This window comes from Pongo abelii, chromosome X, assembly GCF_028885655.2.
Source record: "Pongo abelii isolate AG06213 chromosome X, NHGRI_mPonAbe1-v2.0_pri, whole genome shotgun sequence".
Lineage (NCBI taxonomy): Eukaryota > Metazoa > Chordata > Mammalia > Primates > Hominidae > Pongo > Pongo abelii.
The window spans coordinates 87,389,724-87,461,812 of record NC_072008.2 but is presented as its reverse complement, the minus strand read 5'-3'; positions in this window follow the sequence as shown (position 1 = coordinate 87,461,812).

The following is a 72,089-nucleotide window of genomic DNA, read 5'->3' as shown; positions in this document are numbered from 1 at the left end:
AATGTAAATAAAACGGAAGGCTGTTATCTGAACCGAAATAACTCAGAAAGTCAAATATAAGAGGGAGCTAAAAATGTGTATACACAGACATAGAGAGTGGAGTAATAGACAATGAAGACTTAGACACACTGGGTTATGAGAGGGAGGAGAGGAATAAAAAAATTATGTAATAGGTAAAATGTACACTATTAAGACGATGGTTACAAAAATGACCAGAGTTCACAACTATACAATATATCCATGTAACAAAGCTGCATGTGTACCTCAAAAATCTATCATCTATCTATCTATCTATCTATCTATCTATCTATCTATCTATCGATCATCTATCTATATATATATATATGGCTTTTGCATGAACAATAAAACAATGAAGAGAGTACAGAGACAATGATGGAGTGGGAGAAAATATTTGCATATCATATATCTGATAAGGGGTTAATATTCAAAATATATAAGAAAGTCAAACAACTCAATAATTTTAAAAATACCTTGATTAAAAAATAGTCAAATTGCTTGAAGAGACAGTTCTCAAAGGAAGATATACAAATAGAAAGGAGATATGTTTAAAATTATACAGTATCATCAATCACCATAGAAATGTTCATTGAAACCACAATGAGAGGCCACCCGTAAACCAAAAATAAAATTCTAAGCCACCCTTAACCATCTGAAAGTACACCTTCCTCAGCCAGTGCACTCCAAAATGTAACCTGAAAGACTGGTTCAGGTCATTACAGGAAGTGAAAGCCAGACATGCCTCATTATACTCTCCAGTATTAACATCAACATAGAACTTAAATTTGATAAGAAACATTTACAATCTATTATTTCTGAAGCCTGCTACGTGGAGGCTTCATCTGCATGATGAAACTTTGATTTCCATAACCTCTTATTGTAACCCAGGCATTCCTTTTTATTGATAATAACTCTTTCAACCAATTGTCAATCAGAATAATTTTAAATTTATCTATAAACCCCCACTTTGAGTTGTCCCACCTTTCTGTACTGAACCTATGTGTATCTTAAATGTATTTGATTGATGTTTCATGTCTCCCTAAAAGGTGTAAAACCAAGCTGCGCCCTCACAACCTTGGGCAAACATTCTCAGGATCTCCTGAGGGCTGTGTCACAGGCCATGATCACTCATATTTGGCTCAGAATAAATCTCTTTCACTACTTTACAGAATTTGACTTTTTTGTTAAAAATAATTTGGCACCTAACAAGGGGCCTAAGAGAAGACTCAAGATCCTGAGGGAGTTGCCCAAACATTGAACTAAGGTACCAGCAGGGGTCTATTGAAAACCTCCCTAACTTTGAGCTTTTCCACTGGTGAAACTTGTAAGTCTTCCTGAGCCCAGAACCTCCCTTTGATTGATGCGCCTTGATTTATTCTAAGCTGTTTTTATTTTTTATTCCTAGGAGGTTGTTCTTTAGGATCCTAATTCAAGTTTGGAGATGGATTCTACAGGGTCTTCTCCATTGATTTTTTTTTCTAAAGACAAGGAGAGCGACCTCCTTTCTGCACCCTATTGCTAGTTAAGAAGTGCATTCTAAAGGGTCTTTTTCATTACTTTTTCTCTCTAAATTAATCTTGATTTGGTTTCTCTGTGCATTTGCATAAGGAACAGAACTGTTGTTTTTATAGATAAATGAGAGACTGAGTCTTCTCAGCTCCAAAGACAATGAAATTTTGCTCCTTTCAGCTGAAAGGCACCCCTGGTTGACCAGAGTCTGAGTGGGAGTGTCTGGGAGGCTGACCCCTTATTACACGAAGCAACCCCACAGGGAACCCCCAATAAAATTAATTTAGAAAGGCTTGTTAAGGAAAACCATATAGGAGCTGGTCACTACATGCTTTGAGCCCTCTTGGAGGTGCTAGACCTTCTGAGAGAGAAACTGAGACACATAAGGGGGTAGGAACAAATCAGTGATGATACACTGTGGAGGACTGCCCACAACCAGCACACTTTAAGCCCCCACACTAAAACCCTAGGCTATATATATATCCTTTTAGTTGTTTTTTTTTAAATTTCTCTCCTTTTGTCACTGGTGGAAGGTATCTGAGTTACAGGCAGTGAATTTGTATGGATCTGAAGCAACCTCAATTCTTGCCTCCTCAGAAGTAAGAATTCAACTAAGGGGCATAAGGCAGAAACAGGGACTGAAGCAAGTATCAGAGCAGGAGTGGAAGTTTATTTAAAAAGGCTTTAGAATGGGACAAAAAGCAAAAGAAAAAGAAGCTTGGAAGAGACTCAAGTGGGCATGTGAAGGTCAAGTGCAATTTTTAACCTTGATCCCAGGACTTCATAGGCTGGCCTCTTTCCATGATTCTTTCCTTAGGGTGCACTGCCCACATGTGCAGTGCTTTCTTTATGTTTGGAAAGTGAGCAAACTCAGTGTGTTTAGGAAGTTATACATATGTCCATCTGAGGCTTTCTTTCCTTTTCCAGTGGAATGACCCCATGAGGTCATACTTCACCTCTTTCTCTGTTAATGCACATGCCTGGGAAGTTCCTTCTCTCTGAAGTCTGCATTTAGTTAACACTTCAGTGCAATAGGTGTGGACCATCAGGAAATGGCCTCTTCCCAGTGCTCTTGGAGGGATAGAGCTGAGAAAGCATGCAGTTTCCTGGGCCTGATAAGCAGACACAGCTGGAAGGCAAAAACAGATCAACAAAAATCAAGTGTCCCATTTTACAACTATTTTACCACGCATTTCACTGCAAAGTAATCCAAAGTCAATCGACCAATTCTGTGATTAGCCTATCCCCCATGGGAGTCTTATCTCTCAGTGCATGGTGGGGATGTTTTTATACCTTCCAGTTGGCCAAGAACATGCTTCTCTGATCCAAATGTGCAAAGAGCTGTGTATTCCTCCATAACTGCCATTAGCCATCCATATAAATATATTTACTACCTAGTTATTACCAAAGTTCTCTCATAATGCAAAGTAATTTCTGATACTCTCAAAAGTCAAAAACATCAGGTAATTCAAAGCAAACAGAACACAGCCTTAGATTTTGAAAGGTATCTATTTACTTTTAATTCCTGGCGTCCCATAAGGAAAAGACGTTTTTTTCCAAAATGGGGTCTGTGGTTCCCCTATGTTTTTGCCAGGGAGTCACAAGCTGGTAGTAATTATCTTGGGTCCTCTGATGTGTGCCTCAAGAGTGGCAAGAAAATAAAACAGAATAAAACAATTCAGTCAACAGAGAAAAAAAATATTCAAGAAATAAGATTCAAGAAGAGAACAAAACAAAAGGCTTTTAAATTTTGTATAGCTTGGATATCCACTTTTAATTAAGCGGGCTTTTAACCATAGAGCTCTTAAGAAAATCCTTTCAAATCTCTTATTACCTGACTTTAGCCTGGCCCAAAAGCCAATATTTCTGGCTTTACCAAAGTAAACTCACAGATTAAACCAATAAGCCTTAACTAAGGTTATGACTTATCCATGAGTGTATGAGGTATTTTCAAAGAGGTGTTAAGTAGATTTTACAGGATTTAGAGTCCAAAAAGGTAGCTCTGATAAAGGAAAATTCAAGAAGGGAAGTCAGAAGTCATTCATGGAGGAGCAGAGAATATAGTGATTTTTTTTATCATTCCTACAACTGGTTTGCACAGAGGGACAGAAGCCAAGAGTGTGACTGGTAAGAATTTTTACCCTTTTGTTGGCATGCCAGGCATCTTGGTTTCCTTTCCCTGAGCAGCCCTAGTAACCTTGCTTGCCACAGCCTGGGGAATAAATCACAACACAAAGCAAAATTGTCTTTTTCTGTTTCATATATCCTTTTAATAAGACAAAAGCCATTTTAATTCTGTTAGAAAGTTAAGGTTTGTAGTGCATGTTGCCATGCATGTCCTATGAAGGGGGAGTAGATAAAGAGGTTATCTACATACTGCAGAAGTTATTCCCCCTCAAGAGACTGCTTAGTTAGATTTTTGCTGGAGCTTATCTGAACACGTGTGGGATATTTTAGAAATTACCAGGGACTGCTGGAAGAATGTTAACTGGTCCCTTAAGTAATACAAAGGGGTGTGAATCTTTTATTTTAGAGGAAGGAGATGCCATTTGCCATACTCAACAGGCTTAACCCTGTCCTCCTATTCTACTTTTAGTTATAAAAGACTTAAGAGGCTAATCTGTGGACCTCTTGCCCAGGGGTACTAGGATCCAAGGCTAAATTTTGTAATTTTTTCTCAGTACATTTTTAAGCCAAGCACTTTAAGGTTTGGGAAAGATAATCTTGTCCCACTTTTGAGGAATGCATTCAAAAGAGGCATCTCCTGCGGTATGTAGATATGATTACACATATGCCATTTGCAAAGAGAACGGAGGAGAAAAAAGAGAAAAAAATGAAAAAGAATGCATTCCCCCTTTCTTTCTATTATTCTGGATGAGGTATCCCCTATCATCCTGGGTTCTGGACTTAACTAGTCTTTATCTTGTACCCTTGGTCCCATCTCATCACAATTACTCACTTGAGAACAGAAGAGTTACTGTAGTGAACAGTGGGTCTTTGCTCTTTCCTGGGGTTCCAGAATTAACATGTCCTTACTGGGTACTCCCCTCGCCTTTCATTTCTGTTCCAATGGTAATCTGTTAGCCTGGGGCCATCCTTCATCTCTGTCTTGTATGCCTATTACATCTGTGTCCTTGGACCAACCTATATTCTTGTATCCATGACCTTATAGTAACCCTCATTCAGAGTATTTTAGTAATGAAATGATTATCTCTTTTTTGTAGAAGTCTATTTCTCTGTTAACTGCCAGAAGTCCTGGACTTCCTTTGCCCCTCTGTTAGAAAATGACCTAGAAAGTCTTGATGAGCATTGAGAAGGGTGTGGAAGTAATTAGAGAAATTGAAGGTATAGGAGGAAGTGGAAGGAAGCCCAAGGAATAATTATTGAAAGACTTCATATGCGTACAAAAACTGCAGCTCTTGGATTCAAGAGGGTAATGTTTATTTGTCCTCTGGACATAAAACAGTAATCTCTGAGGACTTATGGCTTGGAGTAAGAATTTCTCCTTTTCCCAAAGTTGTGCTAGCTTAAAAAGCAAGAGGTTTGGATTCTTAAAGGGCCATAGCAAAGCCCTATGCAGACAGAGAAGCTGTTTTTAGAAGCCATCAGAAAACTTAGCCCTGGGGTGTAACAAGAATAGAAAGCACGTGGTGATTTGTAAGAAGCTGGCAGAGCCAGAGTTTCAATTAGTGTCTGTCCAGGCCATGTGCCAGCAGGCAGAGTAAAAACTGAAGGTCACCCAAGCTGGCAAAAACAAATACAAACCTCAGGGGATATCCACAAGGGAATCTGTGCCTTTGTTGCTGCACAAACACAGAGAGACACGGGCATGTGAATAACAGGTAGTGTGTGTTTAAAAAGTCACATGGTATGCAAAGTGAAAGCAAAGAGGCAGGCTTGCTCCCAAGGTGGGAGGTCCTGCAGGTGCACAAAATCATTTTAGAACACACACACACAGAAAACAGGAGAATAGACAGTGCATGTTTTTGGAAAAGAGCCAATTTTAAGTGGAAAGGAAAAGCAGAGAAAACCCCAGACATCGTAAGCTTTTTAGGCCTTAGCTTCACCACTCTTATGAGCCTCTTGTCTAGGAGGCAATTAAGCGCCTCCAATCTGCTCAATGTGGACCCTAAAGTCATTCCCACCCTAAGAAGCCACCCATCAGGGTGAGCTGTGAAATCAGCGATGGGGAGCAGAATCAGTTATGGCCAAGAGGAATTATTCTGGGGGTTGGTTAGTAAGCAGAAGAGAGATGGAGATGAAAAATCATGCATGGGAGTCAAATGCCTCCAGACAAAGGAGGCTACACATAGAGATCTCTTATCGCTAGGGAATGCATCTGAGTCATGTTGCGGCAACTATGTTGCTGGTGGAAAGTATCCGAGGAAGAAGGTAACCTAAATTCTGCCTCTTCAGATTAAAAGAATTTGACTGAGGGGAATATGGCAGAAAAAGAGACCAAGACAAGTTTCAGTGAAGGAGTGAAAGTGAAAGTGACAGGAGGCAGCCAAATGCCTAGGCAGAAAGGGACAGGTACCGAGTGAAACCCCACCTCCAAGCCAAAGAAAGTTTAAATCCTGAAAGCCAAGCAACAAGTTAGATCCTTGGACTGGATTCAGAATTTTTTCTTTTGTTTGGCATGCTTTCTTCTGATTGATCCCCACGCTTCACCTATTTTACATATACCTACCCTTTCCTAATTGGTTTTCTACACTGTAGTGTTCACCTTTGAGTGGTGTTTTCACTTTAACTGTTTTGCATACTCTCAAATCAATCAGCACGCCTTCCCCATCCTGTCCATATAAAGACCCCAAACTCAGTCACTACAGGGAGAGACAACCTGACTTCAGGGAAGAGACAATCTAACTTTGGGGAAGATGACCTGCCCTTCCCACCCTCTCTTCAGCTCCCCTCTTCACCGAAAGCAATTTTCATCACTCAATAAAATTCTCCACCTTCACCATTCTTCAACTGTCCAGGTGACCTCATTCTTCTTGGACACAAAACAAGAGATCAGGACCCACCAAGTGCGGGTACCCAGAAAGGCTGCCACACTGGTCCTTTGCCCTCAATGGCAGAGGGCAGCTGTCCCACACAATGAGGTAAGGGGCCAACTGAGTTGCTAACACAATGCCTTTCACCAACGGTGGAACTAAAGGAGCACTGTCACACCACCTCTGGGGATTCAGGGTTGTGGGCACCCTCACATGGGCACCACCATATTCCCCTAAAGGCAACATGCCTGGTCTGGCCATGGGCCCTGCACAGAGCTTGTTTTTGTGTTGGTGCCCAGAGAAGCCAGTCAGATCCCACACTCTCATTCATGTGCTTTCTCCCACAAGGGGCTGAGCATGGTGGGCTGAGTAGAGGCAACGCCCCTCCCATGAGCTCAGCAAAGGGGCTGAGAAAATTCCTGAATTATCTGGGAGCTCATTCAGGATTTGTCAGAAGGGTAATTGAATGTGGACCAGACACTTCACTTGTTTTTCGAAAACTTCTTGTCTTCAGACTTTCCTCTGAATGCAGATGAAGTACTGAACCTCTGACTAGCCAGTTGAAAGTGAATGGAACAGTTACAGAGGACAGGATGTGACCCTACCAACTCTCTCTTGGGTTAAAGGAATGTTGGCTTTGTTTCCCTTCATGGAGGTCTAGCCATCACATGGGACAGGAATGAGGTCCTAGGGCAACTGAATGCATCTGGTTGAGGACACTTCTCAATGTTGCTGGATGGCTCCTAGACTTCACTCCATCCCAATCACCCATAGGTCATCAGCCAAGAACCCCAGATTTGTATGGTATTTTTTATTCCTTATTTCATGGTTTGAAATGGTTCCTATGTCTTCTTTCATAATGTTAAAAATATTGCTGCAAACTGAAGAAATATTACTGGGTAGAATAAGCATTTGGCCCAGCCATCAGATTTGCGATTCAGAACAATGCAATTTTCATCTATTCTTAGAGGCAAGGAGGGTACAGTGATCAAGAGTCTTTCCCCTGTTGAAGAAACCCATTTGCAAAGAGCAAGAGGCTTTTTACCCCAGGCTCCTTCCCGCCCCTGCACTTAAACTGTTTTTTCTTTTCTTTCCTTTTCTCTACCGTGTCAGGAGTTCACATAGTCCTGCAAATACAGGGAACTTTTCTATACAAGAGCTTTTTTTTTTTTTTGAAAAGCATCTTACTAGGCCATACACAAATTCATAGGACTTCCTAAACTAAAGAGTCCGTGCACCCTCCTGAGACACCTTTTTGTCCCAAACTCAATTACAAGCTTCTGCTTGAAGCCCTAGGAAGGAAAAAACTAGATCTGAGGGATCCAAAGCCAGGCAACAACAAAAGTCAAGGTGCCCAGCACAGGTGAGCATGATTAATTACTGCCGATTAGCCACCCCCATTTCATAGATGGAGGTTATGCTAGTATCCATGGCATAAATGAGGTTTGGGGAATTAAAAGGTTACTGACAGCATGGGGGAAGAAAAGCACATAAGTGAGTGCAGATAATCCCTACCCACTAGGTCTCCTGTTAACATGGGTGAAAGCCACATTGCAACCCATGGGCACCACACAGCTGAGGTCATCAGGACTCGGATGAAAGAAGGGGGATGCCTTTTCTTTCTCTCCCTCATGTGCCCCAGGTATTTTCTGGGAAGAGAAATAGGGATACATTTTTTTCCCTCTTTCAAGATGGGTAACCAGTCATCTTCAGTCTGTATTTCTCATGGATGCCTCCTAAAATACTGGGAATCCTTTGAATAAAACAAGACATTCTTTTTTCCTTTTTTTTCTCCTCTGTCGTTTCTCTGTAGATGTTTAATTGTGTCCCCTGTACCCTAAGACAATCCCTCGGATGCATTCCCCAAAGTAGGAAAAGTTATTTTCCCCAAACCTTAAACTTCTTGGCTTAAGATTGAGCTTTAGGAAGGGGAACCCAGAAGCCTGGCATGCTGGCAAAAGGGTAAAGGTTTTTTGTTTGTTTATTTGTTTTGTTTTGTTTTCTCCAGTCAGATTTCTGGCCTCTCTATCTCCGTGCAAACCAGTAAAAGTAATGGTAAGGATTACTGTAAAGTTTTGAAAAAACTTGATGATATCTCCATGTTGTTTTAGGTTTTTTGGAACTTGACCTTGTAACCACGTGGCAGTACTTTCTTTTGGTCTTTGCCATTTTACAATGGTGTCCCAAGTTCAAAACTGGCTTAGGGAATGAGCACTTTCTGGTTAATATTTGTGTGAATTTTATTATTTGCTGATTCTCTTCCTCTTCATGAACAACTTCTAGCTTCCTTTCTTGAATATTTCTTTCTCTGAGCTACCTTTAAAGATTCTAGGTTTTGTAAAATCTGCTTATCACCTCTTTGAAAATACCTCATATACTCACAATTAAGTTATAACCTTAGTTGAGGCTTATTGGTTTTATCTGAGGTTACTTTTGGTGAAGTTCAAAAGCCAGAAATATTGGCCACTTTGCATGGCTAAGGTTGGGTAACAAGCTATTTAAATGGATTCTCTTTTTTTTTTTTTTTTTTTTTTTTTGGAGACAGAGTCTTGCTTGTTCTCTCAGGTTGGAGTACAATGGTACCATCCCAACTCACTGCAACCTCTGCCTCCCAGGTTCAAGCGATTCTCCTGCCTCAGTCTCCCAAGTGGCTGGGATTACAGGCACACAGCATCATTCCTGCTTTTTTTTTTTTTGTATTTTTTTGTAGAGATGAGGTTTCACCATGTTGGCCAGGCTATTCTCAAATTCCTGAACTCAGGTGATCTGTGTGTTTCCACCTCCCAAAGTGCTGGGATTACAGGTGTGAGCCACCACACCTGGCCTAAAAGGATTTTCTTAGAGAGTGCTATGGTTAAAAGTCAGCTCAATTAAATTTGGATATCCAAGCTATAGGTATATTTAAAAAGCCTTTGTTCTTTCTTCATGAATCTTGTTTTTCTGAAAAAAGGTTTTTTCTCAGTTGACTAAATTATTGATCTTCATTTTGACTTGCCACTCTTAATGCATGCATCAGAGGCCCTAAGATAACTTCTCAGAGCATGGGACTCTATGGGAAAATGGAGAATATGCCACAGGCCCCATTTTGAGGAAAAAAAAATCCTGTTTTTCTAATGAAACCCCAGGAACTAAAAGCAAATAGATCCCTCTCAAATTATATTTTTGTCATCCACATACATGTGATGATTAGACCCTAAAAACTGCATGTTTTCCTAGCCCTGCCTCTTGAAGCACTCCACCCTGAGACCAGCAATCCAATTAGGAGATCAGCAAATGAAAAATCTTACAACTACTGGATCTTCTTCTGTCCTTCCAAGTAGTTATATGTGTGTTATATTTGTTCTAATTAATTGGCCAAGAATAAAATAAGTCCTTAGCACAAATTTGTTTTGAAGAAAAGATAAAAGGTGTGGTACCTTTTAGTTCACATGACCTTAATCTTTGAAAAATAGAAACAGTTTTAAATATTATTGGTAAAATACAAATGTCTTCAAAATGTAAATATGTGGTCTAAATTATACAGTTTAGATATTAGGTTTCCTAAATGTTTTAAGGTCATAGACTGCTTTTATAGTTTTTGAGCCCTGAGTGACTTGCTTGCTTTACAATTTGGTAAGGTCTGGGGAAATATGAAATTAACCATACTCCTAATTTTGTTTGATACACAGGGCCCCTGGAACATCCAAAAGAGAGGTAAACAGTATTATTTGACACATTTGATATGTTTACATGGAATTGCCAAAATAAAAAATATGTGTATATATATGTATATATGTATATGCACACACGTATATATACACATATATATACATATATTTAATTTTCTTCACATTATATTTTAGTGAATAATATTAATATATGTTTCAAAATTGTATGAGATTGCTAAAATTCTATTGTCTGAGTATATGCTATCAATCATAATTAAGGATATTATGTTAAGGTATTGTAAGCCACAGAAATAACCAAGTTTCCTTGTCAATTGTGTTTTTGACTGTAACTACCCTGGATATTTTGATATTCCTGAATTGATGTCTTGCTTTGATCCTTTTGAAAAGATGGCTTGCAATCAGCTATAGAACTTTGACAGGTGACCTTAAATGCAGGTTTATGATAACTTTGGAGATTGTGATACTGGAATATCAAGCAGAACAAAAACTGAACAGAACACTGAAGTGATTTTTTTGAACTTTTTTCTTAAAACATTTCTGATCTTTATTTTGTTTTTTCAGAGTCAAGGGAGCTTTTATTATGAGCTATTTACAGCCTTTAATAGTTGAGTAAAGTATACTCCTGTGAACAAAATTTGGAGCATATTCGTTTCTCTCTGCTTGACTTCTCCAGAATTTGGACACTATTTATGAGTATTCTTAACTTATGGCAATATAGTTTGCATTGGTGCAATAAGAATCCATTTTCTTCTGCAAAAGGACACAAGTGGAGAAACCGTTTGTTTTACCAAAGCTTTGAGTGGAAGGGGGTGCTTAACTTTAAAGAATCAAGCTTGACTTGCAGAGCCAATAAGCGCCCCTTGGGAAAACTGGACTGATACCTTGTCTATGCAGTCTCTGTACAGCATTCCTAACCTATTTTGAGTAAAGAATGTCACTTTGTAACAGGCCCAGGAGCCTCATATTCTTGGGACCTCAAGAAGAGGGTAATTTACCCAAATCAAAGGTATTTGAGGGCACAAATCCATTGCTGGGCTTGGCTTTAGAAAATCTTGTGTGGGTTTTTTTTGGTGGAACAGAGTTTCATCAAGGCCAATTTTAAAAGGCTATGTGAAAATAATTATTCTTGCTGCACTTTATGCAAATAACCAGGCCAAGGATAAAACTAAAATGTGTTTTGCAAACAACTCAGTCCTATCATGATTTGTTTTTAAGAAAAATGAGAACTGCAGAGAGAAAAATTATGTTTCAAAAATTATTATGCACTTATTAAATTCTAGTCTCATTAGTTGTTTCTAAGTTTTCACCTACATTTTAGACTAATCTTGATTATTTTTGTGAACCAACTAATGATCTCTGGCTGCAGCTCAGTAGAAACCAAAGAAATGGGTAATGTAAAAATCTGGACAAATATTCTTGTGCTGGGCATTATCCTGAAAATACTGCCAGGTGATAGGAGTAAATAGGGTGGTCATGACCCAGAGGTTTCTTTGGGAAAATAAGACCAAGGGAGCTAGCAAAAGCCAAGCCCAATGCATCCAAATATCAGCAGATATAACTATAGCCACCAGTTATCTGGGTGCGTTGGCAGCCCTGGGATTTATTAGTAGTCCTTACCCCCTTGTTTTGTTATGATATATGTCTTCTTATAACCTGAATTGCTTCTTCTCACTGAGAGGCCATCAAACTCCAAATGATCGTGTAACTGGAGCCTCAGGCAATAGCTTTCTTTTACCAGAGATCCTTAGATAGGCTCCTGAGGGAAATCTAACTGCTCTTTTCCCAAAACAGCGCCCCCTGCTAGCAGGAACTGGTAAAGATCAGTCTTAATGCCTATTCTATGGCATTTTGACATACCTGTTCTGATGGGGGGAAAATAGCACCAAGAGGTAGCTAAATGCCTAGGCACATAGGGGTGGTTACCTGGTGAAACCCCACCTCCAAGCTGAAGACAGTTTAAAGCCTGAAAGCCAAACTACAAGTTAAATCATCTGACTAGATTGAGCACTTGTCTTATTTGTCATGATTTTCTCTGATTGATCCCCACACTTTACCTATTTTACATACACCTACCCTTTTCTACTTGGTTTTCTACACTGTCATGCCCATCTTTGAGTGGTGTTTTCACTTTAACCTTTTTTGTATACTCACAAATGAATCAGCATGCACTCTCCATTCTGTGCCTATAAAGACCCCAGACTCAGTAAGTGGAGAGAGAGATGACCTGACTTTGGGGAAGAGACAACCTGACTTTGGGAAATATGACCTGTCTTTCCTGTCCCCTCTCCACCTCCCTTTTTCACTGAGAGCTGTTTTTATCGCTCAAAATTTCTCCACCTTAACAGTCCATGTGATCTCATTCTTCTTGGATTCCAGATAAGAGCTCAGGACCCACTGAGTGTGGGTACCCAGAAATGCTGTCACACCAGCCCTTTGCCCTTGTGGGTGAAGGTAAGTTGCCCAATGCAATGAGGCAAGGTGCCAACTGAGCTGCTAACACAATCTTGTCTGTGGCTAATGGAACTAAAGAAGCAATGTCACACACCCTCTGGGGATTCAGGGTCATGGGCATCCTCACATTGGCATCACTCCACTCCCCTTGAGGTGACACACATGGTCTGGCTGTGATCTCCACACAGAGCTTGCTCCAGTGTCAGTGCCTGGAGTGGCCAGCCAGATCCTGCACTCACTCACACATGCCAGATCTGACCGCAGGCCTTGCATGGAGCTTGTTCCTGTGTCAGTGCCTGAAGTGACCAGCCTGATCCCACACTTGTTCACCCATGTGCTACCTTCAGTAAGAGGTTGAACATGGTGGGCCAAGTAGAGAGGATGTCCGTGCCATGAGTCCAGTGAAGGGGCTGAGAAAAATCTTGCATCATCCGTTTACTTAAAATGTCTTTAGAACAGAAAAGAAAAGAAAAAAAAAAACGCACACTTGGAAGAGACCCCAGTGGGCATGTGAAAGTCAAGTGCAATGTTTAATCTTGATTCTAGGACTTTATAGGTTGGCCCCTTTCTCATGATTCTTGCCTTAGTGTGGGCTGTCTGCATGTGCAGTGCCTTTTTTATGCTTGAGAGGTGAGCACACGCAGTGTATTTAGGAAGCTGTACACATGTCCATCTGAGGCTTTTTTCCCTTTTCCAGTGTAGTGGTCTTGGAAAATCATACTCTGCCATTATCTCTCTTAATGTGCATGACTGGGAAGTTGCTTCCCTCTGGTGACTGCATTCAATTAACACTTTAGTGCAACAGGTATTGAGAATCAGGAAATGGCCTCTCCCTGGTGCCAGCTGCCAATTTATCACTTTTAAAGAGGTAATGCAATAAATGCCAAACCATCACCCAATATTCCTAGTGGGTGGAGGAAAGCCCTCTCTACCCCACTCATGCCTGTCTAACTATCTGCAACAGTATGACCTTGTTCTTTTTGAGAAAGTTTTTCTTTAATAGTCTTTAATGGCCTGAGATTTTTTTAAAGAAAATAGAGAAGGCACCACCTTCTCTCTTTGGAGGAGAAACTTCATTTTCAGTATCTAACCCAAGATTAACTGTATCTGGGACTACAGGTACCTGCAACCATTCCAAGCTAATTTTTGCATTTTCAGTAGATTCGGGGTTTCACCATGTTGCCCAGGCTGGTCTCAAATTCCTGACCTCAAATGAACTTGAGAGAGATGATTTAGGGTGTCTGGCTGAATAAATTTCTAAGCAGCAAATCATTCAAAAGGTAACTTTGGTGCTGTTGAAGGCATTCAGTTTTAAATGGGAAATGCAGCATAAAACTTCAGAAAATTTGCAGCCTGACAATTTGATAAAAAAGAAAACCCCATTTTCTGAGGGAAATTCAAGCCAGCTGCAGAAATTTGCTTAAGTAACGAGGAGCTGAATGTTACTTCTAAAGACAATGCAAAAAAAAGATCTCCAGGCCATGTCAGAAACTTTCATGGCAGCCCTTCCCATCCAGGCCTAGAGGCCTAGGAGGAAAAACTGGTTTCTTGTGCTGGGACTAGAGTCCCCACTCTGTGTGCAGCCTAGGGACTTGGTGTCCTGTGTCCCAGCCACTGCAGCCATGGTGGAAAAGGGCCAACACAGAGCTCAGGTCATTGCTTCAAAGGGTGCAAACCTCAAGTCTTGGTAGCTTCCACATGGTGTCAGCCTGTAAGTGCACAGAAGTCATGAACTGTGTTTGGAATCCTTTGCCTAGATTTCAGAGGATGTATAGAAATCCCTGGGAACCCGGGCAGAAGTTTGCTGCAAGGTGGGGCCCTCATGGAGAATCTCTGCAAGGGCAGTGCAGAAGGGAAATGTGGGGCCAGAGCCCCCACACAGAGTCTCCACTGGGCCACTGCCTAGTCAAGCTATGAGAGGAAAGCCATCATCCTTCAGAACCCAGAATGCTAAATCCACTGACAGCTTGTGCTGTTTGCCTGAAAAAGCTGCAGACACTCAGGGACATCCCATATAAGAAGCTGAGAGAGAGGCTGTACCCTAGAAAGCCACAGGGGTGGAGCTGCCCAAGACCATGGGAATCTACCTCTTGCATCAGCATGACCTGGATATGAGACATGGAGTCAAAGGAAATCATTTTGGAGCTTTAAATTTGACTGCCCTGCTGGATTTTGGACTTGCATGGGACTTGTGACCCATTTGGAACAGCTGTATTTTACCAATGTCTGTACCCCCATTGTATCTAGGAAGTAACTAACGTGCTTTAAATTTTACAGGGTCATAGGTGGAAGGTACTTGCCTCATCTCAGATGAGACTTTGGACTGTGGACTTTTGAGTTAATTCTGAAATGAGTTAAGACTTTGGAGGACTCTTGGGAAGACATGATTTGTTTTGAAATGTGAGGCCATGAGATTTGGAAAGGGGCAGGGGCAGAATGATATGATTTGGCTGTGTCCCCACCCAAATCTTATCTTAAATTGTAACTCTTACAATTCCCACATGTTGTGAAAGGAACCCAGTGGGAGGTCATTGAATCATGAGTGTGGGTCGTTCCCATGCTTTTCTCATGATAGTGAATAAGTCTCATGAGATCTGATGGTTTTAAAAATGGGAGGTTCCCTGCACAAGCTCTTTATTTTTGCCTGCTGCCAACCATGTAAGATGTGAATTGCTCCTCCTTGCCTTCCACCTTGATTGTGAGGCCTCCCCAGCCACATGGAACTGTAAGTCCAATTAAACCTATTTTTTTGTGAATTGCCCAGTCTCAGGTATGTCTTTACACAACAGTCAGCACAAAAACAGACTAATACACCAACCATCAAGAATTTTCTGCTTCCATAGAATTAAAAGAAAATATTTACTGACAGAATAAAGATACCTTGTGACCAAAGCCTCCTAAGTATAATACTCCCAGTTATTAATTTTAAATATAAGTATTATTTTTTAAAAAATCAAAATTTTTTCTTAGAACAATGCTTATGTTTTGTATAAATAATTGCTATAAATCTATAACTAAAACCAAGCTTACAGTAACTCAATGCATAGAAGTTAAAAATAAGTCAGTTTTGTAGCTTTGCCTTTGGCTTTTTGTTTATTGGTTTTCTACTTAAATGATATTAATAATAATAATAATTGTAAGGGGTAATGAATGCTTGTCCATGTTCAGTCCTATCTCATCTAGAACAATTACTTAGCTGTAAGTCTTCTTGACTAAGTCCCTTGGCCAAAAGAAGTCTCACCAATGGACCAGATGTCCCTGAGGCAGGCAGCCATGTTACTCTGGCAATGCTATGGGAAAAAAATAAATTTGGGTGGCCATTTGTATTGCTTCTGGCAAATCTTGGCCAGAAGTGGGAGAATGTAAACCAAAAATAAAATTTTAAGGACACCAACCATCTGAATGGACTTCCTACTTGGCAAGGGTCCTCCAAAATTTAACCTGAAAGACTGATTCAGGCCATGATAGAAAATGGGGGTTGGATATACCTCATTATACCCTCAAGTAATAACATCAACACAGACCTTAAGTTTATTAAGAAACATTTATAATCTCTTCACCCTGAAGCCTACTTGGATGCTTCATCTGCATAATAAAATTTGGTCTCCAAAACCTCTTTTTGTAACCCAGGCATTTCTTTCTATTGATAATAACCTTTTCAACAAATTGCCAATCAGAAAAATTTTAAATCTACCTATAACCTTGAAGGTCCCTCTTTGAATTGTCCTGCATTTCTGAATTGAACCAATGTATATTTTAAATGTCTTTGATGTCTCACGTATTCCTAAAATGAATAAAACCAAGCTGCACTCTGACCACCTTGGGTACATGTCCTCAGGCTCTCCTGAGGGCTGTGTCACAGGCCATGGTCACTCATATTTAGCTCAGAATAAATCTCTTCAAATATTTTACAGAGTTTGACTATTTTTATCAACATGCCTCAATTGTTGCAATGGTTATTATAAAAAAGACCAATGATAACAAGTGTTAGTAAAGGTATAAAGAAAAGAAACTCTTGCACACTGTTGGTGGGAATTTACATTTCAACAGCCATAATGGAAAATTTATGAATGTTTCTTTAAAAATAAATACAGCGTCCATGCACTGTGACTAATGCCTGTGATCCCAGCACTTTGGGAGGTCAAGGTGGAATGATCACTTGAGCCCAGGAGTTTAAGATCAGCCTGGGAAACTTAGAAAGATCCCACCTGTACAAAAAAATTAAAAGATTAGCCAAACATGGTGGCTCATGTCTGTGGTCCCAACTGTTCCTGTACAAAACTGATGGTCAGGCTGCTTATACTTATGTCTCAATAACAAGATGCAGATGAACTGGAAAAGAAGAGAGTTTATGTCTTCAACCAAGTACAGGGAGAAGGCTGGGAAAATATTACCAGACCAACTCAAAATTACAAAGTTTTCCAGTGCTTATATACCTTCTAATCTGTATGTCTACATGTAAGTGTGCATTCATCTAAAGACATAAGTGATTAATATCACTTATTAAAGGTAAGTATTTCTAGTGTTGAATATGTTAATTAGTATTAGAATATGTTAATTGATTGATTTAATACTCCACATTGTATACATTCATCATAACGTTGCATTGTTCCTTGTAAAAATATGTAATTACCAATTGCCATTACAATAAAATAAGCAAAAGTAAATAAAAATAAACATTTCTTATTTTTATGTAAATAAAAATGAATCAGATGAGTGGGTAAATAGTGCTATACCCATGCTATTGAATACTCATTAGAAAGAAGAAAAACGAATGAACTACAGCTACATGCAACAATATGTATAAGTCTCAAGCTGAGTGAAAAAAGCAAGACCATAAAAGCAAATAATGTATGATTGCAGTAATAATTTTATACAAAATGCAAGTAGATTTTTGGTTGCCTAAGGATGGGAGGGGGTAAGAAGTGGATGTGGGAGTAAAAGTCAGGGGGTGAGATTAAAAAGTGGCCCCCAAAATTTGCGATGCCATGGCAATACACATTTTCTTAAATGTGGCAATGGCCTCACAGATGTATATATAACGTCAAACATACTTAATTTTATATTTTAAATATGCACAATTTATTCTGTGCTATTTATACCACAATAAATCACTTAAACATTTAGAAAAGTGGAAATGTTATTAAGTGCCTATGTCCCATGAACTGAACTAGATGTTAGTATATATATTTTCTTATTTGAAATCCGGCTATTGCTAGGGTTACAAGAGACTTCCTCACAAGAGGTAACCTGAACTTTCAAATGCACATTATTTTCTTTGATAATCACCACTTCTGTTGCCAAAAGAGTAACATTATGCTATGCTAAAAAACTTCTGAGGTTGTTAAAAAAAGTGAGAAAACATACCCGTTTTTCAAAATTGACTTTTCCAGCCTAGTATATATTTTTTGGAGAAGGAGGGCTTTCACATTTCGGATTTTATTTAGAGTGACTTAAAATGTGTGTTTTGCTTGATAAATGAAAACCAGAAGCATAATTTTTCTGAATGTTGCACATAAAATTTTAGTGGAAAAGCTATGCCAATATTAAATACAAAACTTTCAGAAAGTAAATCTACTCAACTCATCTCTTTTTGAATAATTTTGAAGTTTTATTCTAAAATCTTATTTTATACCAAGTAGATCTTGCAGTTTAGGGCATTACTATTAATAAACAAGCAGTGTCATACACACATTCAAAGTGAATACAATCTTAGAATAAAATAGTGCAGAATAAGTGTAAAATCCATAATACATTGGAGCATTTCAATTCTCTGTTTTGATATTGTTGAGGCCTCCCTCTCTTCATAAGTCTTTGTTCTGTCTGCATTACAAGTAATCCAAGCATTACTAAAGAAGTGAAATTGACAAATCAATCAATTGTTAAGAGCCTATATGTGTGGCTCAATTTTAAGAATATATTTTTGAACTTCAGTTATTTTACTTCAAATATATTGTATCTCATGACTTGGAAGTATAACATTTGCCTTTTAAATCTTGCCCTGTTTCTAATAATGAGACCTATGAAACTAAACCTAATTTTTTTGTAAAATGTTGTAATGTATTTGATTATCTCAGCTAAACAGTTTAAAAACATATATTTTATTATAATTTTATTTACTAAAACTATGTACAGTCTTTCTATAGTCACAATATTCCTGAAATTAATAAAATTGAAATATTATGCATACCGAATTATGCATAAAATTTGGCCACCCTAAAAGTATGCAATATGATTTTCTTCGTCCTTTAGCTTGTTGAAATTTTCACTTTTTTAAAATTCAATTTTACTAAGATAATAGAATCAGGTATGCCATTGCAAAACTCAACTTGTGATCCTGGTTTATTTAATATGAAAAAGTTAATGTTGAAAAGGAAAGTGTATATCTTGACCACTGTACAACTGGTGTGAAGGTTTTGTTGTTGTTGTTGTTGTTGTTGTTTTGAGTCCAAGTCTTGCTCTATCGCCCAGGCTGGAGGTGCAGTGACATGATCTCGGTTCACCGCAACCTACGCCGCTCGGGTTCAAGCGATTCTCCTGCCTCAGCTTCTTGAGTAGCTGGAACTACAGGAGCGCGCCACTGCGCCTGGCTAATTTTTTTGTATTTTTAGTAGAGATGGGGTTTCACCATGTTGGCCAGGCTAGTCTTGAACTCCTGACCTCAGGTGATCCGCCCTCCTCGGCCTCTCAAAGTGCTGAGATTACAGGCGTGAGCCACCGTGCCCAGCCTCACTTTGGAGTTTAAAAGAAAAAAAAGACATCCTGGGTATCCACTACATAGAAAGCATTCTTTTTCTAGGCAGTGTGAACAGCACTATGAGCTATACATAGTTGTCAGGGTCTCACAGTCTATTGGGTATGCCAAAACCATATATAATCAATTTTAAACAAGCTGTACTATAATAAGTGATGGAACAGAGGATCAAATAATATACTTTGAACTGCGAGGAAAGGGAGAAATTAATTTCTAACTGATGAGAAAAATTTCTGAGAACTTTCATGGGACATAAAATTTGAGTTATTTATAAATAGGTAGGATTTCAATTAGTAAGTATAAACTGTGAGTGGTGGAGATCTTTTCACTATTATTCTGCATTTGCTATATAATTTTCCAGACTCACTCTTGTCATATATATATATGTGTATATATATGTGTATATATGTATATATATGTGTATATATATGTGTATATATATGTGTATATATATATATGTGTATATATATATGTGTATATATATGTGTGTATATATATATATATATATATATATCAGAACTTTCAAAATAATTAGAGAAAGGGAGGTGAAGGTGAAGCATTGGAGGGTGGAGGGCAAGCAGCCCAGCATGTGCAGTCAAATTCTCTCATTCTCACACAAATAGAATGTATCCACTGCCAAGATAACTAATCCTGAAATTTCTTTTTTTACAGTATTTTTTAAAGTTGCTGTGATTATCAATCGCTTATGTTAAACACAGTTCCTACATCCCCACCTTCCTTTGAATCTCGTTTCTGGTTACAGGTTCTCCTGAAATATCTCTATTTTGTATTAGAGACCTGTGTGGTCAGTGTTTAGAGGAAAAAGTTTCCAAAGTGAGACACACTCATAATTTTAGTGAAAGGTCAGAAAATGTAGTTCTCATAAAAATAACATAAAAAATTATTTTCCCTTCCTCCTCCACAAAGGATGTCTGGAAAGAATGCTATATACTAATCAATTATAACCTGACTGCGTGAGATAATGGCTTGTAAACAGAAAGATAATCTACCTAGAGATTAGAAAAAAAAGAGAACCAGTATCATGCTGTCTTAGTTACTATAAACTTGTAGTATAGTTTGAAGTGAGGTAGCTTGATGTCTCCAGCTTTGTTCTTTTTGCTTAGGAGTCCCTTGACTATTCAGGCTTTTTTTTTGGTTCCATATAAAATTTTAAATAGTTTTTTCTCTAGATCTCTGAAGAATTTTAATGGTAGTTTAATAGGAATGGTGTTGAATCTATAAATTGCTTTGGGCAGTATGGCCATTTTAATGATACGTCTTCTTTCTATTTATGAGTATAGAATGTTTGTTTATCTGTGTTATCTCTGATTTCTTTGAGCAGTGGTTTGTAGTTCTCCTTGTAGAAATCTTTTGACTTCATGTCAAATTTTAATCCCCAGCGTTGAAGAAGGGGCCTGGAGTGGGGTGATTGGATCACGGGGGTGTACTTTCCCCCTTGCTGTTCTCATGATAGCGAGTGAGTTCTCATGAGATCTGCTTGTTTAAAAGCATGTAGCACTTCTCCCTAGGCTCTCTTCCTCCTGCTTCAGCCATGTAAGACATGCCTCCTTTCTCTTCTCCTTCTGCCATAGTTGCAGGTTTTCTGAGGCCTCCCCTGCCCAGCTTCCTATAAAGCCTGTGGAACCATCAGCCAAATAAACCTCTTTTCTTTATAAATTACCCAGTCTCTGGTCCTATCTGCTTACATGGTATACACGAAAGTAAACATGGCTGCCTACAATTCCCCAATTATGTACCCTACAATTAGAGGTGACATTTAAAGTATTTCACCACCAATCAGAATAGATGGGTTTTTTTCATAACACTGATAGACATTTGACCTGGGCAACCACACTGATTCTAGTCCAGGATTTCAGAGAAAGAGTGACCTGAATCTCAGTCTCAAACCCAAGAATCTTAGGACACAAATTTATTGGCCAAGTGCCAATATGAATCAAGTGCCCATGTCTGGACAGATTAACTGTGGTACAAAGAATAGTCATACAATAGCACAACCTCAACATGCAGATGGAAAGGGAGGGTCATTCCTAGAAAATGAGTCCTCATCAGAAAATCTCTCAGATACTTACTACAAACATCTAAGTGTGAGCTCAGGAGAGACACCAGCTTTTGGGAAACATCAGCATGTGGGTGGCAATGATGTAATGGGAGAAGATGAAGATCATTTAGGGAAGATGTGTATGGATGAAAGAGAAGGCTAAAGAAAAAGAGCTTTCATGTCTAAAATTATGAAATTTGGCAGAAAAAAAAGTCACCTTGAGAGGGACTCAGAAAGAATGACGAAAGGAGTTGGAGGCACACCAAAATAATATGTAGAGAATATATTGTCAGGAAGCCAGAGAAACAAAAGGATTCAAGATGACACTCCATGTAAAATGTTGCAGAAAAATCAAATGCCCTTCTGAATCCACAAGAAGAGGACTTTGGAAGCTAAAATTAGAGCAATTTCGACAAAATTGCAGGGACACGAGCAAGAGTGTCGAGGGTGGGTTTGTGAGTAGGAAGTGTGAGAATGGGTACAGTACGTAACTATCATACTCAGAAGAAGCTGGAATCCCTAAAATGCACAAAAATATTTTTGCATATGTAGATATATGACTAGTGAGATTTGACACAGCTCTGTGGTTGTTTTTATTTACAGTTTTTGATACCCTGAATATAAATTTCTTTTTCTGGACAATGTTTTATGCAAATATGGGCTTCCCAGGCTTATGTTCATTATGAATATGGATTTTTTCATACCAAAGCAATATAAACTATGGAAAAGTATGTAAGTAAAATCATAAAATGTCCATTAAAAATCATAATTTTATTACCATAAAAATATCACCCAGTCTAAGGTAGTTATTTGTATAAATGCAAGAACAGTTAGCTAGTTAGCTGTATTCCTGTGTATTTAATGCTTTTTGTGGCAATTCTGAATGGAAGTTCATTTCTGGTTTGGCTCCTGGCTTGACTACAGACCAGTGGAACAGAATAGAGCCCAGAAATAAGACCACACACCTACAACTATCTGATCTTCAACAAACCTTGCAAAAAGCAAGCAACGGGAAAAGGAATCACTATTCAATAAACGGTCATTACAGAAATACAAACCAAAACCACAATGAGAAACCATCTCGCACCATTCATAATGGCTATTACTAAAAAGTCAAAAAATAACAGACGCTGGCAAGGTTGTGGGAAAAAAGGAACACTTACACACTGTTGGTGAGAATGTAAATTAGATCAACCATTGTGGAAGACAGTGTGGTGATTCCTCAAAGACCTAAAGACAGAAACACCATTTGACCCCATAATCCCATTACTGAGCATAAACCAAAGGAATATAAATCATTTCATTATGAAGACACATGAACATGTTTGTTCATTGCAGCACAATTCACCATAGCAAAGACATGGAATTAACCTAAATGCCTATCAGTGATAGACTCAACAAGGAAGAATATGGTACATATACACCATGGAATACTATGCAGCTGTAAAAAGAAAGAGATCATGTCCTTTGCATGGACATGGATGGAGCCATAGGCCATTATTCTAAGCAAACGCAGAAACAGAAAACCAAATACTACATGTTCTCATTTAAAAGTAGGAGCAAAATGATGAAAACACATGCACACATAAAGGGAAACAACACACATTGGGGCCTATTGGAGGGTGGACGGTGGAGGGTGGAGGAGGGATAGCATCAGGAAAAATAACTAATGGGTACTAGGCTTAATACCTGGGTGATGAAATAATCTGTACAACAAATCCCCATGACAAAAGTTTACCTATGTAACAAGTCTGCACTTGTCCCCCTGAACTTAAAAGCTAGATAAATAAAAAAATTTTACAAAGTGAAGCAAAGGGACAGATTTCTATAGTATATCTTCATTATCAGAGACCCAGAAGGAAATATCTCCAGAGTAAACAGTAATCCAAGTGGCATTATTTAATAAAATCTCCTTTAAGCCAACCTCTTTGTTTTTATTGCAGGCTCATCAAATTTTTGTTCTAATTTGTTCTCCCAAATAAATTTATCCATAGAAAAGTGTGCAGATAAAACCAACACTAGTTACATTACCAATTTATGTCTTCTAAAGTAAATAAATCAGTACTCTATTTTTGTAGTCTATTCCATCTGAGTTTGATTAATATGTCACCTCTAAGTAAAAATATAAAAGCTGAAAATTAAACCCAAGGCTCTTGGGAGGCACCATAGCCCAATGGTTAAAAGACTAAAAGATTTTATAAGAACAAGGTCTTTGAATGCCTTACTATTGGATCCGAAGTGCCCTGAAAATTCTAAATGTTCTGTAATACTTATTAAATGAATCAATCACTTAACAAATAATAATCTTGGGTATGAATATCCCTTGACAACTTAATCCTGTGAGACTCTGGGCAAATTACCTATTATGCTAAGCTTTCACTTCCTCAACTGAAAAGTGCTGCCTTACAGGGTAAATGAGATGCTACAGGTAACTTCTGTAATTATATTAGGCATATATTAATTACACTAAAAATGTTAATTCTGTCACTGATAATAGTAGCTGTAGTTGTTTTAATATTAATAATGGCATTAGAGGACGTAACCCACAAAGCTGCTGATATTCAGGGGCCCAATTGGGTAACTAGTTATAGTGTCAATATATCTCTTTTAGCACAACAGTGTATAACATGCTCCATATCCACATCATCACTATTCAATCAGCACAGATAAAAAGAATAAAGTCATTGAAAAATATGCCACCTGAATGAGCAAAAGCTACAATGTCTATCAGTGAAGCAAGGTGAGCAGAGTGTTCTGGCCGTTTTCTCACTGCACAGTGTGGACCCTTCCAAAAGTACCTGTAGACTGAATTTAACATTTTTCACTTTTCTGATTCCATTAATGTCCAAAGTAGAGTTCTTAACTCTTATAGTTTTTGTGAAGTATTTATAAAAATATACATGAAAGTTGCTGCCAGAGGGCCTGTCATATAGCAAGTACTCCATAAATATTAACTACTGGTAGTTTCCATTTATGTAATCTTCAGAACAGTCTTAAAAATTAGTGCCATTATTGTCCTTACTTTACAAACTTAGAAACATGAAAGGTCATTAATTCATACAGTCAGTAAGTGTCATAGTCAGAATTCAAATATATGTCTACCTGACATCTTTTCACAGTTTATTCATTACAATGACTACCTCCCACAAAGAACACTCATAAGATAATCTGATTCACACTGTAATATGAGTATCTCATTGCATTTCCTCAGCCAGGGAAACTTTAATTTTTGGTATCTTAACATCTTCACTGAACACACACCTTCCACCTCCCACCAGACTTTTATCCTTGTGTAAACTTTTCCCCATAGATAAAAACTTATTTTAGATAAATACCCAGTGATGAGACTGTTGGGTCATACGATCAGTGTGATGGTTAATATTGAGTGTCAACTTGATTGGATTGAAAGATGCAAAGTATTCTTGCTAGTCCTGTCTGTGAGGGTGTTACCAAAGGAGATTAACATTTGAGTCAGTGGATTAGGAGAGGCAGACCCATGCTCAATCTGGGTGGGCACCATCTAATCAGCTGCCAGCAAGGCTAGAATAAAGGAGATAGAAGAAAGTGGAATGAGCAGACTTGCTGAGTCTTCCAGCCTTCACCTTTCTCTGGTGCTGGATGCTTCTTGCCCTTGAATATCAGATTCTGAATTCTTCAGCTTTTGGACTCTTGGACTTAAACCAGTGGTTTAAGCCAGTGACTTAAACCAGGGGCTCCAGGTCCTTTGGCCGCAGATTGAAGGCTGCACTGTCAGCTTCCTTACTTTTGAGGTTTTGGGATTCGAACTGGCTTCCTTGCTCCTCAGCTTGCAGATGGCCTTTTGTGAGACTTCACCTTGTGATCATGTGAGTCAATACTCCTTAATAAACTCCTCTTTATATATACATCTATCCTATTTGTTCTGTCCCTCTAGAGAACTCTAACACAATCAGTGTATATTTTATGTCATAAGAAATTGCCAAAATATTTCCAAAGCAGCTTTATTCTTTCCTGAAAACAATATATAAGGGTGTCAGTTTCTCCACATCCTCCCTAACATTTAATATTTTCAGTGTGTTGTGGTGGTGGTGGTTGTTTTATTTTGGCCATTCTAGCTTGCATAATGCAATGTTTCATTATGGTTTTAATTGTATTTTCCTAATGAATATGATGTTGAACACATTTTGATTTGCTTATTTGCCATAAATATATTTTTGGCTCATTTAAAAATTTTTTTTTTCACTTTGCATTGAATGTAAGAGGTATTTATATATTCCGGATACAAGTTATTTATCAGGTATATGTTTTGACATTTTTTTTTCTGCTGTGTGGCCTGTCTTTCCATTACCTTAATATTGCTTTTTCAAAAAGCAGAAATTTAAAATTGTGATAAAATTTAATTTTTCAATTTTTAATTTTATATTTTGTTTTTGAGGTTTGAAGAAATATTTGCCTAACCCCAAATCACAAATATTAAACTACCATTGAGATATTTCACAGAACTAGACAAACCAATTTTAAAATTCATATGGAACCAAAAAAGAGTCCAAATAGCCAAGGCAATTCTAAGCAAATGGTACAAAGCTTGAGACAACATTCTGCCTGACTTAAAACTACACTACAAGGCTACAGTAACCAAAACATATTTCCCTATAGAAGTGTTTTCTTAAGCTGAAATATATTTATTAACTCATTTTATAGTTTTAACACACTGATATACTAAAGTCTTAATAAAATTGTCTAAAAGTATAAAACTGATGAGTAGCTGAGCCAAGATTTGAAACTAGTAATGGTTCTTTTTCAAAAAAAAATGTATTTTAGTTTCAGTGATACATGTGAAGGTTTGTCATGTAGGTAAGCTCGTGTCACGGGGTTTTGTTGTACAGATTATTTCATTACCCAGGTACTAAGTCTAGTACCCAGTAGCTGTTTTTTCTGATGCTCTTCTTCCTCCCACTCTGCATACTCAAGCAGGTTCCAGTGTCTGTTGCTCCCCTTTGTGTTCATGTATTACCGTGATTTAGCAACCACTTAAAGTGAGAACATACATTATTTGGTTTTCTGTTCCTGCATTAGTTTTCTAAGGATTAGCTCCTCCAGCTCTATCCATCTTCTTGCAAAGGATATGATCTTGTGCTTTTTTATAGCTGCATATTCCATGGTGTATATGTAGCACATTTTCTTTATCCAGTTTACCACTGATGGACATTTAGGCTGATTCCATGTCTTCACTATGGTGACTAGTGCTGCAATGAATGTACACATGCATGTGTCTTTATGATAGAACAATTTATATTCCTTTGGGTATATACCCAGGAAAGAAATTGCTGGATTGAATGGTAGTTCTGTATTTAGCTCTTTGAGGAACTGCCACATTACTTTCCATGAGGGTTGAACTAATTTGCACTCCACGAGCAGTACATAAGTGTTACCTTATCTCCACAAGGTTACTAGCATCTGTTACTTTGTGACTTTGTAACAATACCCATTTTCAGTGGTGGGAGGTGGTATCTTACCATGGTTTTGATTTGCATTTTTCTACTGCTTCATGATTTTGAGCTTTTTTTATACGCTCCTTGGCCACATGTATGTCTTCTTTTGAAATGTGCCTGTTGATTTCCCTTGCCCAATTTTTAATGTTTTTTTTTGAAATTTGTTTAACTTCCCTATAGAGGCTACATATTAGACCTTCCTCAGATGCATAGTTTACATATATTTTCTCCCATTCTATAGGTTGTCTGTTTACTCTTCTGATCATTTCTTTTGTTGTGCAGAACCTCTTTAGTTCAAATAAATTGCATTTGTCCATTTTTCCTTTTGTTGCAATTGCTTTTGGTGTCTACATCATGAAATCTTTGCCAGTTCCTATGTCCAGAATGATATTGCCTAGGTTGTCTTCCAGTGTTTTTATAGTTTTGAGATTTACATTTAAGTCTTTAATCCACTTTGAGTTGACTTTTGTATATGGTGTAAGAAAGGGGTCCAGTTTTAATCTTCAGCATGTGGCTAGCTAGTTATCCCAGTACCATTCACTAAATAGGGAGCTTTATCCCCATTGTTTGTTTTTGTCAGCTTTATCAGAGACCAGATTGTTGCAAGTGTGTGGCCTTATTTTTAGGCTATTTTGTTCCATTGGTCTATGTGTCTGTTTTTGTGCCAGTACCATTCTGTTTTGGTTACTGTAGCCTTGTAGTGTAGTTTTAAGCGAGGCAGCATGTTGTCTCAAGCTTTGTTCCATTTGCTTAGAAATGCCTTGGCTATTTGGACTCTTTTTCGGTTCCATATGAATTTTAAAATTGGTTTGTCTAGTTCTGTGAAATATCTCAATGGTAGTTTAATAGAAATAGCATTGAATTTGTAAATTGCTTTGGGCAGTATGACCATTTTAATGATATTAATTATTTTCTTTTCCATGAGTATGGAATGTTTTTCCATTTGTTTTGTCGTCTCCTATTTCTTTAAGCAGTGTTTTGTAATTATCATTGTGGAGATTTTTCACCTCCCTGATTAGCTGTATTACTATGTATTTCATTCTTTTTGTGGCAATTGTGAATTGGATTGCATTCCTAATTTGGCTCAGAGATTGGCTCTTGCTGTTGTATAGGAAAGGTAGTGATTTAGATGTTGATTTTGTATTCTGAAACTCTGCTGAATTTGCTTATCAATTAAAGAACTTTTAGACTGAGACTATGGGGTTTTATAGATGTAGAATCATGTCATTTGTGAACAAAGATAGTTTGATTTTCTCTCTTCCTTTTGGATACCCTTTAGTTCTTTATCTTGCCTGATTGCTCTGGCCATGACTTCCAATATTATTTCGAATAGGAGTGGTGACAGAGGGCATCCTTGTCTTGTGCCAGTTTTGAAAGGGAATGCATTCAGCTTTTAACCTTCAGTATGATGTTGGCTGTGGGTTTGTCATAAATGGCTCTTGTTATTGTAAGGTATGTTCCTTCAATACCTAGTTTATTGAGAGTCTTTAACATGAAGGGATGTTAATTTTATTCAAAGTTTTTTCTACATCTTTGAGATAATCCTGTGATTTTTGTCTTTAGTTATGCTTATGTGATGGATCACATTTATTAATTTGCATACATTGAGTCAATCTTGCATCGTAGGAATAAATCCTACTTGATTGTTGTAGATTAGCTTTTTGATGTGCTGCTGGATTTCGTGTGCTAGTATTCCATTGAGAAAGTTTGCATAGATGTTCTTCATGGAACTTTAGCCTAAATTTTTATTTTTTGTTTTGTCTCTGCCATATTTTGGTATCAGGGTGTTGCTACCCTCATAGAATAAGTTGGGGAGGAGTCCCTTCTCAAATTTTTGAAGTAGTTTCAGTAGAAATGGTAATAGATCTTCTTTGTACGTCTGGTAGAAATCATCTGTGATTCTTTCTACTCCTAGGCTATTTGTTTGGTAAGCTACATATTACTGATTGAATTTTGGAGTTCCCTATTGGTTTATTCAGGGATCCAATTTCTTCCTGGTTCAGTCTTGGGAGGGTTTATGTGTTCAGGAATTCATTCATTTATTCTAGCTTTTCTAGTCCATGTGCATTGAGGTGTTCATAGTAGTCTCTGATTGTTATTTGTATTTCTGTGGAGTCAGTAGTAACATCCCATTTGTCATTTCCAATTGGGTTTCATTGAATTTTCTTTATTTTCTTCTTTATTAGTCTAGTTAATGTTATATCTATGTTTTTAATTTTTTCAAAAAACAACTCCTTGATTCATCAATCTTCTGAAGGACTTTTGTGTCTCAATCTTCAGTTCTCTCTGATTTTGGTTATTTCTTGTCTTCTGCTAGCTTTGGAGTTGGTTTTGCTCTTGCTTCTCTAGATTTTTTGTTGTTACATTAGGTTGATAATTTGAGATCTTTCTGACATTTTGATGTGTGTGTCTAGTGCTATAAATTTTTATTGTAACACTGCCTTGGCTATGTCTCAGATATTCTGTTGTTTTTGGAGCTTTTCTCTCAGTTTCAAAGAACTTCTTGATTTCTGCCTTAATTTCATTATTTACCCAACAGTCATTCAGGAGCATGTTGTTTAATTTCCATGTAATTGTATGATATTGAGCAATTTTCTTAGTCTTGATTTCTATTTTTATTGTGCTGTGGTCTGAGAGAGTGGTTGGCATGATTACATTTCTTTTATAATTGCTGAGGAGTATTTTATTACAATTGTGTGGTTGATTTTAGACTATATACTGTGTTATCATGAGAAGAATGCATATTATGTTGTTTTGGGGAAGACAGTTCTGTAGATGTCTATCAGGTCCATTTCTTTCAGTGTTGAGTTCCAGTCCTAAATATCTTTGTTAATTTTCTTTCTCAATGATCTGTCTAATACTATCAGTGAGGTGTTGAAGTTTCCCACCATTATTGTTGGGAGTCTGAGTCTATTTTAAAAACTCTAAGAACTTGCTTTATGAATCTGGGTGCTCCTGTGTTGGGTGAATATATATTTAGTATATTTAGGTCTTCTTGTTGAATTGAACCCTTTACCATTATGTAATGCCCGGCTTTGTCTTTTTTTTTTTTTTTTTTAGTCTTTGCTGGTTTAAAGTCTGTTTTGTTTGTATAATTAGTATTGCAAACCCTGCTTTTTTTTTGTTTTCCACTTTCTTTGTAGACTTTTTGACATGCCTTTATTTTGAACATATGGATGTCACTGCATGTGAGATGGGTCTCTTGAAGACACGATTCCACTGGATCTTACTTTTGTATCCATCTTTTCACTCCCTTTTAATTGGGTCATTTATCCTTTTGATATTCATATTAGTATTGATATGTATGGATTTGATCTTGTCATCATGCTGTTAGTTTGTTATTATGCAGACTTGTTTGTGTGGTTGCTTTATAATATTACTGATCTGTGTACTTAAGTGTGTTTTTGTAGTGGCTGGTTATAGTCTTTCTTTTCCATAATTAGTGCCTTTTTCAGGACCTCTGGTAAGGCAGGCCTGGTGGTAATGAATTCGCTCAGCATTTGCTTCTCTAAAGGGGAACTTATTTCTCCTTCACTTATGAAGCTTAGTTTGCTTGGATATTTAATTCTTCCTTGCAATTTATTTTCTTTAAGAATATTAAATATAGCCCCCTTATGTCTTCTGGCTTTTAGAGTTTCTGCTCAGAGGTCTGCTGTTAGTTTAATGTATGTTACCTGTCCTTTCTCTCTAGCTGCCTTTAACAGTTGTTTTTTTTTTTTTTTTTCATTTCAACCTTGGAGATTCTGATGAATTTGTGTGTTGGGTATAATCTTTTTGCTAAGTATTTTGTAGCAATTCTCTGCATTTCCTGAGTTTGAATGTTGGCCTCTCTAGCTAGGTTAAGTTATCATGGATGCTGTCCTGAAATATATTTTCCAAGTTGCTTCCATTCTGCCCATCTCTTTCAAAAACACCAATATGTTGTAGATTTATTCTCCTTACATTATTCCATATTTCTCAGATATTTTGTTAATTTCTTTTTATATTTTGTTTATTCTTGTCTGAATGTCTTATTTCAGAAAGCCAGCCTGCAAACTCGGAGATTCTTTACTCAGCTTTGTCTATTATGCTGTTAAAATTTGTGATTACATTATGAAATTATTGTAGTGTGTTTTTCAGCTCTATCAGGTTGATTTTGTTCTTTTCTATACTGGCTACTTTCTCTGTCAGCTCCTGTGTTACTTTATTGTAATTCTTAGCTTCCTTGGATTGGGTTTCAACATTCTCTTGAATCTCTATGATCTTCATTCTTATCTGTATTCTGCATTCTATTTCTGTCATTTCAGCCATCTCAGCTTGGTAAAGAACCATTGCTGAGAAACTAGTGCAGTTGTTTGGAGGAAAAAGGGCACTCTGGCTTCTTGAGTTGTCAGTGTTCTTGCACTGGTTCTTTCTAATCTTTGTGGGCTGATGTTCTTTCAATCTTTGAAGTTGCAGCCCTTTGGATTTTTTTGTTTTGTTTTATACTATTTGATGACCTTGGAGATTTGATGGTAATATAAGGTGGGTCCAGTAAATTGGCTGCGTTTCTGGAAGATTTTAGGGGGCAAGGTTCAGATCAGGACTTGTGGATAATGTGCTCTAATTCTTAGAGACCGATATTGGGCTGCAGGTTTGTTCTCTGGCTCCTCAAGGTTACAAACCTGCTGCGCTGTGGGGACTAAGATGCTCTCTCACTGCTGGTCACAACATTCTGAAGCGTGGTGCTAGTCAAAGTGCTTCATAGGGCAGTGGCAGTGGCATCTGTTCTTGTTTGCACATGCCAGACAGCAGCAGCAGCGGCAGCAGCAGCGGCGGCGGCGGCGGCGGCGGCAGCAGCAGCAGAAGAAGAAGAGAAGAAGAAGAAGAAGAGAAGAAGAAGAAAAGAAGAAGAAGAAGGAGGAGGAGGAGGAGGAGGAGGAGAAGAAGAAGAAGAAGAAGAAGAGGAAGAAGAAGAGGAAGAAGAAGAAGAAGAAAGAAGAAGAAGAAGAAGAAGAAGAAGAAGAAGAAGAAGAAGAAGAAGAAGAAGAAGAAGAAGAAGAAGAAGAAGAAGAAAGAAGAAGAAGAAGAAAGAAGAAGAAGAAGAAGAAGAAGAAGAAGAAGAAGAAGAAGAAGAAGAAAGAAGAAGAAGAAAGAAGAAGAAGAAGAAGAAGAAGAGGAAAAGAAGAAGAAGAAGAAGAAGAAGAAGGAGAAGGAGAAGGAGAAGAAGGAGAAGGAGAAGGAGAAGAAGAAGAAGAAGAAGAAGAAGAAGAAGAAGAAGAAGAAGAAGAAGAAGAAGAAGAAGAAGAAGAAGAAGAAGAAGAAGAAGAAGAAGAAGAAGAAGAAGAAGAAGAAGAAGAAGAAGAAGAAGAAGAAGAAGAAGAAGAAGAAGAAGAAGAAGAAGAAGAAGAAGAAGAAGAAGAAGAAGAAGAAGAAGAAGAAGAAGAAGAAGAAGAAGAAGAAGAAGAAGAAGAAGAAGAAGAAGAAGAAGAAGAAGAAGAAGAAGGAAAAGCAGCAGCAGCAGCAGCATGGCATAGTAAATGCTCGTCACCTGTGGTGGAGTGCTAGTGGGTGTCGCCCTCCATGTGGGTGTTCACAGCAGTAGTCTTGGCAGCATGGCAAGAGGGGGTGGGGACCCCTGCAAGTGTCTGTGCATCTGTTTGTGCTGGTGGTGGTGTTAGCCTGGGTGTAGGTCACTGGTGGAGGCAGGAATGTGTGCACCCTCGTGCACATTCACACAGGCAGCAGGGGCCACTCAGGGCAGGGATGTGTTCACTGTTCTTCATGCCTAGGTGCCTGGTTTCATGCCAGTGGAAGTGTTACCACAGGGGCGGGGTGCTGTTGGGCTTTGTGCCCACCAGTGTTCCAATGGCAGTGGTGGGGCAGTAGGGAAAAGGGATGCATTGTGCACTCATGCCAGCAGCAGTGACACAGCAGGGTACACACGTACATGGACTTGGTGAGTAATGGGAGGCAAGAGTCACTAGTGCACACACACACACCAACAATGTGATGTGGGAGGTGGCTGTGTGTAAGTGCATGCAGGCAAAGTGGCACTGGAAAGGCTGTAGTGTAGGGAGGGTGCAGGTAGGCTGTTGTGTGTCTGCAAGGGTCACTCTGCTAGAATTCTCTGTAGTCAGGTGTCATCTGCCAGTGCAGGAGCTATGATGTAGGCCCGTAGGAGGTAACCCTCTTGCTACCCAAGTCATGTTCAGGCTCGGGTCACAGGAAAGGCCAGCAGACCAAAAGGTGGTGAGGTCAGACCAGCCCTGTCTCATGGGAAAGACAGCCTCCAGTGTCCAGGTTCAACATTTCCCCTGGGGCTAAAATATCCTATGGAAGCAAGTTGAACATACAGAGATTGGCATTTTTGACTGTCCTTTACTACAGGCACTTCTGCACCAAAACCTCTGGGGTTTGCAATGGCTGGAGTTCTGACCCTATTATTTCTCTAAGCACCTCTCCCTGCCAACTCAAGTGTCTGTGGTGGTCATGTGGTCTGCTCCTGTTGGGATTCCGGAGGTCTGTGGCAAGAGTGGGTTTCTCCTTGCCTGCTTTACTCACCCCTGCCCCAGTAGTTGTTGTGGGCCAGGAACAAGTCTCAGTGTACAGGTAGCCCTTTCAAAGTTCCCAGTCTCCTCCTTCTTCAGCTCAGTATCTGTGCCTTTCCTCTGTCCACTCTCATTGCCTTCTCTCTGAAGATAATCTAGGAGTGCACAAGTCTTTCTGATGTCCTGGTTCCTTGGTGGCAGGTGTTCCTCCTGGTTACATCTAGTCAGCCATCTTGCCGAGAAAAACCCCTAAAACCAGTAATGGTTATCATGCTAGCATTATGTGTGTCACTGTGTTTCTTGTCATTTAACCATGTATTAAATTTTTTTATTTGATGGTTTTATTTAACAACTCTATTGAGGTTTTAGATAACAAAAATCACATCATTAAAAACATTGAGTTTGGCTAGGCGCAGTGGCTCATGCCTGTAATTCCAGCACTTTGGGGGAGGGCTGAAGCAGGTGAATGACTTGAGCTCAGGAGTTTGAGATCAGTCTGGCCAACATGGTGAAACTCCGTCTCTACTAAAAATACAAAAATTAGCCATGTATGTTGGTGAGTGCCTGTAATCCCAGCTACTCGGGAGGCTGAGGGAGGAGAATCACTTGAACTCGAAAGGCGGAGTTTGCAGTGAATGGAGGTCGTGCCACTGCACTCCAGCCTGGGCAAAAGAGTGAGACTCTCTCTGAAAAAAAAAAAAAATTCAGTGATACGAGTTTCAGTAAATATGTGCTGTTGTGCAACCATCAAGTTGGACAACAAACCACAATCAAGTTTTAAAGTATTTACTTCATCTCAAAAAGTTGCCCTTTTACTCTCTGACATTCAATCCATGCTTTCACTCCTTATCCCAGGCAAAAGCAACTTATGCTTTTTGTCAATAAAATTGAGCCTTTTCTAGAACTGTTATAGAAATAAACATACAAATAAAAGTATACATCATTGAGGTATAAATGAATTTATACATTATGTAGTCTTTTTTATCTGACTTATTTAGCCTGCTGCTTTTGAGATTCACCCATGTTATTTTATATATCAGTAATTCATATTATTTTATTGCGGAATAGTATTGCTTTGTACGGATACAGCATATTCTGTTTATTCAATTCACCTGTTGATGGACATTTCATATGTTTCTAGTCTTGTGATATTACTATTAATGAACTTATGAATACTTTTGTACAAACCTGTGTGGACAGTTATTTTTAGTTTTTATTTTTTGATTGATATCTAGGAGTGTAATTACTGCATTACATAACACATGTGAGTTTAACTTTATTAGAAAGGGCCAGGTGCAGTGGCTCACGCCTGTAATCCCAGCACTTTGGGAGGCCAGGGCGAGCAGATCATCTGAAGTCAGGAGTTTGGGACCAGTCTGGCAAACATGGTGAAACCCCATCTCTAAAAATATATAAAAATTAACTGAGCATGATGGCGAGTGCCTGTAATCCCAGCTACTTGGGAGGCAGAGGTTGGAGAATCACTTGAACCTGGGAGGAGGAGGTTGCAGTGAGCTGAGATCGCATCATTGCACTCCAGCTTGGGCCACAGAGTGAGACTCCGACTCAAAAAAAAAAAAAAAAAAAAAAAAAAGAAAGAAAGAAAGAAATGGCCAAATTTTTGGCAAAGCTGTTGTTTCATTTCACATTCTGTCTATGTATAAAGTTCTGGTTTTCCAGTTAGTTAGTCCATTCTACATCATTACCAACATTTTGGTATTAGGAGGCTTACTTTTTGTTTTGTTTTGTTTTTGTGAGACAAGTCTCACTCTGTCACCCAGGCCAGAAAGAGGCTTACTTTTCTAAGCCATTCTATTAGATGTGCAGTGGTATCTCGATGGGGTTTTTATTTTTACTTTCCTAATGAAAACTAGTGTTTAACAAATTTTTACATGCTTATCGGCATTTTTATATCTTCTAGGGAGAAGTGCTTATTCACATTATTTACCCTGTTTTATCACACATACAAACACACACACACATATATATACATATATATAGAGAGAGTATATATATATGGAATTGTTATATATGTATATATATAATATATATACATATATTGTATATATATAATATATATACATATATTATATATATATATATACACACACACACACATATATATAATTAGTCTGTTCACATGCTGCTAATAAAGCCATACCCGAGACTGGGTAATTTATAAAGGAAAGAGGTTTAACAGACTCACAGTTTCACATGGCTGGGGAGGTCTCATAATTATGGTGGAAGGTAAATGAGGACCAAAGCCAAGTCTTACATGGTGGCAGGCAAGAGACTTCAGTAGGGGAACTCCCATTTATAAAGTCATCAGAACTTTTCAGATTTATTCACTACCATGAGAACAGTACAGGGGTAACCGTTCTCATGATTCAGTTATCTCCACCTGGCCCCGCCCTTGACATATGGGGATTATTACAATTCAAGGTAAGATTTGGGTGAGGACACAGTCAAATCATTATGTGTGTATATATATATATATATATATACACACACACACACACACACATATGTATACACAAATATATATACATATATACACACATGTATGTATATATGTGTATATATGTGTGTATTTATATATATTTTTTCCACTGAATTATGTTTAGGTTTGCACCACTGTCTAAAAAAATATATATGTGATTTGCACATAGTTCTCCCAGTATGTCACTTGTGTTTTAATTCTCTTTCAACAGTGTCTTTCCAGGAGCAGAAATGTCTAATTTCAATGAAATCTAATTTTTAATTAATTTTAAATGTTTTTGCTCATCATAAGAAATCTTAGACTTTCTTTTACTTTTTAAAATTTTATTTATTTTAAATACACTTTATTGTGTATATTTTAGGTTTACATCATAATATTATGGGACAAATAGGGTAAAATGTTTACTATAGTGATGGAAATTCACATATATTATCGCACATACTTTTTTCTTGACAAGAGCAGCTAAAATTTACTTATTTAACAAAAATCTCTAATTCAATACAATTGTGTTAACTATAATCTTCATGTTATACATTATATCTTTAGACTTGTTCATCCTACATATCTGCTATTTTGTATGTTTTGACCTATAATACATGTACTCGTTTCCTCTGGCCAAATACCCCACTTCTAGTTGCTAAGTTTTATTTGCTATATCTGTATATTTGATGTCTTTTTAAAGAGACTCCACGTGCAAGTAATTTCATGTAACACTTTTCCTTCTGTGTCTCTTATTTCATTTAGCATAATGTCCTTCAGTTTCATCCATGTTGTGGCAAATGACAGAATCTCATTGTTTTCAACGCAAAAGATTGTTTCACAGCAAAGGAAACAATCAATAGAATGAAAAACAACGTAATTACTAAACAAAGTATTTGCATACCTCATATCTGATAAGGGTTTAATGTCCAACAATTATAAATAGCTCTTGCTACTCAATAGCAGAAAAACAAATAATATGATTAAAATGGGCAATAGACATGAATAGATATTTCTCCAAAGGAGACATAAAAGTGGCCAATAGATATATGAAAATATTCTCGATATCACCAATTATCAGGGAAATGCAAACTAAAATCCCTCTGTGATATTACCTCACACCCATTAAAGTGGCTATTATCAAAAGGACAAGATATAACAAATGTTGGTGAAGGTGTGGTGAAAAGGACAGCCTAGCATACTGTTAGCAGAATATAGATTAGTGCAACAATTAACTCTTACTCTTACAACTATGATCAATTTTGAATTAACTTTTTTTATTTTATTTTATTATTATTATTATACTTTAGGTTTTATGGTACATGTGCGCAATGAGCAGGTAAGTTACATATGTATACATGTGCCATGCTGGTGCGCTGCACCCACTAACTCGTCATCTAGCATTAGGTATATCTCCAAATGCTATCCCTCCCCCCTCCCCCCACCCCACAACAGTCCCCAAAGTGTGATGTTCCCCTTCCTGTGTCCATGTGTTCTCATTGTTCAATTCCCACCTATGAGTGAGAATATGCGGTGTTTGGTTTTCTGTTCTTGTGATAGTTTACTGAGAATGATGATTTCCAATTTCATCCATGTCCCTACAAAGGACATGAACTCATCATTTTTGATGGCTGCATAGTATTCCATGGTGTATATGTGCCACATTTTCTTAATCCAGTCTATCATTGTTGGACATTTGGATTGGTTCCAAGTCTTTGCTATTGTGAATAATGCCGCAATAAACATACGTGTGCATATGTCTTTATAGCAGCATGATTTATAGTCCTTTGGGTATATACCCAGTAATGGGATGGCTGGGTCAAATGGAATTTCTAGTTCTAGATCCCTGAGGAATCGCCACACTGACTTCCACAATGGTTGAACTAGATTACAGTCCCACCAACAGTGTAAAAGTGTTCCTATTTCTCCACATCCTCTCCAGCACCTGTTGTTTCCTGACTTTTCAATGATTGCCATTCTAACTGGTGTGAGATGGTATCTCATTGTGGTTTTGATTTGCATTTCTCTGATGGCCAGTGATGGTGAGCATTTTTTCATGTGTTTTTTGGCTGCATAAATGTCTTCTTTTGAGAAGTGTCTGTTCATGTCCTTCGCCCACTTTTTGATGGGGCTGTTTGTTTTTTTCTTGTAAATTTGTTGGAGTTCATTGTAGATTCTGGATATTAGCCCTTTGTCAGATGAGTAGGTTGCGAAAATTTTCTCCCATTCTGTAGGTTGCCTGTTCACTCTGATGGTAGTTTCTTTTGCTGTGCAGAAGCTCTTTAGTTTAATTAGATCCCATTTGTCAATTTTGGCTTTTGTGGCCATTGCTTTTGGTGTTTTAGACATGAAGTCCTTGCCCATGCCTATGTCCTGAATGGTAATGCCTAGGTTTTCTTCTAGGGTTTTTATGGTTTTAGGTCTAACATTTAAGTCTTTAATTCATCTTGAATTGATTTTTGTATAAGGTGTAAGGAAGGGATCCAGTTTCAGCTTTCTACATATGGCTAGCCAGTTTTCCCAGCACCATTTATTAAATAGGGAATCCTTTCCCCATTTCTTGTTTGAATTAACTTTTAATTATGTCATGAGGTAGGTGTCAAGGATATAGTTTCAACATTTTGGATGTTGTGTGTTTATGTGTGTGCTTTTCATACGGCTTTACAATTATTACAGTGCCATTTAATGAAAGGAACTTTTTAACCCTTTTATTTATTTATTTATTTATTTATTTATTTATTTATTGAGACGGAGTCTCTCTCTGTCACCAGGCTGGAGTACAGTGGTGCGATCTCAGCTCACTGCAACCTCCACCTCCCAGGTTCAAGCAATTCTCCTGCCTGGGCCTCCTGAGTAGTTGGGTCTATAGGCGTGCACCACCACGCCCAGCTAATTTTTGTATTTTCAGTAAAGACGGGGTTTCACCATGTTGGCCAGGATGGTCTCAATCTCTTGATCTCATGATTTGCCTGCCTCAGCCTCCCAAAGTGCTGGGATTACAGGCATGAGCCACCACACCCGGTCTTTTACCCTTTAATAATATTTGCATTTTGATCAAAAATTACTTATTCATGTATTATGGGTATATTTAAAGATTACATTATATTTTGATTAATCTACAGTTTTATGCTTATCCTTATCAGTTACTTTGAGAGGAATGTTGATATCTGTAACTATAATTGTGAATTTGTTTCTTAACCTTTTTAATTACTTCAGTTCCTGTTCTACATATATTACAGCTATGTTTAGTATTCATTTATATTTAGAATCATTATGTCTTTTTGAAAAACTAATCTACTTTGGTGTCTAATAATGTTTCATTTAAAGTTTATTTTGTATGATATTGCATACCAATTCCAGCTTAAGTAGTGTTTCATCATACATCTTTTCTCATTTTTTTCACTTTTAACATATTTACTTCTTTATATTTAAAGTCAGTTTCCTGTAGATAGAATATAGTAGGATAAATTTTTCTTACTTAATTTGACAATCAATGCATCTAACTTGGATATTCAGTAAATGTATATTTAATGTAATAATTGATATAATTGATTTAAAATCTACCGGGCAGCTGGTTTCTTCCAGTTGTTTGATCTCGCGTTTTTTATCTTTTTTTCTGTCTGGTTTATTTTTTGTTAATGACTTTAAGTTATATTTCACATACATTACAACATACATATTTAAATTGTACATTTAATGGATTTTAGCATATTTACAGTTTTCAAACTATCATCACAAAATAATTTTAGAATATTTTTAATACTAAAAAGAGATATTTTTTACCCATTGTGATGGTTGGTTTTATACGTCAGCTTGACTGGAAGTGCCCCAGTAGCTAGGAAAACATTATTTTTGGGTGTGTCTGTTAGGTTGTTTCTGGAAAAGCTTAACATTTGAATCAATAAACATAGTGAAGATTGCCATAATCAATTTGGGTAGGCAATATCCCATTAGTTGAAGATTCGGATATAATAACATGACAGAGAAAGGGCAAATTTGCTCTCTTTGCTTGAGCTGGGAAATCCATGTACTCTGGCCCTTGGATATCAACACTTCTGGTTCTTGAACCTTTGGCCTCAGCCAAGGACTTGAACCATTGGCTCCCTTGGTCCTCAGGCCTTCAGACTTTCACTGTCACTACACTACTGGCTTTCCACAGCCTCAAGCTTAAAGTTGAATAATGTGCTATTTCTCAGTCTTCATAATTTCATAAGCAAATGTTTCATAGTAAACCATATGTATATATATTTGTGTGTGTATATATACATATGTGTGTGTGTGTGTGTGTGTGTGTGTGTATAGGTATATCCTACTTGTTCTGTTTCTCTGAGGAACCCACAGTAATACAGATTTTTAAACCAAGAGTGGTTCTAGAAAAAAAATTTTCAGAATACATTTTCTAAAATTTGTTAGGAGGTTTCTGAAATTTTCGCTCTAATGTGATTAGATTTAAAGATAGTAAAGTTTCTATTTCCAGTAGTAAAGAGAGCATCTATAGCTATGGTGTGAACTATTTATGGAGATACACAAAATATCTGCTTTAGATATTCCTAAACTACTTATAAAAATCAAGAAGCTAACTGACTCTGTATATAATAGTTTCAAGCATTTTTGTAAAACTAAGAAACATAATGCCATTGGTTGGTTGTTTCTAATGTCACTGGTAAAAGTAGTAAAAGAAAAGCATGAGCTAAAGGATTTAGATTTACAGCTCAAGTGCCACATAAGTGACCTAAGAGCTTCTATGTATTCCCGAATGAGTACCTAATCTTTTGTAGCAGCAGAACCAATATTTACAAAATAAAATGTGGAGTCTCATCCTTTATTTGGATGAACTACAACAACAATTGAACTCCCATTTTCACAGGGCTCTACTATAAAATTGATGGCACCGAGTGGGAAAAAGTGGGATCATATAACTTGTGGTTAGAGCATATGGAAAAACTCTGATGAAGCTAAAAATATTTATCTCCTAAATTCTGATGAGATTTCTTTCCAAGTGAAAGAGATCTCCCCACCCACTTTGGAAGCAGCCCCTTCAACCCCAGCAGAAGTAATCTTGCCACCAACATGAGCAGTGATCTGCAAATGCCAATTGCTATTGTCCTTTACACCCAGAGTAGTATCTGCCTTTCCAACTCCTTATAAGATAATTTATCTTACATTGCCTGAATTAATGGTAAAGAGCTCCCCGAGGCAATTTTTATGCAAGACCATTCTGATTTTCTTGAAGATGCACCTGCTATAGCCTCTGTTTGATACTAGACCAATAACTATACTCAAGTGCCAGCAGGTCCCTAAAGGTGAGGCACAAAGTATGACCCATGAGAACATATGCTACACTCCAGAGGAACTACTTGAATTTTCTAATTTATACAACCAGAAATCTAGGAAAACTGTGTGTGAATGGATGCTAATGGTGTGAGATAATAATGGAAATAACATAAAATTAAATAAAACAATTTATTAATATGGGTTAGTGAAGCAGAGATTCAGCATTTGATGTTGTAGCTTTGAAACACAGACCAAAAGATGGCCCACTCTGAATGAATTGAAAATGCTCAACCTCCCTTGGTTTAATGTAGAAGAAAAATCCAAAGCCTTAGGGAGTTTAATATGTTAGAGTAGATTTGCCATTTAATACCTATTTATCTGCACTAAGAGGGTCCAGAAGACATACTTTTCACCAAAATTTTTAGAAATAAATTTATGAGGAGGCATCTCAGTATTTTTGAATAGTTCCATAATTACTTTACTTTGTAGCACAGAATTTACAGTGGAATAACAAGTGTTGGTAAAGATGTGGAGAAATTGGAATGCTTGAACAATCTTGGAAGGAATGTAAATTACACATTCATTATGAAGAATTGTATGGAGATTTCTTATAAAACCAAAAAGAGAATTACCATGTAATACAGTAATTCCACTTCTGGGTATATATCTCAATAACTTGAAATCAGTATGTTGAAGAGATACCTACACTCCCAGTAATGAGATTGCTGGGTCAGATAGTAGTTCTGCTTTTAGCTCTTTGAGGAATCACTGTACTTCTTTCCACAATGGTTGAACTAATTTATACTCCCTCCAATAGTGTATAAATGTTTATTTCTTTGCAATCTTGCCAGAATCTTTTATTTTTTGACTTTTTTAATAGTAGCCATTGTGGCTGGTGTGAGATTGTATCTTATTATGGTTTTGATTTGCACTTCTCTAATGATCATTGGTATTGAGCGTTTACTCATACGCTTATTGTCTGTCTGGAAGTCTTCTTTTGAGAAATGTCTGGTCATGTCCTTTGCCCACTTTCTAATGAGGTTGTTTGCTTTCCTCTTGTAAATTTGTTGAAGTTCCTCATCGATGTTAAATATTAGACCTTTGACAGATGCATAGTTTGCAAATATTTTCTCACATTATGTAGGTTGTCTGTTTACTATGTTGATAGTTTATTTTGCTGCGCAGAAGCTCTTTCGTTTAATTAGATCCCACTTGTCAATTTTGCTTCTGTTGTGATTGATTTGGTGTTTTTGTCACAAAATCTTTGCCCCCGCCCCCCCCCCTTTTTTTGGAGACGGAGTTCCACTCTTTTTGCCCAGGCTGGAGTGCAATGGTGTGATCTCGGCTCACTGCAACTTCTGCCCCCTGGGTTGAAGCGATTCTCCTGCTTCATCCTCCTGAGTAGCTGGGATTACAGACACCTGCCACCACGCCCAGCTAATTTTTATATTTTTAGTAGAGACGGGGGTTTTACCATGTTGGCCAGGAGGTTGCAGTGAGCCGAGATTGCGCCGTTGCACTCCAGCCTGGGCAACAAAAGCGAAATTCTGTCTCTTCAGAAATTCACTTTGTAGGAGGCTTACAGAAAGGAGTGCAGATTTACTGAACTAGGTGTTAGATAATGGCATAATAGTTGGCATAAACAAGTAGTAGTAACAGTATAATAAATATAGCGAAGTAGAGCTCTGCAGTCAGAGAGACTTGGGTTCCAGACCTTTCTTTGTCACTTATTAATTCATATGTCGAGGAAGGTACTGCCTAGGCTGTTTTCCAGGGTTTTTATAATTTGAGGGTTTACATTTAAGACTTAATCCATTTTGAGTGGATTTTTGTGTATGATGTAAGTAAAGGGTTCAGTTTAAGACTTCTGCATGTGGCTAGCCTGTTATCCTAGCACTATTTATTGAATAGGGAGTCTTTTTCCGTTGCTTATTTTTGTCAGCTTTATCAAAGATCAGATGGTCATAGATGTGCTGCCTTATTTCTGAGTTCTCTATTCTGTTCCACTGATCTATGTGCCTGTTTTTGTACCAGTGCCATGCTGTTTTGGTTACCGTACACTTGGAGTAGAATTTGAAGTCAGGTAATGTGATGCTTTCAGATTTGTTCTTTTTGCTTAGGATTGCCTTGGGTATTAGGGTAATTTTTTGGTTCCATATAAATTTTAAAGTAGTTTTTTTCTAGTTCTGTGAAGAATGTCATTGGTACCTTTACAGGAATAGCAATGAATCTGTAAATTGCTTTGGGCATTAAAAACAGTATGGCCATTTTAATAATATTATTTATATTAATGAGCATGAAATGTTTATGCATTTGTTTGTGTCTTCTTTGATTTATTTAAGGAGTGCTATGTAATTCTTTGTGTAGATCTTTCACCTCCATGGATAGCTGCATTTCTAGGTATTTTACTCAATTTGTGGCAACTGTGAATAAGATTGCCTTTCTGACTTGGCTCTTGTTGGTGTATAGGAATGAGAGTGACATTTATACATTAATTTTGTATCCTGAAACTATGCTGAAGCTGTTAGTAACCTGGAGGAGCTTTTGGTCCAAGACTATGGGCTTTCCTAGATATAGAATCAGGTCACTTACAAACAGATATAGTTTGTCTTTCTTTCTTTCTCTCTCTCTCTCTTTTGGATGCCCTTTATTTTTTTCTTCTTCCTGATTGCTCTGTCTAGGATTTCCAATACTACGTTGAATAAAAGTTGTGAGAGAGGGTACTTTGTCTTATGTTGGTTTTCAAGGGGAATTCTACTACTTTTTGCCCATTCAGTATAATGTTAGCTGTGGGTTTTTCATAGATGGCTCTTATTATTTTGAGGTAAGTTCCTTCAACACCTAGTTTATTGAGAGTTTTTAACATAAACTGTTGTTTACTTTTATTGAAAGCCCTTTCTGCATCTACTGAGATTATCATGTGGTTTTTATCTTTACTTCTGTTTGTGTGTTGAATCACATTTATTAATATGTATGTGTTGAACCAACCTTGCATCCCAGGGTTGAAGCTTACTTGATCATGGTGAATTAGCTTTTAGATGTGCTTCTGGATTCAGTTTGCAAGTATTTTTTTAAGGATCTTTGCATCAATGTTTATCAATGATATTGGCCTGAAGTTTTTATTTTGTTGTGTCTCTTTCAGGTTTTGGTATCAAGATGATGCTGACCTCACAGAATGAGTTGGGAAAGAGTTCCTCCTCCTCAATTTTTTTGAATAGTTTCTGTAGAAATGGTACCAGGTCTTCTTTGTACATCTGGTAGATTCAGCTGTGAATCCATTAAATCTCAGGCTTTCTTTGGTTGGTAGGCTATTTATTCCCGATAAAATTTCAGAGCTCATTATCAGTCTTTTCAGGGGATCAGTGACATTCTAGCTCAGTCTTGGGAGGGTGTGTGTGTCCAGGAATTATCCATCTCTTCTAGGGATTCTAGTTTGTATGCATAGAATTGTTTGTAATAGTCTCTGATTTTTTTTTGTTTTTATTTCTTTGGGGTCTTTAACATTTTCTTCATCATTTCTAATTGTGTTTATTTGGATCTTCTCTCTTTTCTTATGTATTAGTCTAGCTAGTGGTATATCTATTTTAACAAATTCTCCATAAAACCAACTCCTGGATTCTTTTATCTTTTCAATGATTTTTCACGTGTTAATTTCTTTCAATTCAGGTCTGATTGTTGTTATTTCTCATCTTCCATTAGCTTTGGGGTTGATTAGTTCTTTCTTCTCTAATTTTTTTTTTAAGTTGTGAAGATAGGTTGTTAATTCGAGATCTTTAAATTTTTAGATGTGGGCATTTAATGCTATGAATTTCCCTCATAACACTGCCTTAGGTGTTTCCCAGAGACTCTGGTATGTTGTATTTTTGTTCTCATTATTTTCAAATAACTACTTGATTTCTGCCTTTATTTCTTTATTTACCCAAAAGTCATTAAGGAGCATGTTGTTTAATTTGTACATTATTGCATGGTTTTAACTGATATTTATAGTCTTGACTTCTATTTTTATTGTGTTGTGGTCCAAGAGTGTGCTTGGTATGATTTTGGTTCTTTAATGTTTGTTGATAATTGTTTTATGGCCAATTATGTGGTCAATTTTAGATATGTCCCATGTGCTCATTAGAAGAATGTATATTCTGGTTTTTTTTGTTTGTTTGTTTTTTCTTGGGCGGACAGTTCTGTAAATGTCTATTAGATCCATTTGGTCCAATATTGTTAGGTCCTTAATATCTTTGTTAATTTTCTGCCTTGATGATCTAATACCGTCAATACAGTGTTGAAATCTCTCACTATTATTGCATGGGAGTCTATATCTCTTTGTAGGTCTCTAAAAGCTTGCTTTATAAATCTGGGTGCTCCTGTGTTGGGTGCATATATATTTGGGATTGTTAGGACTTCTTGTTGAATTGAGCTCTTCACCATTATGCAATGCCCTTCTTTGTCTTTTTTGATCTTTGCTTTTTTGAAATGTATTTTTTTCTGAAATTAGGGTTGCAACTCATGCTTTTTTTAGTGTGTTCCATTTCCTTGGGAGATTTTCCTCCATACCTTTATTTTGAGCCTATTTGACTTTGTTTTCACACTGCTATAAAGAACTGCCTAAGACTGGGTAATTTATAAATAAAAGAGGTTTAACTGACTCACAATTCCACATGGCTAGGGAGGCCTCAGGAAATTTACAATCACGGTGGAAGGCACTTCTTCACAGGGCGACAGGAGGCAGAATGAGTGCCAGCAGGGAAAATGCCAGATGCTTATAAAACCATCTGATCTCCTAAGAACTCACTTACTATCATGAGAAGAGCATAGGGGAGTCATCCCCATGATTCAGTTACCTCCACCTTGTATCTCCCTTGACCAGTGTGGAATTATGGAGATTACAATTTAAGATGAGGATAGGGTGGAGACACAAAGCCTAACTGTATCAGAATGTCACTATTTGTGAGATGGGTCTCTTGATAACAGCATATCATTTGGTCTTGCTTTTTTATCCTGATTGACGTTCTGTGCCTTTTAAGTGGGGCATTTACCCTGTTTACATTCAAGGTTTGTAATGATAAGTATTGAACTGATCCTGTCATTTTGCTGTTAGCTGGTTATTATGTTGGCTTGTTTTTGTGATTGCTTTATAGTGACACTGGCCTGTGTGTTTGTGTGTTCTTGTATTAGCTGGTAGTGGTCTTTCCTTTCTATATTTACTGCTCCTTTCAGGATATCTCTTAAGACAGGTCAGGTGGTAATGAATTCTCTCAACTTCTGCTTATCTGAAAAGAATCTTATTATTCCTTCACTTACACAGCTTAGTTTAGCTGAATATAAAATTCTTGGTTGAAGATTTTTTTTTTCTTTACAGATATTGAATATAGGTCTCCAATCTCTTCTGGCTTAGAGGTCCACTGTTCGCCTGACAGGATTTTCTTTGTAGGTGACCTGCCCTTTCTCTTTAACTTACTTTAACACTATTTTTTCTTTTTTCACTTCAACCTTTAAAAATCTCATGGTCTTTGGGATGATCTTCTTATGTACAATATTTCAGGAGTTCTCTGTATTTTCTGATTTTGAGTGGCGGCCTCTCTAGCAAGGTTGACAATGTTTCATGAATGATATCCTGAAATATGTTTTTCAAGTTGTTTGCTTTCTCCCCCTCCCTTTTAGGGATGCTAATGATTCATAGATTTAGCCTTTTTACATAACCCTGTACTTTTCAGAGGTTTTGTTCATTCCTTTTTATTTTGATTTTGATGTTTTGATCTTACTGTCTTATTTCAGGGAACCAGTTTTCAAGTTCTGAGATTTTTTCATCGGCTTGGTTTATTCTGCTGTTAATACTTGTGATTGCATTGTGAAATTCTGGTATTGTGTTATCCAGCTCTTTCAGACCTCACAGGTTTTTTGTTGTTGTTGTTTTTTATTGACTACTTTGTCTTTCAGCTTCTGCATCCCTTTATTATGATTCTTATTTTCCTTGATTTGGGATTTGCCATCCTCCTGAATCTTGCTGATATTTTGTTCTATCCATATTCTGAATTCTATTTCTGTCATGGCAGTCAATTCAGCCTGATTAAGAACTCTTGTTGGAGAACTGGTGAAGTTGTTTGAAGGACATATGACAGTCTGGCCATTTGAGTTATTGGAGTTCTTGAGATGGTTTTTTATCTCATCTGTTAATAATCTCTTTTATTAATAACTGCATTGTAGATTGAGAACAGTCAATAGACTTCTTTTCTGGATGTTTTCAAAAGGCCGAGTCTCTATGAAGAGTCTTCAACTGCATCTGCCTTCTTGTCTATGTTTTCAGAGGGGGTTATATTAGTGAGGTGTTTTCATGTTGAAGCTTTGGGGTGTGATCCAGCAGGTAGCACTTAGGCTTATTGGTCAGTTGTTAGGCTCTTGATCAGTTGTGTGGCCCTGTTTTCTCACAGTTGCAGCCATGTTCCCTTTCTGTGCTCTGAAAGTGTTGGTTTCTCTCCCCCATGAGTGCTGGCTGCAGATTGCAACTTAGCACTCCTGGGATGCCCACTGCAGTTTTAGGGTGAACTCAGTGTTTATGTTTCTTCCCCAACTTGGAGGCAGCAGAGAAAGGGATCTTAGTAGTGTTTGTCTCCTGGGGGCTCCATCCTAGAGAGATGCAGCTCAGCAATCACTCAGTGCAAAAAGTCCAAGATTGAGGGTAGGTGCTGTGGGCCCAAGCCAGAAGTTCCCAGTCTGGTGACAAGAAGCGGGGGGTGGGGTGTGTGGGACCTATGGGAAATGGACTGGCCTCCTCTCCTAGGGTTGACTGCAGCTTGGTGGAAGTATGGATAAGGCACTTAAGGTCTTTGCTCCTTTGTTAGTTTGAGGGTGGTAAGGGCAGTTCTACTGCAAAGGCAGTGGCAGAGACTTTCAGTTGCCCCTGAAGGTTCTGCCCAGGGAGTTGCTGAGTTGCTACTGGCTCGATTGCTCTTGCGTTATGTGGCTGGAGGCCCAGGCTTGGAGGACATTCCTGGTGAGGAGATATGAAAACGTGTACCTGATTTCTTCTTATTTTTTTCAATTTGGATGCACTTTATTTCTTTTTCATGTCAGGTTGTTCTAGTTCTAGGTATGACTTCCAGTACTGTGTTGAAAAACAATGGTGAAAGTGGGCAACCTTGTTATGTACCAGATTGTATTAGTCCATTCTCACACTGCTGGAAGAAATACATGAGACTGAGTAAAAGATATTCTGTCATTTACAACAATGTGGATGGAACTGAATACCAGAATGTTAACAAAATAAACGAGGCACAGAAAACAATCATTGCATATTTTCACTATTTGTGTGATCTAAAAATCAAAACAATTAAACTTATGATGATGGAGAGTAGAAGAATGGTTTATCAGAGATGGGACCCAGTAGTGGGCAGGTAGCAGAAGTAGGGGATGGTTAATGACTACCAAAAAAAAAATAGAAATAATAATAAGATCTAGCATTTGATATTACATAAGGGCGACTATAGTCAATAATAACTTAATCATACATTTATAAATAAATTAAAATGTAATTTGTTTGTAACACAAATGATTAATGATTGAGATAATGAATATCTCATTTTCCATGATGTGATAATTGCACTCTGCATGACAGTATAAAAATATTTCATGTATTTCATAAATATATACAACTACTATATACCCACAAAATTAAAATTTTCTAAATAAAAATATTCTATTGTATTTCATTCACAAGAAGTCAACTTTAATTATAATGAGACACATAGATTAAAATTAGAAGAACAGATAAAGATAAATCATGCTAACATTAATAAAAACAAAACTGGAGTAGTTATATCAGTATTTTATTAAAGATAGATAAATTACATATTGACAAAGTGATTAATTCACAACAAAGACATAACAATTATTAATGTGTACACACCTAACAGCAAAGCATCAAAATATATAAGGCAAAAACTGACAGAATTGCAAAAAGAAATGTATAAATCCATTGTTATAGTTGAGAATTTTACATATCTCTATCGGTAATGGGCAGATCCATCAGATATAAAATTAGTAAGGATATAGTTAAACCTAACAACATAATCAATCAAATGAATATTATTGTTATCTATAAAATAATTTTTACAACAACAGCATAATGCACATTATTCTCCAGCTTGCATAGAATATTCCCCAAAATATATTTCATTCTGGCTGGGAGCATTGGCTCACATCTTGTAATACTAGCTCTTTGGGAGGCAGAGGCAGGAGGATTTCTTGATGCCAAAAGTTTGAAAACCAGCCTGGACAACGTACTGAAAATGCTCCTTTATTAGTCAATTTTCACTCTGCTGATAAAGACATACAGGAGATGGGGAAATTCATACAGGAAAAGGTTTATGGGACTTATAATTTCACATGGCTGGAGAAGTCTCACAATCGTGGTGGAAGGCAAGGAGGAGCAAATCACATCTTCCATGGATGGCAGCAGGTAAAGAGAGAGCTTGTATAGGGAAACTCCACCTTATAAAGCCATCAGATCTTCTGAGACTTATTCACAGTCATGAGAACAGCATGAGGAATACCTGCCCCATGATTCAGTTACCTTCCCCCGCATCCCTCCCACAACATGTGGGAATTCAAAATGAGATTTGAGTGGGGACACAGCCAAACCACATCGTTCCACATCTGGCCCCTCTCAAATCTCATGTCCTCATATTTCAAACCAAATCATGCCTTCCCAATAGTTCCTCAAAGTCTTAATTTATTTCAGCATTAACTCAAAGTCCATAGTCCAAAGTCTAATCCGAGACAAGGCAAGGCCCTTCCACCAATGAGCCTGTAAAACCAAAAGCAGGTTAGTTACTTCCTAGATACATTGGGGTACAGGCATTGAGTGAATACAGCCATTCCAAATGGGAGAAATTGGCCAAATCAAAGGGGCTACAGGCCCTGTGCATGTCTGTAATCCAGCAGGTCAGTTAAATCTTAAAGCATCAAAATGATCTCTTCTGACTGCAAGTCTCACATCCAGGTCACACTGATGCAAGTGGTGGATTCCCATGGTCTTGGGCAGCTCCATCCCTGTGGCTTTGCAGGGTACAGCCTCACCTCCTGGCTGCTTTCATGGGCTGGCATTGAGTGTCTGTGGCTTTTCCAGGTGCATGGTGCAAGCCATCAGTGGATCTACAATTCTAGGGTCTAGAGGATGGTGGTCCTCTTCTTACATCTCCACTAGGCGGTGTCCCAGTAGAGATTCTCTGTGGGGGCTCTGACCCCACATTTGTCTTCTGCACTGCCCCAGCAGAGGTTCTTCATGAGGGCCCTGCCCCTGCAGCAAACTTCTGCCTGGGTATCCGGGCATTTCCATACTCCTCTGAAACAGAGGTACACAAACCCCAATTCTTGACTTCTGTGCACTGGCAGGCTCAATACCACATGGAAGCTACCAAGGCTTGAGGCTTGCATCCTATGAAGCCACAGCCTGAGCTTTTTGTTTACCCCTTTCAGGCATGGCTGGAGCACCTGGAATGCAGGGCACCAAGTTTCTAGGCTTCACACAGCACTGCAATTCTGGGCCCAGCCCATTAAACCACTTTTTCCTCCTAGGCCTCCTGGCCTGTGTTGGGAGGGGCTGCCATGAAGACCTCTGATATGCCCTGGAGACATATTCCCCATTGTCTTGGGTATTAACATTAGGCTCCTCATTAACTACGTAAATTTCTGCAGGTGGCTTGAATTTCCCCTCAGAAAATGGAATTTTTATTTTCTATTGCATTGTCAGGCTGCAAATTTTCTGAACTGTTATGCTCTGCTTTTCTTGTAAAACTGAATGCTTTAAACACCACCCAAGTCAAGTCTTGGATGCTTTGCTGCTTAGAAATTACTTCCACCAGCTACTCCAAATCATCTCTATCAAGTTCAAAGTTCCACAAATTCTAGGGCAGGGGCAAAATGCCACCAGTCTCTTTGCTAAAACATAACAAGTGTTACCTTTTCTCCAGTTCCCAACAAGTTCCTGATTTCCCTCTGAGATCACCTCAGCCTGGACTTTATTTTTTATTTTTATTTTTTTGAGATGGAGTCTCTGCCACCCAAGCTGCAGTGCAGTGGCGGGATCTCAGCTCACTGCAACCTCTGCCTCCTGGGTTCAAGCAATTCTCCTGCCTTAGCCTCCAGAGTAGCTGGGATTACAGGCACGCACCACCATGCCCAGCTAATTTTTGTACTTTTAGTAGAGATGTGGTTTCTCCATGTTGATCAGGCTCGTCTCAAACTCCTGACCTCCTGATCCTCCCGCCTCGGCCTCCCAAAGTGCTGGAATTACAGGTGTGAGCCACTGCGCTCGGCTGATCTTTATTGTCCATATTGCTAACAGCATTTTGGGAAAAGCCATTCAACAAGTCTCTAGGAAATTCGACACTTCCCCATATTTTCCTGTCTTCTTCTGAGACCTCCAAATTATTCCAGCCTCTGCCTGTTACCCAGTTCCAAAGCCTCTTCCACATTTTTGGGTATCTTTTCAGCAGTGCCCCACTCCTGGTACAAATTTACTGTATTAGTCTGTTTTTACACTGCTAATAAAGACATACCCAAGACTGGGTAATTTATACAGGAAAAGGGGTTTATTGGACTTACAGTTCCACATGGCTGGAGAAGTCTCACAATCATGGTGGAAGGCAAGGAAAAGCAATTCAAGTCTTACATGGATGGCAGCAGGCAGAAAGCTCATGCAGTGAAACTCTGCCTTATAAAATCATCAGATTTCATGAGACTTATTTACTATCATGAGAACAGCATGGGAAAGACCTGACCCCATGATTCAATTACCTCCCACAACATGTGGGAATTCAAGATGAGATTTGAATGGGGACACAGCCAAACCATATTACCTACCCCTTCTAAAAATAAATTACCTGGGTGCGGTGGCACATTCCTGTAGCCCCAGCTACCTGGGAGGCTGAGGAGAAAAAATTGCTTGAGCCCAAAACTCAAATCTGCAGTGAACTATTACTTCACCACTGTACTCCAGTCTGAGTGACAGAAAGAAACCCTGTCTCTCACTAAATATATATAAACACTATACTCTGGCCATAAAATACACTGAAACCAATGTAAAATATTAGAAATTACAATGTCTGTTCTCTGACTACAGTGAAATTAAATTGACAGTTAATAATGGGAAGATAGTTTTAAAATATCAAAATACTTTGAGATTAAACAGCACACTTCTAAATAAAATTGTCAAAGAAGTAATTTCAGAAAAATTTAAAAATGTATTTTGAACAAAATGAAATTGAAAATACAATTATCAAAATTCATAGGATGGAGTAAAAGCAGTGTTTAAGAAAAAAATAGCATCGAATGCATATATTGAAGAAAAGAGATTTTAAAATCAGTAATTCTAGACTCCACCTTAGGAAAATGGATAAGTAAAATTAAAAAAGAATAAAAATAAAAGAAAATAAAAAGTAGAAAAATTAAAATCCAAAATAATCAGAACAAAAATAAAATTAAAAATTTGAACACAAATCAATAAAATTGACAACAGAAAATTAATAGAGAAAATCAACAAAATTAAAAGCTGGTCTTTTCAAAAGTTCAAAAAAATAAAAAAAATTCTTGCCATTATAAGAAAACACACACACACAATTTACTGATATCAGAAATTAAATAAGGAACATTTCTACAGATCCCATGAACATGAAAAATATAGTAAAGGAACATATTGAACAAATGTATTTTCAAAAATTGGATAATCCAAATGAAAGAAATTACTTGAAATACACAAACTGCCAAAATTAAAGCATTACCAAAAAAATGCTACAAATTAATATTTCTCATGAACATAGATGCCAAAAATTCTCATCACAATGTTAGCATACTATAATTTAAAAATTGTACAAAAAATTATACACTAAATATCAGTTTATATTTATCCTATGTATGTAAGGTTGTTTTAACACTCAAAAAGAACTTTATGTAATTCATATTAACAGGCTAAACAACAAAACATACATAATTTTGTCAGTAAATAAAAAATTATTTGACAAAATCCAACACTTCTTCATAATTAAAACTCTCAGAAAACTAGAAATTGAGGGAAAAATCCCTCAACTTGATAAAGAACACCTGCCAAAACAAACAAACAAATGAACAGTTAACTTCAAACTTGATAGGGAGAAACTAGATGCTCTCTTACCTAAGATTAGGAAAAATTTTTAAATGTCCCTTTTTTCCCTTCTTTTCAACATTATAATGGACATTCTAGCTAATGCAGTAAGATAAGAACAAATAAAAGGCATTCAGTTTGAGAAGAAAAAATACTTTTTGTTCTCAGATAATAAGTTTGTCTATGTAGAAAATCTGAATAAATCAACAAAGAAGTTCCTGGAATTAGCAAGCAATTATAGGAAGGTTGAAGAATACAAGGTTAAAAGCAAAAGTCAATTATTTATTTATACACTAGCGACAATTTACTAGAATCCAAAATTAAAAATACAGTGCCATTAACAAATGCACTGACAAATTAAGTACATAGAAATAAATTATATGTACAAGGTTATTATTAAGCAAACAAAAAACTCTAAAAATTTATAAAACTCAGATAAATAAATATTTAATGTGCACACAAGAAAAGATTCAATATTGTCCAGATATCAGTTTTTTCTATGTTGATCTATTCATTTAAAAACATTCTCAATTATAATTCCAGTAAGTTATTATATAAATACCAACAAACTAACTTTTAAGTTTATACAAAAAGGAACAAATATACAGAATAGCTAATATAATCTGGAAGAACAAAGACAAACCTGAAGGACTAAAACTATGCATTCTAAAGATTTATTATAAAAGTACAGTAACCAATCAGTGTGGTATTTGTGAAGAAAAAGACCAGTAAAAAATTGTAACAAAATAAGCAGAAGTATACTCAAACAGTCAAGTAATTTTGATAAGAATCAAAAACAATAAAATGGAGAAAATATTTGTTTCTTTTAAATAAACATTTGCCTTTATAACAAATGACATTGGAACAGCTGGATATGTAATGCAAAGAAAAAAAATCTGGATGCAGATGTTACACACTTTATAGAAATTAACTCAAAATGGATTATAGACCTAAATGTAAAATAGAAAACAATGAAAGATAACTCCTAGCATGTAACATCTGCATGCCTTTGGGTTTGGTAATGATATTTTAAATCCAGCACAAAAAGAAACATTTATGAAAGAAATAATCTTCATTAAAATAAAAATGTCTGCTCTAAGACAGTATCAAAAATAAGAAGATAAGCCACAGATTTGGGAATACGTTTGCACAAAACATTTAAGATAAATGATTGTATCTGAAATATACAAAAAAAAAATCTTAAAATTCAACAAAACAAAATGAACTTCACCACTGTATTCCAGTCTGAGTGACAGAAAGAAACCCTGTCTCTCACTAAATATATATAAACACTATACTCTGGCCATAAAATACACTGAAACCAATGTTTAAACCAATAAAATACACTGAAACCTGATTAAAAATAGACAAAATATCTGGACAGACACTTCACCAAAAAAGATATACAAATAAAAAACAAACATATAAAATATGCTGTATATATTTTGTTATCACATAATTGAAAATTAAAACAACAATGAGATACACAGCAATAGAGAGTGAGAGTAAAATGTTGATTACCAGAAGCTGGGGTGGTTGGAAGGGTGGGTTTAAAAAGATCTTGGTTACAGGATACAAAATTACACTTTGATTAAAAGAAATAGTTACTGCATCATCTAAGTGTAATTACATCTAAGTGTAATTTTGTAACCTGTAACCAAGATGTTTTCATCCCCACCCTTCCAACCGCCCCAGCCTCTGCTAATCACCATTTTAGATTGCTGAGAGTGGATATTAAGTATTGTCTTTAAAAAACAACTATGTTAGGTAATGCATATGTTAATTAGATGGATTTAATCATTCAAAAATGTATATATAATCAAAACCTAATCAAAATATATTGTATATCATAAATACATACAATTTAATCTGAAAATGTAAATTAAATATAAATAAAATTGAAAATAAATAAACTAAATCACTATAGACACAGAAAGATGCAGTATTTACCACATGATGTTTTCGAAGCATTTCTGCTTAATCAAAAGTAACTTTAATACATTTTTATTTTTTATTAGATACCATTTTCTACTTGCAGAAGAAAACACTTTTCTCAATTGTGTATTTTTTATAAAATGTTTTGTTAGGTAAATGGAACAAAAAATTGTGAATATAGAATCTAGAGAGTCTACAGGGCATTTGGCAAAGATAATATCATCTATAATAATGTAGTTATAAAAGAAAAAAAGTACAACAAACTATACACCTATTAGAATGTTGAATATACAAAACATTGACAACACCAAATAGTGGCATAAATGTGGAGAAAGAAAAACCTTCACTCATTTCTGGTGGGAATGCAAAGTAGTGTAACTATTTTGAAAGACAGTCTGAAATTTTCTTTTTTTATATAACTTATTTAGGGGTACATGAACAGGTTTGTTATATAAGTAAATTTTGTGCCATGGGGGTTTGGTTTATAGATATTTCACCACTCAGACAATAAGCATAGCACCCAATAAGATAGTTTTTTGATCTTTACCCTAGTCCCTCCCTCCACCCTCAGGTAGGCCCTGGTGTTTGTTTTCCCCTTCTCTGTGTCCCCGTATGTACTAATGGTTTAGCTTACACTGGTAAGCGAGAAAATGCAGTATTTAGTTTTCTGTTCCCATGTTAGTTTACTTAGGATAATGGCCTCCAGCTCTATTAATGTTGCTGCAAAGGGCATGATCTCCTTTTTTTAATCACTGTGTAGTACTTGCATGTACTATATTGTCTTTATCTAGTCTACTGATGATGGACATTTACATTGATTCAATTTCTATGTTATTGGGAATAGTGATGAGATGAACATACATGGCATGTGTCTTTATGATAGAATTACTTATTTTCCTTTGGGTATATGCCCAATAATGGGATTGCAGGGTCGAATAGTAAATCTGCTATGAGTTAGTGGACCAATCAACAAACTGCTTTCCACAGTGGCTGAGTTAATTTACATCTCTACCAGCAGTAAATAAGCATTCCCTTTTCTCCACAACCTCACCAGCATCTGTTAATTTTTGACTTTTTAATAATAGCTATTCTGACTGTTGTGAGATGGTGTCTTAATTTGCATTTCTCTAGTGATTAATGATGTTGAGCATTTTTATATGCTTGTTGGCAATTTGTACGTCTTTTTTTGAAAAGTGTTCATGTCCTCTGCCCACTTTTTTGATGAGGTTGTTAGAGTTGGATTGTTAATTTAAGTTACTTATAGATTCTGGATATTAGAACTTTGCCAGATGCATAGTTTGCTAGTGATTTTTCCGGTTCTGTAGGTTGCCTGTTTACTCAGGGGGGTAGTTTCTTTTGCTGTGCAGAAGCTCTTTAGTTTCATTATGTCCAATTTGTCAATATTTGTTTTTGTTGCAATTGCTTTTGGCATCTTCATCATAAAATCTTTGCCTGGCCCTATGTCTAGAATGGTATCTCCTAGGTTATCTTTCAGTATTTTTATAATTTTAGTTTTTTTTTTTTTTTTAACGGAGTCTCACTCTGTCACCCAGGCTGGAGTGCAGTGGCGCGATCTCAGCTCACTGCCAGCTCCACCTCCCAGGTTCATGCCATTCTCCTGCCTCAGCCTCCCGAGTAGCTGGGACTACAGGCACCCACCACAACGCCCGGCTAAATTTGTGTATTTTTTAGTACAGATGGGATTTCACCATGTTAGCCAGGATGGTCTCGATCTCCTGACCTCATGATCCACCCGCCTTGGCCTCCCAAAGTGCTGTGACTATCTGTGAATTTTAGGTTTTATAATTAAGTATGCTATTAATCTTGAGTTGATTTCTGTATATGGTGCCAGAAGTGGTCCAGCTTCAATCTTCTGCATATAGCTAGCCAGTTACCCCAGCACCATTTATTAAACAGGGGATCCTTTCTCCTTTGCTTGTTTTTGTCATCTTTATCAAATATCAGATAGTTAAGGGTGTGCAACATTATTTCTTGACTTTTTTATTTTATTTTTTTATTTTACTTTAAGTTCTGGGATACATGTGCTGAACGTGCAGGTTTGTTACATAGGTGTACATGTACCATGGTGGTTTGCTGCACCCATCAACCCATCATCTAGGTTTTCAGTTCTGCATGCATTGGGTATTTGTCCTAGTACTCTCCCTCCCCTTTCCCTCCACCACCCGACAGGCCCCTGTGTGTGATGTTCCCCTCCCTGTGTCCATGTTTTCTCATTGTTCAGCTTCCACTTATGAGTGAGAACTTGCAGTGTTTGGTTTTTTGTTCCTGTGTTTATTCTGTTCAATTTGTCTATGTGTTTACCATGCTGTTTTGGTTACTGTAGCCTTGTAGTATAGTTTGAGGTCAGGTAACATGATGCCTCTAGCTTTGTTCTTTTTGCTTAAGATTGCCTTGATTTCTACAAAACCAAACATGTTCTTACAATACAATCTAACCGTTCATCTTCCTTTGGTGTTTATCCAAATAACTGAAAACATTTTGTACACACTAACACCTGCACATATATGTTTACAGCAGCTTTATTATAATTGTCAAAACTTCGAAAGCAAGATTTCCTTTAGTAGATGAATAGGTAAACTGTGGTATGACAAGACATTGGAATATTATTGAGTGCTAAACAGAAATGGGCTATCAAGCCTTTAAAAAACACCAAAGAACCTTAAATGTATATTATTAAGTTAATTGAGCTAAACTAAAAAATCTACTATTGTAAAATACCAGTTCATTGTCATTCTACAAAATGCAAAACTACAGAGACTGTAAATAGATTAGTGGTTGCCAAGGATTGAAGAATGGGTTGGTTGAATGGGCAGCGCAGAGTGAATTTGTAGGACAGTAAACTTATTTGGTGTGTTACTATAATTGTGGACACATATTATTCTTTATCAACACCAATAGAATTTACAACACCAAGTGTGTACCCTAATGTGAACTATAAGTATTGGGTGATGAAATGTCCATGTAGATTTATTAGTTTTTACAAATGTACCACTTTACTTTGAAATGTTGATAATGGTAGCGTTGTGAGACTTCCCCCTTAGTTCAGCTAAAACGGGGTCCTTGTCACATGGCCACAAAAAATTAGGCTTGCAGATTATTTGAATGGGGAGAAAAATGAGACTTACTGGGCAAAAGTAAAATAAAATGGAAACAGGGACCCTCCACAAAGCCAGAGTCTCTGCTAGTGCACTTTCTGCCTCACAGATTGAATCCCAGATTCCACCAAGGAAGAGTAGGGGCCAGGCTCCTCTCTGCTGCAGAAAGTGTGAACTTCTGTGGCTCCATCCCAGCGTGCACTCCTCCCAGTGCGCAGGCTGATAGGAGTTTCTCTGGGGACCACTTTCCACCTGCTGTCTCATTCCCCGCCTATAGAGAAGTACATAAAATAAGGATAAAGATAAGGACAAAGACCAATCTTAACTACTCCTTCCTGCTGAAGGGGGGCGTGGTTTTGGGGAAACGGGCAGTTAGCTCTCTTTCAGAGGCCTATTTAAGGGTTCTCAGCAGAAGGGACCATTGTCAGAGGCTCCAGTTGCATGACCGTTTGAAGTTTGATGGCCCGAAGGCAAAAAGGGACAAACCAGGTTATTAGAAAACATGTATCAATAGGAAACAAAGGAAGGAGTAAGGACAGCTCAAATATCCTGAGGCCTTTTACCAGTTTGCACAGAGAGAGAAAGGCCAAAAGCTTGATTGGCAAAAAACTTTACCCTTTTGCCGGCATGTTGAGTTTCTGGGTTCCCTTCCCCTGGGCCCAATCTTAAGTCAACTAGTTTAAGGTTTGGGAAATTAACTCTTTCCAGTTTGGAAGATGCATCTGAGGGTAGTGTTCCATAGTACGGAGATACTATTATTTATCTGTGAAGAGAGAATCAAGGAGAAAAAAGAAAGAAGGCATTTTTTCAAAGCAGTCCCAGGGGTTCAGGATGCGTTAGAAAGGGGTACAGACCAAAGATGAATGGCTGCCCATCTATAAAAAGGGGAGCAGGCATCTCTGGTGTATTTATTTTCCTAGTAAATACCCAGGGTATATGAGGAAGAGAAGGAAGAGCATCCTGTTTCCCTCTTCTGTCCTTGTATACCCCAGTCCCTGGTCCCTGTGACCTTGGCAAGCACCACCATGCGTGACAAAGTGGCTTGCACCCATGAAGCAGGGGGGCCTAGGGCATGGGAATTATCTCCTCTACCCATGTATGACCTATCTCCCCTGCTCCCCTATCTCCAAAGACCCCTGCAGTAGCCTTGAATTCCCTAGACCTCATTTATGCCATGGATACTAAAATGGCCTCTATCCATGAAATGAGAAGCTTAATCAAAATGAATCAGCCACGGTCACCTGCACTGTGCCTTTTAACTACCATTATCATCTGTCCCTGTATCACTCAGATCCAGTTTTCCTTCCTAGGCCTTCTCCCCAAAGCTTGGAATTGAGTTTGGGACAAAAATGTGTCTCAGGGGGCGTGCATGGGCTTCTTCTCATAAGCCAAAGCTAAGGTGAAACTGTGAAACTGAGTCCTCCTCCAACAATAGAGAGAAAAGGATGTCTTGTGACATGCCGAGATAACTAGTAGCTATAGCTATGCTTGCTAGGATTTGGGTGCATGGTGCTTGGCCTTGGTTAGCTCCCGTAGTCTTACTTTCCCCAAAGGAAACCTCCAAATCATGGGCATTCTATTTATTCCTGCCACCTCGTAGGATTTGCGAGACAATTGCTCAGAACTAGAATATTGATCCAGATATTTATGTTACCTATCCCACTTGCTCTTTCTGAACTACAGCTAGAGATTGCTGGTTGGTTCACAAGAACAAGAAGGGTTAGTCTAAAAATGTAGGCAAAAACTTAAAAACAACTAATGAGTTTAGAATTTAGTGGCAAATGTGTAAAAAGTTTTGAAACATAATTTCTCTTTCTCCAGTCCTCATTTTTGTTAAAACAAAATCATCATAAGACTGAGCTGTTTGCAAAGTGGACTTAAGTCTTATACTTGAACTGATTATTTTCATAAAGTGCAGCAAGAATAATTATTTCTACATAGGCCTTTTCAATGGACTTTGATGACACACTGTTCCAAAAGGAATCTCAGAAAAGATCTTTTAAAGCTGAGTCCAGCCATGGGTTTATATCCTCAAATACCTGTGAGTTGGGTGAATTTCTCCCTTTTGTTTTTTGAAATGGAGTCTTGCTGTGACACCCAGGCTGGAGTGCAACGTCACGATCTTGGCTCACTGCAGCCTCTGCTTCCTGGGTTCAAGCGATTCTCCTGCCCCAGCCTCCTAAGTAGCTAGCACTACAGGCACGAGCCACCATGCCCAGCTAATTTTCGTATTTTTAGTAGGGACAGGGTTTCACCATATTGGCCAGGCTTGTCTTGAACTCCTGATCTCAAGTGATCTGCCCTCCTTGACCTCCCAAAATGCTGAGGCCTTCTAATTACCTCTTATTAAAGAACACATTTTATTGTTCTTAAACACCTTGCATGTAAACTTTACTTCCAGTAGTCTCAATTACAAGTCTTAATGATAACTCCTAGCAATTTTTACATAAAATTGTGATTTTAATGTAAAACCTGGTAAGTTGTTTTAATTGTGTGCTAGGTGCAGCCAAGGTTTGACTCCCAGAATAATTAAGTGTGTGGTTAGTTTCCTATGTTCTCAGGCCTTACCAGTTGTGAAGCTGACAAGTCAGATAGTTCTCAAAACCCAAAAGGCATAACCTTAAAACACTTAGCAAACTTTGCGTGTGACCTGCATAATTTAGTTCACCTATTTACATTTTGAGGACATCTGCTTTTTACCAACAATCTTTAAGGCTGTTTTTTATTTCTCAAAGATTAAAATCATGTGAACTCAAAGGTACCACAGCTTTTATCTTTCCTTTGAAAAAAACATATTTGATCCAAGTGCTTGTCTTCCTTTAGGCCAGATTAAATAGAACTCTTTTTTTTTTTTTTTTTTTTGAGACCGAGTCTCACTGTGTCACCCAGGCTGGAGTGCAGTGGCACGATCTTGGCTCACTGCAAGCTCCGCCTCCCGGGTTCACGCCATTCTCCTGCCTCAGCCTCCCGAGTAGCTGCTGGGACTATAGGCGCCCACCACCGCGCCTGGCTAATTTTTCGTATTTTTAGTAGAGATGGAGTTTCACCCTGTTAGCCAGGATGGTCTCGATCTCCTGATCTCGTGATCCACCCGCCTTGGCTTCCCAAAGTGCTGGGATTACAGGCATGAGCCACCGCGCCTGGCCAATTAGAGCTCTTTTTACAGACATCATACACAACACATATATAGTTAAGAGAAAGGCAGAAGAAAACCCAGTTGCTGGTGGGGCCCTTTAAGAGACAGGGCTAGGAAAACATGCAGATAACAAATCAGACAGGGCTCATCCCCTAAGACAGGATTGCTAAACAAAGCCTTGCCACTGGGTTACAGACCACAACCCCATGATGTAAAACAAGTTGGAGGCATGCAGCGAAGTTTGATACAAACCATATATGAAAAGCACATCAGATTGGCTACAGCTTAACACCAGCCTCCCAAATCCTTTTTCACAATTAAAACTTCACAGAAAATGTTAACAGGGATCCTTATTGTTCCTAGTATAGCAAAACATCTTCTAAAAGGAAAAACCTCACTTAAAAGTTAACTGCTTATTGAGTGGAGAAAGGGAAGAAAAGAAGTAGTTTTAAAATGCCTGGGAAAGAACCTCTTATTCTTATGCAACTGGTTCTTCTACCAGGGAGAGAAGCTGAATTACTGTCCAATGAAGTTGAACCCCTTGGCTGGGTGAGGGGAAGATGCTATGGATGTGTGGTGCTCCCCAGCCCCAGATGGGAAGGGAGTGGAAGTGAGGAGATGAGGAAAGCCACACGTAAAACGGAAGGAAAAGGCCATGGAGACCGAGGCTGACCTTCTGAATCCCTGGTGACAGGAGTAGGGGCATGGTATCCACTACCCTCAGAAGTCCAAGGGTGAGGCCGGGTGTGGTGGCTCATGAATAATCCCAGCACTTTGGGAGGCTGGAATGGGTGGATCACCTGAGGTCGGGAGTTTGAGACCAGCCTGGACAACATGGTGAAACCCTGTCTATACTAAAAATACAAAAATTAGCCGAGCATGGTGTCAGGCATCTGTAATCCCAGTTACTTGGGAGGCAGAGGCAGGAGAATCACTTGAACCTGGGAGACGGAGGTTGCAGTGAGCCAAGACGGTGCCATTGCACTCCAGCCTGGGCAACAAGAGTGAAACTCTGTCTCAAAAAAAAAAAGAATTCCAAGGGTGAAAAGGCTTAGAAACGACAATGAGAGGTTTTCAGTCTGCATTTTACTCACCCCTTCTCAAGCCCCACGTCCTGGGCATCAAAGATATTATAGGACTTTCTTCTTAGTTTGGCTAAAAACAAGGTCCTTGTCACATGGCCATGAAAAATTAGGCTTGCAGATAATTTGAAGGAGGAGACAAATGGAATAATGGGCAAAATAATGGCCCAATAATGGGCAAAAATAAAATAAACAGGGACACTCTGCAAAGCCAGGGTCCCTGCTGGTGCACTTCCCACCTCGCAAATTGAATCACAGTTTCCACCCAAGGGCAAAGAGGGGTCAGGCTCATTCTGCTGTATATGGCACACACTTCTGTGGCTCCACCCCAGCGTGCACTCCTTCCAGTGCACAGGCTAGTTGGAGTTTCTCTGGGGACCCCTTCCAGCCTGGCTGTCTCAATAGAGGCTGTGTGTTTGTGAAGGCAGAGTATGTATAGGTAAGTTATTTTTATTTTCCCATCAATTTATCTGTAATTCTAAAACTTTTCTAAAAATACAGTCTAGTTATAAAAGAACTATGAAAAATATATATTTGCAATATTTTTAATGCTTCCGTGTTTTTCTTTACCAGTGTTCTTTGTATTTTCATGGGGATTTATTATTCTTTGTTTTCCATTGCTTTTAGCTTTATAAATGTCCTTTAGTATTTCTTGCTAGGTAAGATTGCTAATAATAAATTGTCTCATTTATTGCCTGTCTGGGACTGTTTCTATTTTAAATCTATTGCTGAATGTTAGATTGGACAAATGTAGAAATATGAGTTGAGAGTTTTATTTATTACATTTGTGCCCTTTGAATATGTAATCCCACTGCCTTTTGGCCTTCAGTGTTTCTCATAAGAAGTCAGTTGTTAAGCTTAGTGAAATTTGCCTGTAAGTAAGGAATCTTTTTTTCTCCTCCTATCAAGATTTTTCTCCCCATATTTACCTTTTGGCATTTTATCTATATTGTATCTGAATGTGGATCTCTTTCTCTTTAACTTAATTGAAATTTGAAGAGCCTTTAGATGTGTAGTTTAATGTTTTTCAATAAATTAAGGAAGTTTTTAGTCATTGTTATTTTATTAACACATAATAAAGATACACATTTATAGTGTACATGTGATGTTTTGTTACATGAATACAATGTGCAATGATCAGTTCAGGGAATTTGGAGTATCCATCACCTCAATTATTTATTATTTCTATATTTTGGAAATCCTTCAATTCCTCTCTTATAGCTATTTTAAAATATATAAACATTATTATTGACTATAGTCTCCCTACTCTGCTGTTGAACATTATAACTTATTCTATCTAAATGTGTTTGAACACATAGACCAACCTCTCTTTACCCCTTGTCTCACACACAGTATGATTCTACTTTCCATCTTCATGTTATGATCTTTTTTAGCTCCCACGTATGAACAAGAACATGGGATGTATGTATCTCCATGCCTGGTTTACTTCACTGAACATACAGACCTCCAGTTTCATCCATGTTGCTACAACAACAGGATTTTATTTTTTAAGACAAAGTACTATTTCATTGTATATATATATACTTAACACATTCTTATTCAATTTGTCTATTGATAGACACTTAGGTTGATTCCATATTTTAGCTATTGTGAATAGTGCTGCAATAAATATGTAAGTGAATAGATCTCTTTGATACACTGACTTCTTTTCCTTGGGATAAATACCTAATAGTTGGACTCATGGATGATGCAGTAGTTCTATTTTTTAGTTATTAAAAAAATTCAATGGTGTTTCCATAGTGGCTGTACTAATTCAGATTTCCACTAACAATATATAAGAGTTCACTTTTATCAGCATAGGGTTTTTGGCATTTTTATTAATAGCCATTCTAACTGGGGTAAGTTGAATTCTCATTTTGGATTTGATTTGCATTTCTCTTATGATTAGTAATGTAGAGCTTTTTTTTCATATATACCTGCTAGCCATTTGTATGTCTTCTTTTGAGAAATGTCTATTTACATATTTACCACTTCTTAAATTGTGTTATTTGATCATTATTTACTGTTGAGTTTTTAAATTCCATGTACATTCTTGATATTATTCACTTGTCAGATGAATAGTTTACAGCTATTTTCTCTCATTCAACAGGTTGTCTCTTCACTCTGTTAACATTTTGCTATGCTATGTAGAAGTTTTTTTATTGTAATATAATCCAATTAGTGCTGAGCCTGTCCTGCAAACTCTGGCCAAGTGACAGATGAAAGAAGTATACTGACACAGATATTTTGCCTGACAGCACAGCTAGGGGACTGCACCCCTCAGCACCACCGATGAGAGTGCCGCAGCCACCGAGAGAGTGCAGCAGCCACCAAGAGAGTGCAGCAGCCACCAAGAGAGTGCAGTCCCGATAAGCCAGCCCTGCTCACATTTATTTACTACAGATTTAATGACAAAGGCTTGGAGAAAATACAATTTGTGGGTAATAAACATTGTCAACCACCCCCCCCCACCCCCAGTAGAGAGCAGTCCTGTGCCCAAATGGTCAAAGGTTGGTTTCTGGAGACAGGAATAAACAAATTTATCTAGATAAGTTCATTTACATTCCCTTGTTATCTACCCTTTACTCTCAGGCTCCAGATAAGAGAATTTGGCTGCCTTCAGCCATAATTCTTTCCCGAAGTTTTGCAAAACCTCCCAGCCATCCAAGAAGGTTTGCATCTTTCCCTATAACTTTTTCTTACAACTTTTTCCACCACCCTGACCAAACTCCTACGAATTAGTCTATTTTTGTTTATGTTGCCTGTACCTTTGAGCTCTTAGCCATGAAATATTTGCCTAGACCAATGTCCTGAAGTGTTTGCTTTTGGTAGTTTTATAGTTTCAAATGTCACATTTAAGTGGTTACTCCTTATTGAGTAGATTTTTGTATATGGTAAGAGATAGGGGTCCAGTTTTATTCTTTTGCACATGGATATCTAATTTTCCCACCATTATTTATTGAGGAGGGTGCCCTTTTCCCAATTTATGTTCTTGGTGCCTTGTAAAAAATCAGATAGCTGCACATATATAAATTTATTTCTGGGTTCTACATTCTGTTCCGCTGGTCTATATGTCTTGTTTTTTGCCAGTGCCATAATGTTTTGGTTACCCTAGACTCGTAATGCATTTTGAAGACAGGTAGCATGATATGTCCATCTTTGTGCTTTTGGCTCAGAATTGCTTTGGCTGTATGAATTTTTTGTTGTTGTTTCATACATATTTTAGATTTTTTTTATTTCTGTGAAAAATGACATCAGTATTTTGATAGGAATTGCATTGAACATGTATATTGCTTTGGGAAGTGTGGCCATTTTAATGGTATTAATTGTTCTAATTCATGAGCGTGGAATGTCTTTTCATGTGTTTGTTTCTTCTGATATTTCTTTCATCAGTATTTTGTAGTTTTCTTTTTAGAGGTATTTCACCTTCTTTGTTAAATTTATTTTTAGGTTTTTTATTATTTGTGTAGCTATCATTAATCCAATTGCTTTCTTGATTTCTTTCTTAGATAATTCAGTATTTGTACACAGAAATTCTACTAATTTTTCGTGCAGATTTTATATCCTGACACTTTGCTTGCTCTATCAATTATATCTAGGAGTGATGTGATGAAGTCCTTAGATTTTTCTTGATATAAGGTCATAACATCAGTGAAAGAAAACTATTTGAATTCATCTTTTTCAATTTTAATGACTTTCATTTCTTTCTCTTGCCTGGTTGCTCTGAATAGAACTTCTAGTACTCTATTGAAAAGGAGTATTGAAAGTGAGTATCCTTGTCCCATTCCAGTTCTTAAAGGAAATATTTTTAGCATTTCCGCATTCAGTATAAGCCATGGGTTTGTTATATATGGCCTTTATTATGTTGAGATATGTTCCTTTTAAGCTTAGTTTGTTGGGAGTCTTTATCATGAAGGGATGTTAAATTCGATTAAATGCTCCCTCTGTGTTTGTTGAGATGGCCATATGATTTTTGTTATTCATTCAGTTGATACGATGTATCACTTTTTTTTTTTTTTTTTTGAGATGGAGTCTTGCTCTGCCGCCCAGGCTGGACTGCTGTGGCATGATCTCAGCTTGCTGCAACCTCCGCCTCCTGGATTAAAGCTACATGAGATTCTCCTGCCTCAGCCTCCCATGTAGTTGGGACTACAGGCATGTGCCAACATGCCTGGCAAATTTTTGTATTTTTAGTAGAGACAGGGTTGATCATATTGGCCAGGCTGTGTATCACATTTTATGATTTGCAAACATTTCATCATTCATGCATCCCTTGGATAAATCACACTTAATCATCGTGTATTATATTTCTAATGTGTTGTTGTATTCACCTTGCTAGTATTCTGTTAAGAATTTTTCCATCTATGTTCACCAGAGACATTGACACATAGGGCCGTGTGTGTGTGTTTGTGTGTGTGTGTCTGGTTTTATTATGGTTATTGCTGGCCTTGTAGAATGTTTTAGGAAGAATTTTTTCCTCTACAATGTTTTGGAATAGATTGACAATATTGGTGTTAGTTCCTTTCTTGAATCTTTGATAGAATTCTACAGTGAAGCAATCCAATCTCGAACTTTTCTTTGTTGAAAAAATTTTAATTACTGATTAAATCTCATTACTTATTAATAGTATGTCCAAGTTTTCTAGTTCTTCTGGAATCAATCTTGATGGGTTGTATTTGTCTAGAAATACATTCATTTTCTCTTAAGATTTTACAGTTTATTAGTGTATAATGGTTAATGATAATCTCTAATTATCCTTTTGTATTCTGTATTATCAGTTGTAATGTCTCATTTTTCATTTTCAAGTTTGTTTATTGGGTCCTTTCTTAGTCTAGCTATTTGTTTTTCTATTTTGTTTTGTATTGCTTTTTTTAGTCTTTGTTTTGTTTAGCTTTGCTCTGATTTTAATCACTTTTTCCATTTTACTTATTGGTTTGTTATTAATTTTCTATTTCCCTGAGGTGTATTATCAAAGCGTTAATTTGAAATCTTTCTACTTTTTTGGACAAAGGGGTTTACTGCTATAAACTTTACTCTTAGCATTACTTTTGCTGTATCCCAGAGGTTTTCATATGTTGTGTTATCATTTTCATTTGTTTCAATAATTTTTTTTTCTTTCCACTTTAATTTCTTTTTGACCCAATGGTCATTCAGGAGCATGTTGTTTAATATACATGTATTTGTACAGTTTTTTAAGTTTCTCTTGTTATTGGTTTCTAGTTTTATTTCATTGTTGTCTGAGAAGTTGCTTGATATATTTTTTAAAGTTGTTGAGACATATTTTGTGTTCTAACATGTGGTGTATCTTGGAGAACATTCTATCCATTGATGAAAAGAATGCCATACAAATGTATTTAAGGTCCATTTGGTGCAGCATGCAGTTTAAATCCAATGTGGGTTTTGTTGTGGTTGTTGTTAATTTTCTATTTAGGTTATCTGTCTAATACTGAGATTGAGGTGTTAACATTCCCAAGTATTAATGTATTGCAGTCTATCTTTCTCTTTAAATCTAATACTATTTGATTTATATATCTGGGTGATCCAATGTCAGGTGCAAATTAGTTTATAATTTTTTACATCCTCTTTCTTCATTAAGTAAAAATCTTTGCTCTTATCATTATTTTTAAATTAATGTCTGTTTAATCTGACATAAGTAGATCTCTTCTTATTTGGCTTTTGTTTTGTTTGCATGGAATATTTTTTATATCAACCAATTACTTATAATCTAAATGTGTCTTTACAAGTGATATGAGTTTCTTATTGGTAGCATAGTTGAATCAGCATATAATTTTATTTTTACCCCATTGAGTCAGTCTGTATCTTTTAAGTGGTTAGTTTAATCTGTTTATATTCCATGTTATTATTACTATGTGAGGGCTTATTCCTGTTATTTTATAAATTGATTTCTGGTTCCTTTGTATATTGTTTATTCTTTTTTTCTTATTTTTTATTATTGTGGCTTGGTTGTTTTTTGTAGTGATAACATTTGAGTTCTTTCTCTCCCTTATTCATGTATTTGCTCTAGATTGAGTTTTATATTTTTATGTATTTTCAGGAAGTTAGGTATCATTCTTTTATATCCAGGTGTTGGATTCCCTTAAGCGTTTCTTGCAGGTTAATCTAATTTTAATGAATTTCCTTAGATTGTTCTTATCTGAGAAAGACTTGTTTTTTCTTTCAGTACTTTTAATATGTCATCGTATTCTCTCCTGGCCTGTAATTTCTGCTGAGAAATCAACTATTGGTAGGCTAGAGGTTCGCCTTATAAGTGACTAGTTGTTTTTTTCTTGGAGATTTTAGAATTCTATTTTTGTGTTTGACTTTTGAAAGCTCAACCCCTGTGGAATGAAAAGATGTTTTTGAAATGTATCTATTTGGCGATCTCAGCTTTTTATACATGAATGTCCAAATGCTTTACTAGAGTTGAAAAGTTTTTAACTACCATTTTGTTAAGTAGGTTTTCTGTCATTTATATTTCATCTTTCACTTCTGGTACATTCAAAATTTGAATACTCTATTGCTGGTGTCGCATATGTCACATTGGCTTTATCAATTTTTATTTATTTATTTACATTTATTTTTCTGCAACAGGTTTGTTTCAAGAGACTTGTCTTTAAATTCTGAAATTCTTTCTCTGCTTGATTTAATCAATTGTTGAAGCTTTAGAATGTATTTTTTAAATTAATTCAATGAATTCTATATTTCTAGAACTTCTTTTTGGGTCTTTTTTATGATATCTATCTTTTTGGCAAACTTTGTATTTATATTTTAAATTCTTTTTCTCATTTCTTTGTATTGTATTTCTGTATTTTCTTGTAAATCATTAAGCTTCTTTAGTGGCAGTATTTTGAAATCTTTTTCCAGGATTTTATAATTATTTTTTATTGGAATCTTTTGTTGGGAAATTACCCTTTTTGAAAGCATTTTATTTTATTGCTTTTTCATGTTTTTTTGTGTGTTTTTACATTGATATTTGCACATCTTATATAACAGCCACATCTTCCAATTTTTTGAATTTGCTTTACCATAAACTGGTGAGATTTAGTGTAGTACTTGCTGTGGTGGCCTCTCTTCAGGAAGGCATGGTTGCCTCCACCCATCAAAGTCATGGGTGAGGACAACTGCCGTAACATATCTGAAAAGTATGATCTTCATCAAAATGTATCTGGAAGGCAGGACCTCCACAACATTTTTCATGGAGGGCAAAGCATTAAGCCAGAGAATTAAGCTTGAAACTTAAGGTCTAATAAAATTTTCTCCATTGGGTTTTGGACTAATTTAGAACCTCATCACTATTTTATGCTTTCCTATCCTACCTTTAGGAATGAAAATGAATATTTCTCTCCTATTGCACCATTGGATTTGGAAAGCAAGTGGCGCTGATGTCACAGGTGCTCAGTTGGAGAAAAAAAAATTGTCTTAAAAAGAAATGTACTTTCATTCTCACCCATATCTTGTCTAAATAACATTTATGTGAGACTTTAAACTTATACTTTAAAGTCGATGCTGAAATGAGTTAATTCTTTTGGGCTACTAGGATGGAATGAATGTATTTTGCATAACAGAATAATATAAATTATGGGGAAGCAAGTGTGGAATGTGATGGTGTGAATATTTTGTCCCTCAAAATGTATATGTTGAAATTCTAACCCCCAAGGTGATGATATCATTATATGAGACCTTCGGGAAGTGGTTTAGGTCACAGGGGTGGAGCCCTCATGAATGGGAACCAGAAAGTGAGCCCTCACCAGACAGTGAGTCTGCTGGTGCCTTGATCTTGGACTTCTTAGCCTCCAGAACAGCAAAAAATAAATTTCTGTTGTTTATAAGCTACCCAGTAAATGATATATTATAAAAGCTGTTGCAATGGACTAAAATGGGGGACCAGGGATGGAATGTTTATATCCTTTACCCCAATTTATATATTGAAATGTAACACCTATTATACTGTTAGGAGGTGGGATTTTGGAGAGGCAATTAGGTTATGAGGGTAGGGCCCTCATGGATGAAATTAGTGCCTTTATAAAAGAGACCCCAATCACCTCTCTCATGACTTCCACAACATAAAATTATAGTGAGAAGATGGCTATATATCATCCAGGAAGCAGGCCCTCATCAGATAGCAAATCTACTGGCATTTTGGTCTTGAACTTCCAAGGCTACACAACTGTGAGATATAACTTCCTGTTTTTTATAAGTTACCCAGTTTATCTTATTTTATTGTAGAAAACAATACAAGCTAAGACAGTTGGTACACAATAATCTATGTTTAACTTTTTAGGAAACCACTCAAAGATTTTACTTTTTTTTTTCTTTTAGTGTTTCAAAGTAATTAATTTGTATTTCATAATTTCAAATTAACTGGATTTATCTGCATATATGCCCAGTTTTTTCTAGTATCATTTTTCTAACCCTTTTACATGATATATATGTATCTATATTCATAACTTCAATCAAATGTTCCATATATTTATGCATGCAGTTTGTCTTTGTTATTTAATTATTTAATATATAAATTACAGTTGTTTAAAATTTCTTCTCTTATTTTTCCAACACTTGGTTCATCTTTGAGCATGATTGTGTTGGTTGCTTATAACTTGACAAAATGCTCTTATCTTAATAGACTACTGCCAATCAGGCATGGTGGCTCATGCCTGTAATCCCAGCAATTTGAAAGGCTGAAGTGGGAGGATCACTTCAGGCCAGGAGTTCAGGACCAGCCTGAGCAACACAGAAAGACACTGTCTCTACAAACAAACAACAAAACAAACCCACCTTAACCAGGTAACCAGGCATGGTGACATGTGGCTATCGTCCCGGCTACTTGGGAGTCTGGGGGAGGAGAATCACTTGATCTCACGAGAGTGAACCAAAATTACACCACTGCACTCCAGCCTAGGTGACAAAAGAAAGCACTGTCTCTAAAAATTGCTGAATATGTTGTATAAGAGAAAAAATAAAGCACAATATAAATAGTATCTATCCTCAGAAATTGGTATGGCTTTGATTATCTGAGGCCAACAGTGGAGTCAAGAGTTGACTCAATCTAGTCAGGAGTTAAATTCAATTTGTTTTATTTTTGCTACATTTATGTTCAGTGCAACACAGCCTTAAAATTCTTGACGTAGTGGTTTGTTGTTACCTTGTGCATAGTGTGGAAACCTTAAACCAGAAGATTTTTCTCAATGTTTCTCTTCTATCCCGAAATTTCAGCAGCCGTTGCATTCTTAAACCACAGAGCGGTTTTTCTCTATTTTACTCTCCCACAGCTCTAGATGTAGGCTACCACTTTTGTTACTCATTCTCAACCTAGTCATATAGCCAGAAGAGATTCTTGTCTCTCCTTTTTTTGTCTCAATTTTAGACAGGTTCTTTGTGCCTAAGATTTGGGGTAAGGCTCTTTTATTCTTCTTATTGCTTCTACCTCTCCCTGCATGCCAATTAAAGTATGTCTTGTTTTTGTTTTGGGTCTTGATCAGGAGAGTTTCCTGACTCTATCACTGGTAG